Source organism: Protopterus annectens, chromosome 2.part1, assembly GCF_019279795.1.
Source record: "Protopterus annectens isolate FY-2018-M chromosome 2.part1, PAN1.0, whole genome shotgun sequence".
NCBI lineage: Eukaryota > Metazoa > Chordata > Ceratodontiformes > Protopteridae > Protopterus > Protopterus annectens.
In genome coordinates this window covers 189,137,072-189,209,160 of record NC_056729.1, presented here as the reverse complement: position 1 = coordinate 189,209,160, position 72,089 = coordinate 189,137,072, and positions in this window count along the sequence as shown.

Here is a 72,089-nt window from a genome sequence, read left to right as displayed (position 1 = left end):
GCCTGTGGAAAATACGTCCCAGACCGCAGAATCCTTTATAAATGCATTCATGCAATCCCAAATAAAACCAAGACCCAATCCTCCAAAGGAAGATGCCCTGTCTGGTGGACCCCAGCCATAAACAAACTATACAATAGAAGGAGGAAGCTACTAAATGATAGAGAAAAATCCCAAAAAGGGAAGGCATCTCTGATCAGTATTAGCAAAAAAACTACGGGCACTCATAAAATCATCTAAGGCCAGCTTCGAGAGAAAAACTGCCCAGGACACTAAGGATAATCACAAGGCTTTCTTTAGTTATGTTAGGAACCTGGGTGGGAATTCCCAGATATGCTCAGAATTAGTCCAAAATGACAAAAGTACACCGAACCCACAGACATTGCCAACATCCTAGCTGACAGGTTCAGCGCAAACTTCTCCCCCCTCACCAAAAGGGCAAATATCTATCCCAGCAGAGTGCTTCCCCCCTGACATCTCAGATGCTCAGGAAAGAGCCGTCCTCTCCAAAGCAAAAAATACAGCATCAATGGGACCAGACGGTGTCCCGGGCTGCATCCTACATGAACTCCAAGAAGAGCTAAACCCAAACATAAAACTACTGTTCAGTCGCAGCCTTACTACAGGATATGTACCCAAAGAGTGGCGTACAGCAACAGTGGTCCCTCTCCACAAAGGTGGTGCCTCAACGGATCCTGGAAACTATCGCCCCATAAGCCTGACTAGCTTGGTCTGCAAAGCTATGGAAGGGATCATCATGGACCTCATAAATAAAGATATTGGGGACCTACAGACACTGGATCCTACCCAGTTCGGCTTTGTTAAGGGCAGATCCTGCCTCTTAAACCTGGTTAATTTCTTTGAAACAGTCACCAAGGCCATTGATGATGGGAAGGTGGTCCACACACCCTACCTGGACCTCGCAAAAGCCTTCGATACAATACCCCACTCGGGCATTATAGATTAGCTCACCAGCTTAAATATAAACCCCTATGTCACTAGATGGGTTGCAAACTGGCTCAAGGACGGAACCCACATGGTTAGAATTGCCGGAGCCATGTCAGACTCCAAACCAGTTACAAGTGGCGTCCCACAAGGCTCAGTCCTGGGACCTCCCTTGTTCGGTATATATTTCTCGGAGGTACAGGCCAACACGGAAGGACTGTGGCTGACCAAGTTTGCAGATGACTGCAAACTGGGCGCCATAATTGACTCTCCAGCCGATACAAGCATCTTCCAAAAGGGCCTCATAGAAACAGACAACTGGTGCCAGAGCCATGGCCTCAAGCTAAATGCCAAAAAGTGTATAGTCATCCCCTTTGGCAAAAACAAAGTGCCCACAAATTACCACATAGGTGATAATCCATTAGGTACAGAAGAAGTAATTAGGGACCTGGGGACCCAAGTTGATAGCAGTCTCTCATTTGACAACCACGTGGCCAAAGTGGTTTGAAAAACATTTTATATAGCCCACCTAATCATGAAGGGATTCACATCTAGATCAGGGGAGGTCATCGTGCCTCTTTACTCATCCGTCATCAGGCCCATAATTGAGTACAATACCCCTTTTGGGATGTACCTTACCAGACACCTGCAGCAACTGGAAGGACTCCAAAAGTACCTCACCAAGAGGATCAAAGGGCTCAAACAGATGCCATATGCTGCCCGGTAAAAGAAACTCCAGCTCTACTCAATGGCATACCGCCTTTTCAGGGGCGATCTGTGCCTGACATATAAAGCCATGTCCAACCCGGAATTAATGGACATGCTGCACCTCAGAAAATCCAAATCCCATCGAGCTACGCTCGAGACTTGAACCTCAGCACTGAAATAAATAGGACATTCTGGAGGGACAGATTCATAACCCAGAGGCTCCCTTCACTCTGGAATAAAATCCCAGTCCAGGTTAGGCAGAGTCCCTCACTGACTCTCTTCAAGAGGAATCTTGATGAGTGGATGGGAGATCGTAGGTTTAACCCGGGTATCACTTCTGTGTCACTGTTAGACAGAGGCACAATATACTAACCTTGAAAAAGGGCATAGCAAAATTAATTTAAAATGGGTGGCAAAAGCCAAACACATTCTGGCTAGGCTTATAAATGCCCTAGGGCAGATAGCCTAGTATGAACCTATGAACCTATGAACCTATTACACCTCTCACTCCAATGTGTCTACTATGCATTTGCACAATTTTATACAAACAAAAAATGTTCATTGTTGACCTATTGAACTATATCAATGTAAAATTGTTACTTAGCTTCTTTTTAATGCAACTTTAACTTTATGCATGTATCCCAACATATATGAATCGTTTTGCTATAACTGCTATTATATCAATATTTTTTAAAATTGTACTTGTTTTAAAATGTATTAATGGAGCTTTTCTCCTCGGGTCTCCACTGAAAATGGGCCACAAGTCCAGTTGGACAAACCCGGTTAACAAATGTCAATAAATGAATACAATAAATATAAATAAAATAAAGACACTTGAAAGTTTAATAAAACAGCAGGACAAGCATCATGATTTACATTACAAATACTATGAAGATACGAAAGTCTGATCTCTGGCATCTGTCATTGCCTACAGCAGTTATGAGGTAGAGAACACTTACAAAAGGCAACCACGTAGAATCCTGTAAAAATAGGGACAGGCAGGTGAGAGGGATTGTGGTGTGTGTCCATGTATGGGGACACTTCAGGATAAAACTGGGAGGAACACAAGATGACACCAGTGATTTTTTTTTTTAAATAAGACTCAGTGTCACTTAAAAAGTTAAAAGAACAACACGTCTAGCATCACAATACACTTGAAGAATATTAAAAAGAATGAAACTGCAACTTCTGTAAGGATATGCAATTTACATGGATGAGTGAAAATATAAGAAACGACACGGGTTGTTCTATCAATTCAAGGACAGGCAAGAAGTATGTAGTGTGTATGTGTGTGTGTGTGTGTGTGTGTGTGTGTGTGTGTGTGTGTGTGTGTGTGTGTGTGTGTGTGTGTGTGTGTGTGTGTATGTCTGTTGGATGGGGATGCATGGGACATTGGTGTTAAAAATGCAAGAAAGTGATCATTTGCACTTGCGGTAGGTAAGGATGAGTTAGAGACATGCAAGTTAGACAATAATGATATATTTCATCTTTCTATGTTAATCTGTCTCAAAAATCACATTTTCCTTATTGTCTAAACAGCTCCTTTTGACTATAGCTCTTACTGGTAGTGGTGATGTTCTTTCTGAATCTCCAAATCAGTGCAGTGATATTAGGCAGTGTACCTTTCATACCCGTCCTTGAAAGCAGATTGCAGATCTGCAGATTTAACTTAAAATATAATGCTTGGAAATGCATAAAAAACTTGATAAACTAGTCACCTTAGCATAAACGACAACAGAAAAAACGCTATTCAGCTCAGTCCAACGACTAACCAAATGGTCAAAAGTAGCAACGGATTCCCCAATAAGTGCCTCTCACCATTTACTCATCACAGCAAAATTTTAGCAGCTTACTAAAATAAAATTCCTCACTTCCTGGACTTCGCTCGAACAGAACAGTTTATTCACAGCCAAACAACACAAGTGAACGAAAACAAGTAAAATCCAATCCAAATAACCGAAAAAATGAAGTAATTGTACTAAATAGAGTTAAGTGCTTTCACCCAACAAACTGGGCTTCCTCAAAACTGCAAATACCATTCAACTGAAACTTTAAATAACATTTTTGCGCCAACACATTTGATTTTTTTGTGTATGTGTTCTCTTAAAGCAACAGCATCATTAAACTTCATTCATTTTTCTCCATATTATGAATTAATACAAATCCATACCTTCCTCTTAAAATACAATAATCTAACATATATACTTATAAAAATGTGTATCCATGAAATAATTCTTTTAAAAACCTGTCAAAAGATTTTGTACTTTTAACATATACTGGAAGAATCACGCAGATAAAAATAAGCAAAAAGGTTTATTTTACATGCATGGAGACATGCTACAAAGTACATGGTATGTCAGCAGTCTAATTTCTGTACACTTCACATCGGTTTTTATACCCTTCTCTGCACGTACACAGTAGCTGGTTACTAGACAAGGAATTTCAGTCAAGGCTATAAATTCACATACTGGAGCCTTAGATGGTCAGAGGTCAGTCACAAGATAAGCTTGTGCCTGGACCATGGTAACATCTGTGCATTACTCTTTGGTCAGCAAATTCTTTACAAGAAAAACAGCTTATTTTAACTTGCTTCTTTGCACACATTGCAATTTCACATTTTAACCCTTCCTATACATGATATAAAGATGTTGAACACAAAGATTCTTACTACATTTCCCCCTTACAACACTTTGTATCATAAGTAATACATTTTATTCATACAGTTTTTCGCATGACTCGTGTTCTGTATATTCAGAATAATAAGCTTTAGTTGCATTGGCAGACAATACACTTGATATTATCATTTGGATGCAAGGAATGCAACAACAACCCAACAGTAGGAATATAATGGCACCAACACATATAGCAATGAAGACATTCATAAGTACTGTTCCCCAATTTCCAAACCAATTTTGGAAAAAGTCAGTTATTGGATTTTGTCCTGGTTTTGTAAGTTCAGAAACTTGTTGTAGGATCTCCAGATGGCTGTTAATGTCATATTCGTTGTCTGGAATGAACAGAGAACACTTGCAAGTACCTCCTTTCACCGCTAGGGTGAAGTCGAGTGCCATACGATTCTGCAATACTACAGTCCTCATTGCAGTTAACTCATCCATCACCAATTCTAGCGCAGAAAAAGTTGCATTGCTCAGGGTTTTTAATGGTTTTCTGAGCTCCTAAATGGATTTTATTGTCCCATACACTGGAAGAATACCAGCCCAGGAAATAACATCATCGCCCAAGTCCATGTGTGATAGCCCCTTGCTGCTACTATGGGCCAAATCGTGTTGATAGATCCAGGATGCATCAACGTTACCTACGGGATTAACAGGTTTATTAACAACACGTACATTTCGTATTTTACCTTGGGGAAGAGAAAATGTATGCCTTATAGCTGGTGCTAAATAACCCAAAAAGCAACTGACTGACCAATTTCTCGGTAACCATTTGTATGCTTTTCTACCACAGATAAAATAACAATTATTTACTTTAAGTGTAATATTGACTGGAACAGAGTGATTTCCTTTGTCTTGCAGCCCTTTAAACAAAGGATCATACACAGATAACATTTTTTCAAAGAAACTTGTTCCATTAATAAGCCCTGTACTATTAACAAGCACTCTTATAGGCTTGAAACTCATTGCACAGTGTCCATCTATTGTACAGTTATGAATTATTGATACATTACACTGACTCCATCCAACCTTAATCTTGCCAAATCTTTGAAAACATACAGTTCCATTCTGGCGACGCATGAGGGGTAATGCTATTTTGTCCTTTAAGGCTACATTTGAAGTTTTAAATAGTAAATTAGTCCATGTATCATTTTCCCCCAAAGGGACTGTACCTAACATTAGACCACCATGTACAGTAGGGATAGCTGTGCATATCCAACAATTTGAAACATTAAAAGATAGAGCATATGCATCATCTCTCTTTACTTGGCTAGTCTTGTTTGAAAATAAAAACGACCAAAACAGAAAACAATCACACTTATTAACAACAAAATTATTTTGGAATGCTTTTGTGGGAAGGGCTGCTCCCTTCCAATATTTCTCTGCATTGCTACGATAGTCAGATATTCATACAAGACAAAACTACTACCAATCAGTGTTCCTCAGGGGAACTCAAGTTTTGTCCAGTTCAAACTATTTTACCAGTTTACAATGTGTTAAATGGATCCACGATGTTCGTTCTTTTATTCTGACTGCTGTGGGTGTTGCAATCAATACCTGGTATGGGCCTTCCCACTTGGGGGAGACCCACGTCTTCCTCTTGACAATTTTAATCCAAACCCAGTTCCCGGGTTTCACTTCCAGGATCCTGTTGTTCTTCTGATCTGAAAAGCAATCATTCGTTAAAGAGGTGTTAGTTCTGGTCAGCAATTTCCTCATGTAATCTGCTATCTCTTCACCCCCCTCATGTTCCGCAGGCAAAAGATTTTGCCACTGCGGGACGTAATAAGGTCTCCCGTATAATAGTTCAAATGGTGTGACCCCTTTTGAGGTGGGAGTGGTACGCATGGACAGGAGTGCCAGAGGTAAGCAGTTTATCCAAGACTGATGTGTCTCGGCCATGAGTTTACGTAACTTGCCTTGCCTTTGAGAATGCCATTATGGCGTTCAACCAACCCTGCTGACTGTGGGTGGTAGGCACAATGATGTTTTAACTCAATCTGAAAAACGGCAGCCAGCTTTTGAATAACTTGGTTTACGAAATGTGTGCCATTATCAGAATAGATGCGTGTTGGTAGCCCAGAATGAGGGATAATGTTATTTGTAAGGGCCTTGACTACCGACAGTGCATCTGGGTGTGCTACCGGAAACGCTTCAACCCATTTTGTAAAAGCGTCAATAATGACTAACACAAATCGCTTCTGTTGAACAGGAGTTAGTTCAATAAAATTCATGCAGATTGTGTAAAATGGATACGGAGGCAGCGGAAAAGCTGCTGGGGTGATCCACACCCCACCACCATGGTATCGTGCACAAAGCAGGCACGATAAACAAAATCATTTAGCGTATGCTATAAAGCCCTTGGTCCAGAAAATTTGCTGGATCATTTGAACCATAGCAGCAGGGCCCAGATGAGATGGGCCATGAGTCACTAATGAGGCATACCTAAAAATGTTTGTTGGCAAGACATACTTATCATTTGGACCTACAAAAACTCCCTGCTTTTGAATAGCCCCATATTTAACCCATCGCTGTTTTTCCCGAACTGTACTAAGTTCCTGCATTACCTGTAAAGTTTGTAGATCAAATTTATCTGTAAGGTGAAGTTCCTTTTGTGTGGTCTCGAGTGCAAAGGTAGAGGTTAAGGCTACACTTTTTGCAGCTTTGTTAGTCAGTGCATTTCCAAGTAGTACTGGATCCTTGGCATTTGTGTGCGCTGCGCACTTGCAGATGGCCAGTCCCCGTGGCAGTTGGACAGCTTGTAAGAGGCTTAGGATTAAATCCTTGTGGGTTATTTCCTTTCCTGAGGCCGTAACCATTCCCCTATTTTTCCATTGCTGTGCAAAGACATGGACCGTGGAAAAAGCATACTGACTATCTGTGTAGACAGTAACTGCCTTATCCTTGGAGATGGTGCATGCTCTGGACAAAGCAATCAATTCGGCTGCTTGTGCGGACAGGTTCCTGGGGAGGGATCTTGCCTCTAGTACCGTAGTCTCAGTTGTGACTGCATAACCCAGTTGTGTAATGCCTGCCTCATTTTCACATGCTGACCCATCTACAAACAGGGTCCAATCTGAATTTGCCAAAGGTTGGTCCTTAAGGTCTGGTCTTGGTAAGACATTAGAGTGTATCAAATCTAAACATACGTGAGGGGCACCATCGTCAGCTGTAGGTAACAGCGTGGCTGGATTAAGAGTGGTGCATCACTCAATGGTCATGTGTGGTTGTGATAGTAACGTTGTCATGCAGGATAAGTGTCTGCTAGGAGAGAGAAAGGTAACTTTATCCTGTAGTAGTATTACCGCGACAGAGTGCGGTACTCATAAGGTAAGGTCATGAAACAAAACTAGGGTTGCAGATGCTTGCACAGCCTGTGCGGCTGCGACTACTGCTTGTACACAGTGTGGCAAAGATTGTGCCACTGTGTCTAATTTACTGGAATAAAAAGCTAATGGTCTCAACTTATTTCCATAGGTTTGCAACTGAACCGATGTCATAAAGCCCTACTTACAATCTACTGTCTGAACAAAGGGTTTTGTATAGTCAGGGAAGCTAAGTGTTGCAGATCCTGCTATCAATTGTTTTACCCTAGTAAATGCCCGTATTGCCTTATCCGTCCATTGCAGTGCGTCATGTGCTGCCATGGGAAGTGCGAAAATAAGTTCCGAAAATGGACTTAGTTCCTCTGCATAGTTCGGAATCCAACTACGACAAAAATTTGTTATTCCTAAAAATTACATCATTTCTTTTTTTTTGTGCTGGGCATTGGTGCCTGTAAAATAGCTTCTTTTCGACAGTTATCTAGTTGTCTACCAGCAATTGAAATGGTATAGCCTAGATACCGTACTTCAGTTCTACAAAATTGTAATTTAGATTTATTTACCTTATGTCCCCCTTTCGCCAAAAAATGCAATAACCGAATAGTTTCGGACTCACAGACAGCCTCCGTGGGTGCAGCCAGTAAGATGTCGTCCACGTACAATAGTAGATGACAGCCATGCTCTGGTTGAAACTGTGCCAGGTTTGTCAACATTTCTTGTGAAAAGATTGTAGGGCTTTCACAATATCCCTGCGGCAGTCATGTGTATGTGTACCGCTTGCTCATAAACGTAAAGGCGAACCAAAACCTACTATCTTCCTGTATGGGAATAGAAAAGAATGCGTTACTAATGTCTATAACAGAAAAATACTTATCCATGGGAAGGATATCATTTAACAAAACAGATGGATCTGGGACCACAGGAGCCCTTGGCACTACAGCAGCATTTACAGCCTGCAGATCCTGTACCATTCTCCATGTCCCGTCCGGTTTCCTTACTGGGAACAAGGGTGTGTTACACGGTGAATCTGTACATGGAATTAAAACCCCAGCTCTCAGTAGAGCGGTGATCACTGGAAAAATGCCTTCTTCTGCCTTTTTACTTACTGGATACTGATGCTTATGAGGTCTAAAATCGGATTTTGGAGTTATTTTAACCTCTCCTGCTGTTTTCATTAGCCCAATGTCGTGCTGTCCTAGGGACCATAAGGATTTTTGGTACTGACTGTAGTTTCAATTCTTCTTGTGGGGTCAGAAAGCATAGTCAGGATGGCATGCCTCCTGTCGGTGTTAACCAATCTTCTCGAAGATGTACCGTTGGTCTGGCGTGGGTAACCTAATTTAACTTCTGTACCTGAACCCCCTTACCTGCCAGCTGTTCCGGTGTCATCTTTGACCAATTGGTAACCTTTTTCCCAACTATATACCATGCCGTTTGTTCTTCCCTAGTCACAGATACATGTGGAATTGAGGCATTTTGAAAAAGCTGTTGCATGTCTCTTGTGAGACTACAAGTAACTGCGGAGTTCCCTGCCCTGTCCCAGTTAAGATTTTGTAATAGGATCCTGGTCACCTTGTGTTTAAAAAAATTGTTCCTCATACTTGGGATCAGGTCCCACATTTTTCCTGTAATACATTGTACAGTGTAGTTGTTTGGCAGCCTCTGGTAACTGAATAGCCGTACTATATTTGCTCAAAGCTAGGTTAGTTAACTCATTGACCACGCTTTGTGGTCCTGTTTCAATAAGATCATTACTATACCAGTAATGTAAATCCCCTTGCCCTACCTGTAACATCTCACCCTGAATTTCCATACGCTTAGCCAAGATTCCTAATGTAGTTGGTACTGCTGCTATCCCAAAAACATGCATCAAATCCCTTCCTAATAGGTTGACAGGGCAAATCCGGAAGACAATCACCCGAGATCTAATAGTTTGGTTAGTTTCAGGGTCCGTAAACCATAAAGGTTTAGACAAAGGTTCCTTATAAATGCGGCCGTCGGCTGCTTTGACTAATACATAGTCATCAGTAGTCACATTGGACGGCACTGCAGTGTGTTTCAATAAGGTCCTAGAAACCCCTGAGTCACATAGAAATTCTACGTCCCTCCCTTCAACCTGTAATATGATTACCGATTGCACTTCTAACTGCATAGTCGTAGCTAGAGCTGTCAGGCTAACAACCTGATATTCACCTTTTTCTGAAAAATCAGTTATCTCATGTTCCCATCCTGCACATTTCCTTTTACCTTTTTTATTTACATCCTCAAAATCATCCTCATTCTGTATTACTGACTCTTGCCAGTCGACCTCAGCACCTGGGTCCGGTTCGTCCGTGCTGCCATCATGATCTGGAACAGCAGCGGATTTCCCGGGATTCCGGCAATCTCTTGCAAAATGCCCCTTCTTACTGCATTTAAAACATTCCCCCCTCTTTTCTCTGCCTTTGTAATCTTCAAAATGTCCTACATTCCCTCTCCCTCTGCCTCTACCCCATCCCCTTCCTCTACCTCTGTTGGACGGAGCTTATATTAACATAAGTGTTCCATCCGCGCTCACCATAAAGGTTTGAGCCTGTTTTCTTTTCTTTTTCCTCAAGATATTTTTCTGCATGTAAGGGGATATGAGTCTGTGGACAGGGTATGTACTTTAGCTTCTTTTTGTTTTTACTCTGATTTTTCTATACTATGGTTACGTAGTTCCAGATTCTCCTCTGCTTGTTTTTGTAAAACTACGGAGGGTATTTTTTCCTGCTTCTCTGCCTCCTGTAAAACTACGGAGGACACCTTTTCTTGATTTTCTTCTTCTTTTTCCTGATACTGGGGTGGACCGACCATTTCTTTAGGGACTTCTGGATACAAGGGTGGGGCTGTCAGTTTACGACAGGCAACAGATGCCTCGTCATCTTCTTTATGGACAAAAAATGCACTTTTTGCACTCGGGCCACCACTTTCCTTATTCGAAAATTGTTCCCTATGCCTCTTATTAGCTTCTTTTAACCATTTCTGTGCTTGAGGGAATCCCATCTTTACTTGATTTTTAACTTTGCCTCCTGCGTCCCTACGCAGATCTCTCACCAAATTTTGACATTCTGATCTATTTAAGTTACCACTAAATCCATAATTGGTCTTTCATTTTTTTATGTATTTTAAGTTTTTTTTTTTTTTTTTTTTTTTTCCTTTTTGGATGTAATTTAAACATATATTCCTCATCTTCAGTCCTTTTATTTAAGCAGCCCTTACTAGCACAACAACTGCTTCCTATTCCCATTTTTCTTATTTAAAAGAAAAACTGTTTCCTTTTCCTGAGATCTCTACCGGTCTTTTGTAAAATTTAAACAAAAGAAATTCCTTTATGACTAGTCCCTTAAAAAAAGTACTTTTATAAATGTAAAAGCTTACCTTACTGCGGATCTTCCGCCCCGTTCGTCACTGTCCCACGGATTGAATCTAAGAGTGACTGGCCTCTACTTACGACTTCTTTGTCGGAGGTCTTTCCATTCAAGGGAGCCCGAGATTCATTCTCCCCTCCTGTACAGGTTTTTCAGTCCCTCTTATGCGATTCGTACCGTGGAGAGGTGGCCCCACGTTCTTGGGCACCAGAAATGTCAAAAGATTTTGTACTCTTAACATATACTGGAAGAATCACGTAGATAAAAATAAGCAAAAAGGTTTATTTTACGTGCATGGAGACATGCTACAAAGTACATGGTATGTCAGCAGTCTAATTTCTGTATACTTCACATGGGTTTTTATACCCTTCTCTGCACGTACACAGTAGCTGGTTACTAGACAAGGAATTTCAGTCAAGGCTATAAATTCACATACTGGAGCCATAGATGGTCAGAGGTCAGTCACAAGATAAGCTTGTGCCTGGACCAAGGTAACATCTGTGCATTCCTCTTTGGTCAGCAAATTCTTTACAAGAAAAACAGCTTATTTTAACTTGCTTCTTTGCACGCAATGCAATTTCACATTTTAACCCTTCCTATACATGATACAAAGATGTTGAACACAAAGATTTTTACTACAAAACCTTATTGCTTAATTAGTTTATTATACTAAATCAAACAGATGAATATCTTAGCAGAATGTGTGCTTTAACCACATTGTGCCATTTAAAAGCGCAAATACTATTACTTGATCTTTCTACTACCATGGAGAATAAAATATGAATAATTTAGTTCCTATAAAAACTTGCAAATATCATACATCAATATATATTCTGTGTTGATACTAATACTTCGCAACTACTAATAATTATAAATATAATATACCTAATACCAAATAAACATACTGTATTAAAAGCATTAGAAATATTATAAATAATCATATACATATCATATAAATAAATATAAAGTATCAACACAGAATATATATTGATGTATGATATTTGCATGTTTTTATAGGAATTATTAATATTTTATTCTCCATGGTAGTAGAGAGATCAAGTAATAGTATTTGCGCTTTTAAATAGCGCGATGTGGTTAAAGCACACATTCTGCTAAGATATTCATCTGTTTGATTTAGTATTTATTAAACTAATTAAGCAATAAGGTTTTTAAAAGAATTATTTCATGGATACACATTTTTATAAGTATATATGTTAGATTATTGTATTTTAAGAGGAAGGTATGGATTTGTATTAATTCATAATATGGAGAATAAATGAATGAAGTTTAAAGATGCTGTTGCTTTAAGAGAACACATACACAAAAAATCAAATGTGTTGGCGCCAAAAATGTTATTTAAAGTTTCAGTTGAATGGTATTTGCAGTTCTGAGGAAGCCCAGTTTGTTGGATGAAAGCGCTTAACTCTATTTAGTATAATTACTTCATTTTTTTCAATTATTTGGATTGGATTTTACTTGTTTTCGTTCACTTGTGTTGTTTGGCTGTGAATAAACTGTTTGGTTCGAGCGAAGTCCAGGAAGTGAGGAATTTTATTTTAGTAAGCTGCTAACATTTTGCTGTGATGAGTAAATGGTGAGAGGCACTTATTGGTGAATCCGTTGCTACTTTTGACCATTTAAACTAGCCACCTTGCAGGTATTAGGTAGGAAGTTTTTTTTTTTTTTTTTTTTGTAATTATTGGTATTTCCCTCTCTGGACATAACTCCATCTGGTCTGCTGGCTCCCAACCTGCCCAATGCCCAGTTCCCTCCCCACTCCTTCTTGGCACCCTTGCTTTAATCCTTTGTTGTGTGGATCATCAACTTCTTAGGAAATTAACCTCAGTGGTAACTCATTAGTAGTCACGGGTGGGGGGATCCCACATGGAAATGCATGCATGGAGCAAAGAGTTATTAAACCTTCAGGAGCCCGTCAATGTCCATACATTTGGAAATGGCTAGTACAATGATGCAGAGATGTCATCAGTAATCCCTGTAATGTGAGTATATAATGTCTTGTGCTCCTGGTCTCAACTAGAGTTTGCATTGGCAACAGGCTTCTGTAAACATCCCCTTGAGATAGGAGGGCTAGGCTTCTGTAAACATCCCCTTGAGATAGGAGAGCTGGCCATGAGATTCTTTACCCTATCACCCCTACAAGCTTCTGTGGTCTATTTACAAACTTAGGTTATCTTCAGTGCAAGTTGAGCCCCCACCTCTGCACCCATTGGTGTGACATTGGCAAAGACCAATTTTTGTATAAAGCTGTTGAGGTATACAAAGTCATTCCAGAATGGTCCTTCAAAACTAACTATAGGGGATTAACATGTATATCATAGTACAATGTTTCAGAATTAGGCATGCATTTAGAACAGCACAGTATGAATATGTACTTTCCTACTCATCTTTTGGCAAGAAATTAAAAAAACTGCCAATCATTAGAAAAATGAACAGTTCTGCTAATGCAATTATTGACCTGTCTGTGATGCCTATAATGTTAAAAATGTAGTCTCTGAGGTTGTAGAGTGAAAGAAAAAAAAATCTTAAAACATTTGCACTTTCACGTATTTGAAGAAGTTTTTGATCTACTGACAATTGGTCTATTTTTTATAGAATCATAAATGCATCATTTTGGCTAGCATCAACTTTCAAGATGTGTGGCTTATTCATATCAAAGTATTTTAATGATGGAGCAGCAGTGATTACTTTAAAGCATTTTAAAACTTATCCTGCTGTATTCTATGACTGTATGTTACTCTAACAATTTTTCTGAACATAGATATTTTAGAAATGTAAGGTGCAGGTTGCAGAATAGTTTATCATTTATAGAAACATCATTTAATGTCTGCTTTGCTTCTGGCATTGGCATTTATACAGGTGCTCAGATATTTTAGGGATCAGGTGTCTGACTGACATTAAAATATGACCAATATACTTTAGGTATTTCACTCAGGGTTTGCATTTGTTCTTGCTGTCTTAGCAGCTTTGTTGGTCTCTGCCATCCAGTTCTTTTATATGGCCTCATAATAATACACCATCAATTATGTTTCTAACACCTTTTAAGTCTTAAATTAACTATAATAATGTTTTGGAATACATCTGGTACAGACAAAACACCAAGTCGTAAGCTTAGAAATTCATGTCACCCTAATGGTATGTTCAATGTGTACAATTTTAAGCTTGCTTGCTTGCACTAGATTTATATATTCAAAAACACAAGCTTGAATCTAATTTTGAAGTAAATTAACTTTTGGCATGTTGGAGACTGCTTCTTTTCCTGTAAGCAATGAGTGGTATGCTGTCTTAGTCACATTATTCATATCTTGTATCACTGTAGCTTGTATAATTATCTTACTTTAAAATAGTGAAGTCACCAGTCACCATTCTTGTTGTCTCTGATTGTTTCTCAGTAACACCAAAACATCTAGTCATCTTTCATTTCACTTCAGTTTTACTTCTGAGTGCTACACCTACTACACCTATATTCCTAGAAGCATATCTCACCAGTACTGCATCCGGTTTTATCTGATTATCATAATCTTCTGTCAAGCTTCTAAGCCTATGAACAAGTCAGCTCTCATGCAGTATATCATTGTCGAAGATATGCATACTATCTGACATAAGTTCATAAGTTCATGAACTGTGTTCTGTCTCTTCATAAGGTCATGAACTGTGTTCTGGCCCTAAGGCCTTCGAGGAACACAGGCACCATAAAAAGGGTTAAAAGTCTCAGATCCAATCCATAAATCCAAATTTCTCTTAAAAGGTCAACAGTAAGTGAAGATTCTTCTGAAGTTGTTGATTGTGTTCACAAAACAGGTTATGATTGTGTAATGAAATATCTTAATTTGTTTCCATTAATGCCAACTTTAAAATTTAAATCCATGGCCTTAAACTCCTAGACATATAACACAGCTCCAAATTCAACAAAATGTTAAACTCATTGCTCCTAAAAGCCTTGTAGGCAAAAATAATTTTGACCTATAATATTTGTTGTGCAATCAAAATAAATTCAATATTTTAAGTATATCACAGTAATTACTATTAAATAAGCCATGAATCTTCTTTGTCAACTTTCCTTGAATGCTCTTGATTCTTAATAATTTTTTTTTAATAAATACAGAAAAAAATAATATATTCCTAATGAGGTCTTATAAACTTCTTACATAAATTAGCAATGATATACAAATTTCTCCTAGAAGATATCTTTAAAAGTATACCCAGAATGATTTCCTGATGACAATATCTACATTTTTAGAGAAAGCAAGATCAGTAAAAATATTGGAACCTAAATCTATATACTGGAAAACCTCTTCTAAATACAAGTCTTGTTAAAAAAATATTCTGTTTTAATCTTGGTTTGCCAAAATGCATTAACTTACAAGTGCCATTACTAAAAATGAGGACTACATCCAATGTCCATTTACTAATTTTACTTAAATGTTCATTAAATTTCACAAAATCATTGTCAATATAACAAACCAATCTATAACTATCTGCATATTTCTTCAAACAAAAATACTTATTTAGAACTATTGTAGAAAATACCAAATTGAATTGTGTAGGAGCGAGCACAGAGGTGATATGCTTATTTGAATTTAACAGTGTGAACATTTTTGAAAAACTGCAGTATTTATTCTTTTAGCATGATATTTGCTTACAATTCTTTTTTCCCATAATAAATCTTTATTGTTATATTATTTTCATACACAATTGAAAACAAGAACAAAATTTTTAGGAAAAAAAAGCAAAAAACTACTAACTAATATCACTAACCATCACACCAAACAAACATACAATATTTACAAGAATGCTTCCATGTAAAACATTAAGAATAGAGGAAAAACAAAAAGTAATTAATAACATTTCCAGTAATATACAGTTTGAATACAAAATTCTCTCCAAACATATAAATAAATATGAATACCTTCAAGTTAAAAGTATTATGCTAATATAATATTAAATATCTGTTCCCAAATTTTTGGGTTATTAATATTTTTATTATGCGGACTTAAAAGTAATTTATGAGCTAATATATGCCTTTTTGCCAAAACTCTAAAGTTCTCCCAATATGTTTTAGATGGGTCTAACCAATTAGTGGCTATATAGAGCTTCATTAATAAAAAAATATTAATATATATAGTACTTTGTGATCTAGGGAGTTCTTTCAGGGGAATATGTAAAATCGTAAATTTCCATGACAACGCTGTACTTTGGTAACCCATCTTCTGAAGTTGAATCTTAAGGGAATTCCAAAGCTTGTGTATGCATTTACAGCTCCAGAACATGTGAAGAAGATCAGCTGGTTGATTTTTACAATATGGACAGGTTGGAGAGTTTTTGGAATTAAATTTATGCAGGGTAAGGCGTGTATAATATGCATTTTTCCATATCATCATCTGGGTATATATCAATTTTTGAAGAGAAGTAGATTTGATAGTCAAGTCAATTGCTTTTAACATATTACTTTTGTCTGTCACTAAAATTTTCTCTTCCCAATAGTTTGATAACAAAATTTTATCATGAAATTTAAATTCTTTAATTAATTTATTTGTTGTTGTTATATATTTAATATCCTGTTGGAGAGCTTGCCACAAATCAGAGCATTTATTCACATTCTCATCTTCAGGTTTAAAATTTGTAAAGTAGCTTATAGCAAGTTTTGCTTACAATTCTTACATTTCATAAGCCACAAAACTGAAAATGTAAGTAGAATTAATGTTTTATCTTTGAAAATAAAGTGTGAACTTCAAATGTGGATCTATACTTTTTGGACTGATCTGGTGGCCATAGTAGGTTAACAATGTATGCACACATCTCTTTTCCTGAGTATTTTAAATCCCAGATCTTTCCAAGCATCTTCTGAATGGATATTACACTCTGTCCCAGTATCTTAGTTAAATTCAACATGTTTATTTGTTTTCAGCATTTCTGTCAAAGGGTCAGGCTCATACTGCTTTTAGGTTTTGAGGTGCATTGTAGACTTCACCCCACCAAGGCTTTCACTTCAGCCATATTATACATAAGTATCATCATGGCAATGTCCTTAGCCTCCACCATTCCCATTTCTGACAAATTTTCTCACCTATACACTGCAGCACTCAAACCATCTCTCCTTCACTCTCTATGCCAACAGCCTGGGCTTGGGCTGTATCATGGTACATCTACTGTTCGATAGACAAGACCTTGTGTGTCTCTGGAGTTAACTGTGAAAGATGTCCTCACCTGGAAATGGTTACAGCTACATCTGAAAGGCTTGTCTTTTCATCAAAAGTTTCAGACTTTGTATGTGAAACAGTTGCTAAACTACATGGTGTTCCCCCACCCCACCCCCACCCACACCCCCATGTTGTAATGTCATTTCCTTATTATCTGAATGTATGAGCTTGTGTCTTTGTGTAGATAGTTATCCACCTGCCTTGGGATAGAGGGCCCTTTTAGTACACTCTGTGATGGTGTGCCACTATCCTGAGGCTGTGTCAGGAGAGTGAGCAATGACATCATTAACAACCATTCTTCTGTCAGAATTAGCATGGTGTGGTGCAGCATAGCAAGTGAATGTTTCTGTTGTCATCCCTGTGAATAAATACTGAATTATGTTATTAATATGACCTTTGGCAGGTATGTAGATTCATAGATTAATAGTGAAGATGACTAAGGAGTCTGTCCAGAGTTCCCACCCAAAACACTATCAAGTTGATTGATGCCAGGGCACTTCTATTGGCTAGGCTTGTAAAGGCTCCTGTGCCATTAGCCTAGTACACACCTATGAACCTATGAACCTATGTTTAGTGACTTGCTCAAGGTCACATAGCATACAAATGAAAGATGACAGAATCAAAGTCACTATTGTAGGAAGTAGCTTGCTAAGTACTTATCAGCATAATCCTCTGCACCAAATGCTGGACTTCCATGATGTAACCGTATGATATCCACACTTATCATGCAGTGTCTGTAAATTTGGTGCTACAGCTGATGTTGATGAAGTACCTAATGAGGAAACATGTAAGAGTTATGTGTATACAGATAACATGGCACATACACTTAGCCTGAAATTACCAGTGTTAGCCAAACACTAACTTTCTGCACTGTTTGCACATGGGCACTGGAGGTATCTGAAAATACTAGTATCGACAGCTCTTTAAATGATTCCTGTAACATCTTCCTCTGCATCAAATTCAGCACCCCTTATAGACAGCAGGTACTCCATATCCAATGTTAAAGCATGGTCGGTCAAAGACTCACAGCCAGTGCTGAACAGGTAATACTATTCTGCCTAGCCTTTGCCCTGGCCTGGTCCTTCATGTCATTAGCACTTTTCATACACTGAGCTGAACTACAGGTTATTCTCCTATACCTTTTATGTCAGCCACTACTGGAACACCACACCTTAGCTTTCTTGGCCTGTTTTTCTCACCTTTTCCCCCAAAAAATATTTTCCATACGTTCTAAGTGCATACATAAGGATGGTGTCATTCCACAGGAAGGATTTTGTCTCTTTTCTGCTTTGTTCCTTAATACTGCAACATTTTAAACCCAAAAATGCAAGTTTGCAAATACAACATATTCCAACTCTTTGTAACTATAATCAATTCTGAGACATGCATTTAATTCAGGTGCTAAAAATAGTAAAACAAAGTGAACCGATACTTATTTTGGTGTGTGTGTGTGTGTGTGTGTGTGTGTGTGTGTGTGTGTGTGTGTGTGTGTGTGTGTGTGTGTGTGTGTGTGTGTGGGGGTTCTTTCTGGGTGGGGGTTCCTTCTATTTGCACTCTTTCCTGAACTGTACAATTATTACTTCTATTATCTATAACACTGTGCAAAGTGAAATTAGGCATGTAAGACTCTTCTGGATGCATGGGGGAAACTGATTAAGTAATTTCTCATGTATTTAATCCTTCGGTTACAGTAAGGTAGCCTGCAGTTAGGTCCTGAACATATCCACTTCTGGAGACCAGAGTCTGCTCTAATAAACTGCACACATACAAAGGTAATCAGCACATCCTAATTACGGTAATTTACACATCCCAAAAAGTTGCATGTTTAAGTGCATTGCTATTCCAAGATGTTCTGCCTTACATGTAGGTCACAGGCTAATCCTGAAGATTTCACTATGAAGTCCTATGATAACTGCTTTTATCAATAATTTTAAGATAATGGTGCCTTTATAAAGCTTTTCATATAATTTGTGCTTTCACTTGACCTTTGCATACATGTGGAGCCAAGCAGCTGTCAAAATGGTGAACTGTAAAAAGAATGGGAAAGTTTGGTCTAGTTTAAACATTCTTATTGCAAATTAAGTGTTGCCATGCTTATATGAATCGTATCAAAGTGCATACGTGCATGTGGCTTTATTCATGTAGCTCAGTTCATACTGATGTGAATAAGCCAAGATGTGCTCATGCATGTACAGTACAGATGTTCTCTGTGAGCCTTAACCTATTGGCTTCATTCAGGTGCATGTGCAAATAGTCATGGAATGCCTTGTTCTTCTGCATCCATTAAGTACCCAGTCAGAGTGTAAAGGTCCACAGAGAGTGATGTCACACTGTAATGGATGTGGTTTAAATACTAGGAGTTACTGTTTCAGGTTGTGGGGCTGAGGCTGGGGCTGGCATAATGGTTAACACATTTACCTCACAGACACAAGATATAGGGTTTGATTCTCAGCTTTGAGAGAAACTGGCTAAGGTTAAAATGACCCATGCGGGCAATTAGCATTGTACTTATCTATAAGGGGGTATGTGTATGTGTATATATGTACAATTTGTCTTTTATTAGTATTTCAGAGCTTCAAACGTGTCACAATTACATTTAGAGAGTTAAACAGACTGTTTCATGGGCATAAATGTTGAAAAACTTTGAAATATGAGCATATTACATGGATGTTTGAGCAACATGCTTTGTTAATTTTCATTTTTATTGTAATTTATACCATTTTGTCAAACTATGAAATACATTTCACTTGAATGACAAATACCTAATGACACTATTGCATGCTGTAGATGTATTGTAGATGCTATTACTTGTACTTTGATAACATGGTCTGGTAAAAACGTTGGCCATAAATGTATTTTAAATTGTATTGCTTGTAAGTTGAACTACTAAGAGTGGTTGCAGCACATTTTTGTAAAACCTGTAAAAAGGTATTGAAGATTTACATAACTTTTCTCTAGTTCTGCAAATGCCACACCAAGAGACACAACATATCTCATAGTATAAGCTTTTCACTAATGGAACTTGCAATGCTTTAGGCTGTGATCGATGATATAGATTTTTTAAGGACTGCCTGATGATGATCCCTGCAATATCATCAATGTTAATAGCGATGCAAAATACCCATCTTAAAAACTGAGCATTAATGACAATAATGCCTTCAGCTTATACTGGACACAAAACTTCTTTACAGGCACAGTGGAACCTGAAAGACTCTGTCCTTTCTAAAACTGACTATCTGCTGAAGCATACCTCTCAACCGCTTAGAGCAAGAAAGCTGGACAAATCCATAATTAGTTGGGGGGGCAAAGGCCCAAAAACTATGGACAGTTTTTGAATATTGCTTTTTCAAACTTAGAAAGTTGATATAGTAACAGATTTCACATTAACATACATGTTCTGAAGAGTATAAAGTCTGAAAATCAAATGCCTGTCATTATTTTTCTACTTCAATCCTCAATGATTTGCTAGAAAACCACAATTTTATGAGAAATAGACCAAATATATGAGGCAAAAATCTGGCCATTCTGTGAAAATCTGTACAGTTCAGAGGTATTGCTGAAGTTGCCATAGCAGCAAAAGTTTTACCAATAACTAGATTAATACATCAGTAATTTTGTCCCAATGTTAACTGCAGAAGGTCTCTGTAACAATTTATTTTCAGTTGCACAGCATTCTGTGGTTTTAGCATTGGCATAAATGTCACAAAAGGAAATATTGGCAGCCCAGCTATCTGAAGTTTTGTAAGTGATGTCATACTGCCAGCTACCACAGCAGCAATACTTGAAATATTAATTTAAGAAGTGTCAGAGAGAGAGACTGGGCATTTTATATTTTGTCTTTGACCTGAAAGCACCAGCTGGAAAATCCACTCACCACATCTGTCATGCCTTGCTATGAGTAAGTAAGTCCAGGGTACAGTAATTTATCTTAGATACAGTTAGGAATATAGTGAATTATACTTTAGGTGTTTTTCTTTATTTATTTGAGACTGTCCTGCAATATTGTTTTAAATATTTCCTGTGATTTTGATCTCTGAAGTAACTATGATTGTTTACAGAGTATTTTCTTGTTCTTTTGTTATTTATTATTACATATATTTAAATCTTTCAATTGTGGCTGGTCTGTCTAGAGATAGTTAAGCTCTTAGAGTACTTGCATATCTATTTGGTGACACTCTGCAGGCCACTCCTAATAGCCTTGCTCTTGGTCAAATTACCATTTGAATTAATAGTAACATTACACAGTAAGAGTGGACACCCTTTGCTAAGGCCCTTACAGTAGCTGATAAGTAGTGGCTGGTGGTTGTAAAAACTGCCTTATAGTATGAGCAGAAGGGGACATAGATACTAAACCTGTGCCATGCTTTCCCAGGTGTGTGCGTGCGTGTGTGTCTATGTTGTGTGTGTGTGTGTGTGTGTGTGTGTGTGTGTGTGTGTGTGTGTGTGTGTATGTGTGTGTGTGTGCGTGTGTGTGTGTGTGTGTGTGTGTGTGTGTGTGTGTGTGTGTGTGTATAAATCAAACCTCAAAGTGTGTGTGTCAGCTAATTGGGCTGGGGCATGAAGCACTGGTTGGACAGAGAGGGTCCTGGAGGTCTTGGCTGGGCCACTCAGCTGAGATCTCAACTCTATAGCTGTGCCAGTGGGGTGTCTTATTGGAGATCTGGAGAAAGAGGGAGAAACCAGCTCCAAACTGACTGTGGTGTCTATGATCTCTTAAAGGAAATTGCACTTTACTGTGTGTGCACTTGTCTTCCTCCCAGTGCGTACGTCTCACACTGGTGCTAGTAGTGAAGATTGAGTCTCCTTGATTACTGGCCAGTGCTGGGGTGGCACAGCATACATGACATTTTTTTGCAGGTTAGCTACCTTATTCAGAATTTAAACTATTTCCTCATGGTACATAATGTAGAGCTTACATTTACATTTCACTTTATTTATATTATTTATTTGTCTTTGTGTACTGAGTTAGTTCACTGGGCTGGGGGCTCTGTTTCAGTGGAGACCTGAGGAGAAAAACTCCACAAACACATGATAAAAAAAAGATGATGCCAAAAAATAATGCACATATATCATAACAGAACCAAGTTACATTGCAAGTTTAAAAACATAAAAAGGCAAGATAAAATGGCATGTGAGTTGCAACATTAATGCCTTGTAGATAATCATTAAAAGTATAGACAAAGCTCCACAAACACAAGATAAAAATAGATGATGCTAAAAAATAATACTCATATCATAACCATACTGAGCTACATTGCAAGTTTAAAAACATAAAAAAGGGCAAGATAAACAGACATGTGAGTAACAACATTAATGCCTTGTAGATAATCATTAAAAGTATCAACAAAGCTCCACAAACACAAGATAAAAAAGATGATAACAAAAAAGAATTAATCTTCATATATCATAACCATACCAAGTTACATTGCAGGTTTAAGAACATTAAAAAGGGCAAGATATAGAGACATGTGAGTAACAACAGTAATGCCTTATCATTAAAAGTATGCATTTTGTGCATGCGCAACAATAAAATGATAGAGGTAGAGCTGGTGGAACAAAATAGAAGAATAGTAAGTGGAGTGCAGAGAAGAGTGAAGAATATTTGAAGAGGCAGAGAATAGCATAGAGTGGCAGTTGTGTCAGTTATAGTGGGTGGAGTGGAAGGAGAGGTGGTAAAGTAAGACAGAGTGGAGAGAAGGAAATGAGGAGGAAAGCGTTGGGGTAGCCAGGGAAATAAGTAAAATAGGCGGCAAAGTTAGGAGGAAGGTTTAGTTTTTAAGAGTGCTCAGTGGTGTAGCTACAGATCCACAGGACTGTAAATATATATAATGTATGAAGGGAATAGTTCTGGTGTGGTAGTGGGAGATTAGGTGGGGTGATGGCAGTTGCAGGAGGGAGAGTTGGCTAGGTATTTTTTCAGTTCTTTTTTGAAGAGCATCGGAGATTGGATATGCTGTATGTTCGATGGGAGTTTGTTCCGGGTTTGAGATACCGAGCATTTATAAAGTAACCTGCCTACAGTTTTGTTGGACTTGTAGGTGCTCAGTAGTGCTTGGTCAGTGTTATGGAAAGATCATTGCACTTTGCATTTGATTTATTAACATACAAGTTATTGGGGACAAGGATCAAATGGGGGGGGGGGAGGATGCGCATAACCAAAGACATATGGGGAAACCTGATAGAAATATTAATTATTGCAGTATTTTAAAACACATTGCACACACATTCAAGTTCAGCAGCCCATTCTCTTTTCTCTTCCTTTGTCATATTTTCGCAGCTGCTGAATGGGATGAGTATAATTTTTAGTGATTTGAGCAAATGATACACTAGCTAGTTTCATTGTTCTGTTATTAAATGGGGAAAACTCAAACACATGAAATCAAATAACTACATAATGACAGATTTCAATTTGTGAGACCTTCATACTTAAATAGTTACTCATTGAAGTTTATAGAATATGAATACAGAAATCCATATAAATAGTCAATCGTGTAAGGAAATCCAGTTTACAAAGATGAATACATTTGCAATGCTAACATACTTGAACTGGAACTATTATTTGTTACTATTTATTGTTACATAATATAAGTACAGAAGATTTGTAGAAAATTATTACAAAATAGTATAGTTATTCACTCACGATAAAGTAAATGCAGTACTATTAGATTAACTTTGAGGTGGAAGCTATCCTGAACCTGACCCACTACTTGCCATTGTTTAATCATGACATTATTAATTGCAAGAAATAGTGACGGTGAAACATTCCTGAATGAATTTGACTGCTCTGATTTTTGTTTCATTGAAATAAAGGCATTTATTTAATACTTCTGAATCATTTTATTGTTTCCATCTGGCTCTCTGCCTCTCTCTCTCTCTGTCTCTCTCTCTCCCTCTGTCTCTCTTGTTTTTCCCCCTTTTCTTTTATGTCTTCTACAAGATCAAAAGTGACCACAACACTTCAGCTGCAGCCATAACATATATATCAGCACAAGCCACTGCCTACCTAAGAACACATCACAGGCTGAGGGAACCCGGGCATCAGGACTAAGTAGGGGCTGTTGAAGAAGGGGTCCTGGAGAGTCAATGTGGACAATAGGAAATGCAAACTGAAACAAGTTTTTCAGTCAAGTCAGCTCCAACCAACATGGCTACAGAGGCCTTGATCCCCTCAATACTGGGGTCATTGCATCCAGGTCATTCAGGGCAGGGGAGTATTTGAGGCTGTGCAGACTGGGATGATGCTGATTACATGATCCTCCTCACCAACCCCTTTTCATCTACTTGCCTTATGTATGTCTTGTCTCCCCTTCCATCATCAGCCTAACATAGTGCTATTGTTTGTTTTGTTTTCAATATGGATTGTGTCTTAAAATTCCTTAAATCTTCCCTTAACCTGTCTACTAGACACACCACCCTTCTTTATCCCCAGCTTTCCTTATTTAAATATATATATTCTGAAAAAGGGGGGTCTATCCCTGATAAAATATTACCCATCATCTCTCACCTCTTTCAGCACAACCTTCTTAATGTGTCCCTTTTAGGATTTCCTTTTGTGCTCTCTCCATACTCAAAAGTCAAAGAAAGGTAAACTTTATTGTCATTTATTATTACACACATGTAGTCTAAATGAAATTTCATGCATCAGCACAATTCTTGAGATTACAAAGGAAAGTGAAACATCACATACAAGTAAAGGAATAAACATAACTAAGAAATACAGTACTACTACCAATACACACAAGAAAGAGCAGAGACATTTACCAACACTCATATATTAAAAGAATACTCTCCCCTGAGTTAAATTAATTACCCTATTTAAAGCAAAACAAAACAACTTTTGAAATGCCTGTTATTTGTCTAATATTGCACTTGAGTGAATTAAATAATATTGACTATGGATATAATAAATAAATATTGCACTTACATGGAATATATTAAAGTATACATTGAACAAATAAATAAAAAATCATCTATTATGTGTCCAGACTACTGGGACTAGTGCCCAAGTTCATATGTCTAATCACTGCGGGGTAGAAACTGTTACTGAATCTTGTAGTCCTGCAGCAGATGCTGCCATATCTCCTGCACGATGTCAGATGCTTAAACAGTCCATGTGCAGGATGTGTGTTGTCCTGGATTATTTTAGTGGCCTTTCAGATGCTTCTTGCAGAGTAAAGATGTTGTATCAATGGAAGACGGGAACCTGTAATCTTATCTGAAACCCTCGCCCTCTTTGTGGCACCTTCCTTTCTGTAACCATGCAGCTTCCAAACCGCACTGTGAAGTTGCAGGTGAAGATGCTCTCTATTGCACCTCTATAGAAGTTGGAGAGAATATGAGGAGGAAGCTTAGCTTTTTTCAGCCTTCTTAAAAAGTGGAGGCATTGGTGTGCTTTTCTGACCAGTTGACTGGTGTTTTCTGACCACAAGAGATCCTCTGATATGTGTGCACCCAGGAATTTCATACTTTTAACCCTCTCCACACTCTCACCATTGATGCTAAGTACTGGGTGGTTTGTTCTCCTCTTCCCAAAATCGATGATAATCTCTGGTCTTGCTTACATTCAGATCAAGGTTGTTCCCCTCGCACCAACTAATCAAAGATGCCACCTCCTCTCTGTACACCCTTTCATCTTCCTTTGTGATGAGCCCCATGACTGTGGTGTCATCAGCAAACTTAATGATATGTTTGGACTGCTAAACTGTCCAGGTTTTTTTCAGAATGTCTAGAGTTTCATAACATATTTTTGGTCTGTTCATCATAAAATCTGTGGTTTTCTGGCAAATCACTCAGAATTAAAGCCACCAGATAATAACATAGTTTGAGTTTCAAACTTCCTATCCTTCAGAAATATGTATTCGGAGGCCAAACTTTCTACTTTTACTAGCGCAATTTTTAAAATCTGTCCCTGATTTTAGGCTTTTGTCCTTCCCCCATTATTTTTGACTTTGTCCAGATTATATGTGCTTTGAAGTTAACAAGTAAGGTTCTCTACCCCTGTTTTTCAACTGTTTTATTTTGCCCTTTCTTAACCTTATAAAATCCACAACAGATGTCTTTATAAGGACATCATAAGAATATATACAAGTTTTAAACAGTCTTAATAAGCTAGTGTGTCAGTGGTACTAAGCCACAGGAAGAGAAAAATCTGATGGAAAGTATTAAGAGATCCGCACATCTTTACATTCATTGCCACTTGCTGAAAATAGACAGCATTCACAATTCATGTACTTGTGAAGCATGTTCACAACTGTCAGAATTTCTATGTGACTAACTAAAATAATTTCTTACCACCTTATACCAATTCAGATATGTAAGACTGTAGTGGGAATTTCCTTGGAAGACAGACAACTTGTAAAACCAATGCCATTTGTTCATACTTTTTTATTTAAATACAGACATAACAGTATGATTCCCAGATTCTTTTTATTGTATGACCATGGCTTGGAGACTATACTAATGTCACAAAACACAAAATTGATATATGCGATGTCCCAGAAAATCTGATGTTATTCTCAGGATAAAGTGTCAGCAAATCAACCATCGATGTAATAGACCACTGCATACCTAAGGCTGTAAACACTTATTAGTCACACCGTGTCCATGGAACATTATAGGGCAGATTATCAATGTACAACAACCACACTGTTTCTCCTCTCCCAGTGATAATTCAAAGGTGTTGCCAGTTGTATACAGACCAACATATCTCTGCATTATACAGTTATACTAAACTACATTCCTGTATATGCCCAATAAGTGTGCAGTTACAACTATGAATCACTTCAGACAATCCATGCAACAAATATATTCTTTCAGCACACATGCAGTCTGCATCAGCAGTCAAGTAAATGGATCCAAGAGAAACTAAGGACTAGATTCCAAAATATATTTGCATACAGTACAGTGTGGAAGACATTGTTGAACTAAGGTAGGACGCAGTTCTAGGAACAACCAAAAGTCTAGTGCGTATGCTAATGATTGGAGTAGGATAACTGAGGACTTCACATACTTGTTACAGATTAGAAAACACAAAGTGTGCTCTCAACAGCAAGAAAATGTGATCATATATTAACTAATACTTTGTGGCAAACATTCAGTTGAGACCAATTTGCCAGACCCTTCTATAGCAAAATATATGCCTCACTTCCCTACTTTCCTGTAAGTTCCATAATAAATCTCAGAAAAATGGAAGATGATGTCAAGGTACATCAGCAGGCCAGGGTTTACAGGCTATATATTGGCAGATGATCTGTAAATGCATCCTATTTGTTGACAGACAGCCCAGTGCTAAGCCAGGCTTCAGTTACACCTGGTGTCTGATCAGGAAGTATTCGATAGATACAGACTAGACAATCTTCATGCAGCCTGTGGGGTAATTCAGTCCAGCTGAAACATAGGTGTGTTTGAGTCTGGGGATACTGGCCACTGGGACAGTCCAGTGGCAGATGCCAGTTAAAGTAAGGGTGTCCCAGACAGTAGCTAATCACATACCCAACCCACTAACTCTAAACCAATTACAGTCCCCTATCAATTGAATACCTCTCCTCCCACAATCCCGCCCATCCAGCAATACCTTAACAGGCATTTTCAAAATCAACCTACTCTGATAGCTATCTGCTTATACATAATCATGTGCAAAGTAATAACCATTATTTCAATACTAGCGGTACTATTACTTATCCCTTACTTTGCAACCAGATATGAAAACTACACTCTATTTGGTATTCATTTCCCCAAAGGACACACATGCAAATATACAAATCATCCCTCCCATCCTACTTCTACTATCATTTACCCCACTACACCATACTTCAAAACTGAATACTTAACTCAACGATACCCCAAAGTAACTACTACTAAACATGGTCTAAAGATACTTTTTAAACTACTAAGACTAATTGACCAACTGAAAAAATGTATAGCCAAGGATGGGGATATACACCCCAACCCAGGCCCAATTACCAATCTTGACTCCACTTCCTCAAATGTAGCCTCAAAATCTTCCAGCACTCTCCTTATGTTTCACCTCAATCTTAGAAGTATAAATAACAAGGTTCAGAATCTTCATGCATTATTAGCCATGCATCTCCCAGACATTATGTGCCTAACTGAAACCTGGCTTAAACCATCCACAAAGGATGAAGAGATACTTCCACCTGGGTTTAATATGTTGAGGGTTGATCGGATAAAAAAAAAGGGTGGTGGAATAGCAGTTATGTTTAGAAATACTCTGAATATCATACTGAACCCAATACAACCCCCTAAGATCGCTAATATGGAGTTAATTGCCCTACAAATATGCCTAAATAAACATAAGACCATTAATCTCATTGTAGTTTACATTCCTCCAGGGAAAAACTTAGAAACCTTGGAAGTAACCCTAAATTGGTTAAATATAAACTACCCCCAAGAGACCATCATACTGGGAGACGTCAACATAGACTGGACACAATTCTCTGACCATATTAATCCCCCACCTATTAACCTCTATGGCTTTTCCCAAAACATTACTTCCCCTACAAGAATTGGTAATTCTAAGCAAAAAGAAAGCACCATCGACTGGATTCTTACCAATAAAGATACAAATAACTATACCTCAGGTACCCTCCCCAATGATCTCAGCGACCACCTAGTCACATATATAAGGAAGGACAAAATGGCTATCACAAGACCTCCGATTTATAGACATATTAGAGATAAGAAAAAATTTCTTCCAGAACTTTTCCTAGAAGAACTTAAAACCTGTAACTGGTCAAGGCTAAAGTCACTTCCCTTAGATGAGAGTGTGGGTTTTTTTAACGACACATTTCTAAAAATACTGGACTCCCATGCACCAAACCGCCTTATAAGATCAAAAATCCGCATAGCACCATGGCTAACTAAGGAAACAAAATCAAAAATTAAGCTTAGAGACCAAGCTTGGGAAAAGTGGCGATCCACGAAATTGCCCTTAGATCGTATTAAATTTCAGCAGCTAAGAAATTCTACAAAGTCACATATCACCCAAGATAAAAAAAACTATTACTGCCACCTCCAGGACAAACATCAGAATAACCCAAAAAAGTTTTGGGCAGGTTTTAATAACCTTCTGCACTCTGGGAAAACCTCTACTCCTACCCCTACTAAACTTAATGGTAAAGACCCAGACGAAATAGCCAATACGTTTAACTCATTTTTTACTGAGACCATCCAGTCCCTAGCCAGCAAGTTACCTTCCTCTTCACCTACCACAACTAATCCTACCCCCCTCACAACCAATACCGCGGGTAAATCCCCACCTGCCTTTAACCTTCATCCAATATCCACCTCCTATATTAGCTCCTATTAAAGAAACTTAAACCATCCAGCTTATCGGCCGATCGACTCCCAGCTGAATACCTACAAATAGCATCAGATGTTATAGCCTATCCTATCTCCATTTTGATAAATAGAACCATTACAGAGTCTAAAATCCCCACTATGTGGAAAATATCATATGTCATCCCACTTCACAAGGGCGGCGCCTCCACGGAAATATCAAATTTTAGACCTATAGCAATAATGTCCCCAATAGATTATGGAAAGATGTGTTCATAAGCAACTCCTCCACTATCTAACTCTAAATAATCTTTTGTCTAACACGCAACACGGCTTTCGCCCCATCACAGTACAACCACTGCCCTCCTCTCCTTTGTTGACTCAGTCAACTGCAATCGAAATAATAAACTAATTACTTCTGCTCTCTTTCTGGACTTGTCAAAAGCTTTTGACATGGTTAATCACCAAGCACTGCTCCACACCCTGAAAACTTTTCACCTTGACTACTCAGCCCTAAGCTGGTTTAATGCCTACCTGTCAGGGAGACAACAAGCTGTCCAGTGGCAAAGCAAGCTATCCCAATTACTACCAAACACCATAGGAGTTCCACAAGGCTCTATACTTGGACCCCTTCTCTTTTCTATATTTATAAATGATCTCTATTCAGTAATCCCTAATGCAACCTGCATTCAATATGCAGATGACTCCACCCTGATCTGCTCCGACGCCTCCCTCCATTATCTCCAAGTAATTACCCAAAACTGCTTTGCTGCAGTTGAAACATGGTTCATTGAGAAGAAACTTATCTTGAATCCAGCAAAAACCAAGCTACTACTAATTTTCCCCACCTCAGCCTCTTCCTTAGCACAACACCCTACACTAACTAATAATAGGACCGTCTATGTTCAGTCCACAAATGGTACCATCATAGAGCCTGTCACTAATGCCAAATTACTTGGAGTTACTATTGATCACAAGCTCAAATTTGATATGCACATCAGTCAAACTATAAAAACTGTAAATAAGAAACTAGGCTCTATGTATAGAATTAAAAACTTTCTAACCCCTACTACCAAACTAACCATTGCACGTACACATCTTCTCTCCACCCTACTGCTCGCCTCCCCAGTATTCTCCTTCCTTAATAAAGCTGAGCTCAACAAACTCTCTATGACTTATAATCATATTGCCAAATTCGTAACAGGTGAACCGTACCATACTCATCACTGCCTAAACCTAAAAAAACTAGCCTGGTTAGAACTCCCCAATCTTCTGAAACTTAATCAACTTACTGAAGCATTTAAAATAATCAAGGAACCACATAAAACCCCCTCAATAAACAAACTTTTCACTCCCTATTCTAATCTCAGCTGCCTTAGATCCTCCAATAGTGAACTAGTACAAACAATCAAAACTAATAACTTAGGTGGGGATGCTCTTTATGCTAATTCCATTGGAAAACTATGGAACTCCCTTCCTAGCGACCTAAGACTAACTACTTCCCTTAGCAAGTTCAAAAGTAACCTCAAATCTTTCCTAAAAGCACATTGGCTATGTTCCTGTACCAAACCTGACTAGTCCTAAAAACCCCAATACTATCTATGCTATCTCCCGATGCCATTTACCTAAGTTTTCATTAATCCACTCATCATATTAATTACTTTAGTTATAGCTAATTTTTAACTTGATGTCTCTTCTTACTATGATATCCAAAACTGTACTATGTAATGCAAACCTATACCTTGTCTCAATTATGAATATGTTTTTCTTTTTTTCCTTGAACTTTCTTGTAACTGTTATGTTTAAACATTTTGATTACCTTACCATGTTATTTTGTAATTGTTGAAATGTAACTCAAAACCTTTGTACTGTGGAGCTTTTCTCCCCGGGTCTCTGCTGAAAAGGGATATGTATCCAGTTGGACTAACCCGGTAAACAAATGTAAAATAAATAAATAAAATAAATAAAATACTAAAACTGTTTTGGGCAGTAATATGAAACAAAGTGGATGAATTTTTCCACTTCCCAGCAACACGTAGCAAGTTTCAAGCTGCTGTGGAGTGGTACTATGCCATTACCAACCTCCACATGTCTTTAAGGTAATTGATTCATCTGCATCCCAATCAAAATCCCCTTCAAGTGATGATGCAGAGCAGTACATTATCAGAAAGGGGTCGCCATTGCACAATTGACAGGCAGTGTATTCAGCAGATGACATAATTATTACACTTATGGTAACACACTTAGGAAGTGTTCATAATGCAGGAATATTGAGGAAATGTACCCTAAAGGCAGCTTTTCAAGAAGTCAACATCCCTCAGGGTTTACTATTTGGCAAGTATATTTGTCCATGATTAATGTGTTCCATCTCACAACATGACAGTCTGAAAAAACCTGTCTTAATCTTCTGTCCACTTATACTAACAAGTGACTATTGTTTTCCACAGAAATCCTGGCTAATGACACCATGAAAGCACCATCTATGCTTGCTGAGGATGCATTCAAAAGAAAACATACCTTGGCAAGAAACACCATTGAGAAATTATTTTGCAGTCTGAAATCACAATTCATATTTCTGTACACATCTGGGGCAGTGCAATATAGGCCAAAAAAAGCTGCAAAAATTGACACCATGTGTGCTATGCTGCATGATATAATCACATCCAAGCATTGTGGCCTGTCTGTCCTAGGTGTGGGTGATCATTACCAAGTAATGTGTACCCTTTGATTTTAGCTTGTCAGCACCATGTGTGGCAGTCACAGTAATCAGAGTGTTGTAAATGGGGAGGATCATACATCCCATGCAAGTATTTAAATTAAATTGTCTTGTGCTACAAAATAGACATGAAATTAAATACTTCTGCATAGAATATATTTGGCTTCTTACAGGGAAGTATATAACTGTTACAAAGGGATAAATACAGTACAGGTATGCCACCTAATACATAATATACATGTATGTGTATGACCAGTATGTGGTGAGCACCAGTGTAACATATAAGCATATAGGGTAATCATTGCATCTATCTACTTTAGTGTATGTGTATATAGCACAGTACATTGTGTAGGGCTTGGTTATTTTTGTGTGTTTGAGAGTGAGGAAGTAGCACAACTTGTACGTATGGGTGCAGAATATGTAATACCAATATACAAATGACATGACACTTAAAAATATTTTGCATAAATTTATGCCAATGTTCATTTTGTACATTGTGGATAATGAAAATTTGAAATTGTGCATATGTCGTACCAAGCATGTATTTTACATGGTACAGCTGTGACAAGGGACATGCACAGCATCCCAGACATAATTGTCATGATGTAATATAAGAGTGTAACTGGTTGTAACAAACATACCTAATTAGCACTTGAAGATACATAAATATGTTATGTTAGTTATGATATGTTGTTATGTTATGTTATGTTATGTTATGTTATGTTATGTGATGTTATGTTATGTTATGGATCATATAATCATAGGATCATGGGAACTTACTAGGCTATTGGCCCTGAGGCCCTTACAAGCCTAGCCAAGAATTTAGCCCATGTTACGACAAGTCAGCACCTGATGCCCCTGTACAGCTGGGACATGGGTGGAATCCCAGTGATGTATTTTCTCTTCCCCATCCAGTTATCTAGGTCATGCTTAAAACGTGTTAATGAGGTAGTCTGCTTGATGTTGAGAGGGAGTCTATTCCATAGAAGGTGGAGTCTCTGTGACACAAATCTGTCCCACCAATAAGTCCAGTTGATGTCACAGACCAGGTTGAGGTTGCACATGCAGGTTATTCTAGTGGAGCTTGATTTGCAGATATGCAGCAGTCCCATCAAAGCGGGGTATGAGATTGCTTTGTATGCCAGACAGAGGTCACCACTGAGGAGTCTGAGTAGAAGGACAGGGTTTTAGTCTATCTGTATAGGGTAGATGTTTAAAGCCCTGGATTCTCCTGGTGAGGAACCTCTGTGGTCTTTCCAGCTGTTGCATGTGCTTTGTGAGGTACATGCAGAAAGGATTGTACTCAATAATGGGTCTTATAAGGGAAGAATACAGGGATGTTATGACCAACTGGTCCCTGGATGAGATACCCTTACTAATGTAGTGGGCCATGTAGAAAGCTTTCCATACAACAGAGGCAATATACTGGTCAAACGTCAGTCTGTTATCAACCTGGGTCCCCAAGTTCCTCATGACTGATTATGTGCTTAGAACCTTGATATTAATGTGGTAATTTGTGGGACATCACTCTCCCTAAAGGGAATGAGGATGCATTTTTTGGCATTCAGTTTGAGGCCATGTTTCTGGCACCAGTCATTTGTTTAGGTGAGACCATCTTGGACAATGCCCACATCACTAGGGGAATTGATGACAGTGCCCAGCTTGCAGTCATCTGCAAACTTGGTCAGCCACAGCCCATTGGTTTTTGCCTGCACCGCAGAAAAGTATATCCCAAACAACAGAGTCCCCAAGACCCTTCCCTGGGGTACACCACTCGTTACAGATCTACTGCTTGAGGTGGTTTCCCCTGTTTTGACTAAGTGGTTCTATCAGTAAGACAGCTGTGTACCCATCTGGTAACATATGGATTGGTGCCCAACTGAGAGAGTTTATCTATTATACCTGAGTGGGTAATATTATAGAAGGCTTTGACCAGGTCAAGGTATGTGGTGTGCAATATCCTCCCCTTGTCCATGGCTTTGGTGACTGTTTCAAAGAATACAACCAAATTTAACAGGCCTGATCTCCCCTTGATGAAAACAAACTATGTGGGATCAAGTGTTTGGAGGTTGCCAATGTCCTTGTTAATGAGAGCCATGATAATATTTTGTGCCAAGCATGTGTTTTACATTGTACAGCTGGTATGTTATGTTATGTTATGTTATGTTATGTTATGTTATGTTATGTTATCGTAGCTCAGCAGGTTAGAGCACTGGTCTAGTAAACCAGAGGTCATGAGTCCTTTAAACTGTCTAGGACAATTAAGAAGGTGCAGTTGCCACAGAGTTTAAGGCTATGAGCTGTAGTTCCTGTGGTACAGGGTTTGATTTCTTTCAGTGGCCTATCGTGGGACCTAGAACAAGTCACTTAGCAAGAGGGTGCTTGGAGGCAACTGGGAGTTTAGGTTATATTTCTCAATGGTCACTTGGACTGCAAGTCTAGTAATTTCATAAGAACCTATGGACGTATAAATATTTGTACAGAATGATGTACATGTGGTTAGCAATGGCTTGAAGTGCTTTCAAAGAAATCTTGCAAAAAATAGAATTTCTGTGGCATCAGACATCTTAAACACCAGTAACATGTACAGAATGCAATAGTCTGCCGAGCCGTCACCATTGCCAAAGTGTCAGGGTGACTTAACAAGATGCACACTGGGATAACTGCCAATATAATGCTAACTTAGACAAGGAAAACCATGCTGAGAGCTCACACCATAGACCTGATTACCCCTGCCATATTAAAAGCACTCAGCTCTGTGGTTCTGTACTATTGATGTGGCGGTGACACAATATGTATGGCGGGACACACTAGTGTTATGTGCAGTGGCACATTTCATATGACAGGATAAGTCAGTGGTCTGTCCATGGTAACATAAACACTTGAGTGTTGCAGCACAGATATTAAGGTTGCATGAGGGCAATAGATGGGGCATGCAAGAGGTAGTCTCACTCTCCCTCATGGAGGTATATTGATCATATGGGTCAGCGCACATATGGCCTGGTTAGTATTGCATTGCTGCTCAAGCACAACTGAGATAAGCTGCTCTATACAGCAAGTGCCAAACTGTACATTGTTTTGCCAAGCAGACAGTGCTGCCATGACCTCTCCATAATTATGCTCCTGGACCTCAAGTAGCACAATAATCTTGTGTGCCAAATGGTCAGTTGCATGTAATTTAGTGTCATGACATTGCAAAGACTGATCACACCTTCAGTCACACACCTACACATTGTTTCCACTTGGGTATGTACTATTCTATGGGCATTCCTTTGTCATTGTAGAGCTGTCTCACTACCATACTCAGATTCATTTGAGGACAGTTGTCCAAGTTAGTTTTACTGACCAGCAGCTGGCACTGCATTATCTACAGACTGGTTGGGTGAACTGCTCCTCTTCATGGAGGTTATACATTGATTTACAGGAATGTTGTCACTTGGGCTTGATAAATGAAGCCTAATTGCAGTGTACCTTGTGTCACAGGCTGAATTGTTTCTATGAATCATATCACATCACATCTTATGCCAAAATCAGTGGATGAGTTTAGGGAGGAAGGGATAGTGGATGGGCTGCAAACATAGAACCAAAAATGCAAACACACATTGCACATGTACAGAAGAACAAGCATGCCCAAACATCCTATTAAATATACCGAACCAAAATGTAATCATGCACATAACATGGTTTTGGGCAGTGTGATGGTCATGTAATCAGAATCCAAGGTCAAACAAATTCCTAACAGCATACATTTATGACAGATATTAAGACACTTACCTGGCATGTCCTTCTCAGTGGACATAGGTGCAGTACAATGCATCTCTGGTACTGTGGAATATATAGGAACATGCAACACATGTAAGTGTTTAGCACTCCAAGATAGTGAACAGAGCCCTATGCAGAGCACCACACTCATCTACAACAAATGGTCTTGCTGTTCTCTCTGCTCTGTGTGATGGTCATGTGTCAGAAGAGAAGTCATCATTATGCAAGTCAAACAAACTCCTAACAGCATACTACTGTTAATGATAGCTGGATACTTACCTGGCAAGAAATCCACTGAGGACACAGATGCAGTGTGACGCTTGTGTGGCACTATGGAAATGTAATAACATACAACAGATGTTGGTGTGTAACACAAATAATATCTGACATATACACTCTTATGTATGTTAAAAAAACATTTCACTGAGTCATGGTAGACAACCTCAGTGCAACCAACTGCAATGTGCCTATCATGGCACAGGTGGTGGTGTGATGCCAGGGAAAGTACTGAGTTATCAGAGAGATAGAACACATTCCCACTTGTGGTATCATGTTCTCACCTAAAACAGCTTACTTTTTTCTGCATGCAGGATCATGTCTAAGCATCATCTAGGACATTCCCGGTACTGCCCACAGCATTTGCCATGATAATGTTGTACCATACTTCACCTGATTCCTCCACACTATATCATCCCTAGAACAATGATGTTATTTGCTATATGTTACAAGGCATCCAGAATAACTTCATTTTCTCTAGGTGAAAAATGCTTTTTGATCAACCACTTATTTCAAACAAACAAATGTGTGCATGCCAGTGTATAAATGTGTGTTACAGCTATTCAAGAGTTAGTCATAACAGTTATTCAGCAAAGCATGTGCTACATCTGTATTGCTATGTCAACCTTTGGACCGTTACTGCATGTATCAAATCCCATGCTATTTGTCCTCAGTGTTGTCATACATGTCAACCACAAAACATAAAAGACACACACACACACACACACACACACACACACACACACACACACACACACACACACACACACATACACACACACTTAAAATGACACAGTAGTGTATATGTAAAAATCATGCATACAAGCAGTGAGTTTCAAACCATGCACAGTACAGGCTCTGCAATGTAACTACCATACCAGCATCACAGTAATACTGCACTTCTTTTTACAAAAAGCATATAGGCAATCACCTGTAAGACTCAAGACTCTATTTGACATTTTACAGAGCTCTGGATAATAAACTATCAAATATACAGAAAAATGAGTTGTTGTAGCCAGGATAATGCATAACATTCTAATCTGAAAATGTATGAATGCTGCTTTTCATGTTTCCATAATGAGTAAGTATATTTGTCCGAAATTGCCATTCATATGTAAGAGGATAATGCAAAGCAACCTAATATGGAATGTTGCAAATGTGCATAACTTTGAGATTAGTTGTAAATAGCATAGAAGGTGCAGAATGTGTTGTACCTTTAAGAAGCATTTCTAAGACCTAAACGTGCATATATAAATAGCAGGCATGTGCTAGCTTCAGTGCCATTTTGTCAGTACAGCCAGAGTGTGAACATCTATGCATGAGACAACTATTTTGTATATATGTTTATGTTTGTATATAATAAAGCTGCTTGAACAGAACCTACAATGCTCATCTACTTTATCCTGATTAAACAAGTGATATGGTGTCAGAGCCGGGATTCCAGAGACTGCTTTTCAGAGCCACAAGGTGCAGACTTAACAGTGAAGGCAAAGTAAGTGAACCAAATACAAAAAAGGGCCAGAAACAAACTAAAGGTAATGAAAACTTGCACAAACAATTTATTTTATAAGAAAGATAAAATGGAGCATTTCAAGGGCACAAAATGCATTACTAAGCAATGAATAGCATGAAAATGTTTATTAAGCAAATGAGAAGCTTAAAAACATTTACTAATTAAACAAAATGTTTATAATTAAGATATTTGACAAAATGAGCATCAGAAAAGCACATACAAGTTTCAGAATTACCTCAGTATTGCAAAACAAACATGTTAAAGTAAAATGAGCATGTTTAGAGTTAAGATGAGCACAAAAAATATATATAATGGTCATGTGAGCATGTCTAAAGATAAAACAAGCAGAAGAAAATATCATGAGCATAAAGAGAGATTAAATTAGCAAAACAAATATAACAAAGGGCAAAAAAGGGCACATTAAGTATAAATAAAGTTAGGTGACTGCATGTTTTTGGTGAATTACTGTGTTTTGGAAAAAACTTCTAATTGGGAACAGCAAAAGAGTCCCTGCACGTACGGCAACTGCACGGCCCCAAAAAGTAAAAATCCAGTATTAAAGTATGAGCCAGCAGATTATGCAAACTGCTTTATTACCAAAATATAATATCAAACATGACAAACAGAGACAAAAACAGACCAGTTTGGGCTGTAAGGTTGACATAGCCTTCATCAGTGTTATACAAAACATGACTTCAATAGTCCCATTTTATAGTAGACGTAAATAATCTGAAAAAATCATTGGTCACTCACAAATGCTCATTAAGTCCCAGTGGAAAAAGCCCACCCAATTTGATGATCCATTTCTTTTCTTTAGAATTCAACATAGTATGCTATCCAGCTTTATTCATCCTGTTGCCCATAATTTTATCAATCACAGTGAATCTAATGGGAGTATTCTTATGTATTATAGTATGTTTGTAGAGAGCATTGCTGGTCTTTTTGGTTCTTATATCACTATAATGTTCTGAAATACATAGCCTTAAAGGTCTAGATATTTGGCCTACGTAAAAAGCAGAACAGGTAAATGTTGTGAAGTAGATAACCCAGTTTGTGCCACAATTTGCAAAGAACCCAGTATTGTATATGTTACCAGTGTTGTTGATGCTAAATTCTTTAGATTTTGTCACACTCCTACAATGGGTACAATGACCACAAGGGATGCACCCCACAAGTAAGTCCCCAGTCAAAGTTTTTGAGTAGAATCCAATTTGGACCTACCACTGTGTTTGTAGTGACTAAGCTGAAAGCCTATGTTCTTGCCCCTCTGTCCTGTAGAAAGGTTGAGAGGTTAGCATCCGTGAGTAGTATATTCCAGTGCCCCTGTACACTATTCAATAAAAGGTCAGTATTTCTACCATAAGAAGTTACTAATTGAATCAATGATTGATTAACTGGTTTCCCCTGTTTGTACTGTAAGAGTTCCTCCCTGTTTTGTGTAGAAACTCAATTACTAGCACAGAGGATATTGCCCATTTTGTACCCCCTATCCCTGAATCTAGTGGTTAGGTCACCCTTATTCTTAGGTTTCTGGATGTGAACATATGCGTTTCATCCTTAGGAATTGGGATTTGGGAATATTCCTGCAGATATGTGGTGGATGAAAGCTGGAGGCATGGAGAAGAGAATTATATTGTGGGTATTTTCGATAGACTTCCATCTCTAAAGTGTGATCAGCATTCCTGGTAATCAGGACATCTAAATAAGTGATTTGTTGAGAACTATAATTCACTGTAAAGTGGATGCCCCATTTGTTGTAATTAAGGTATCCCACAAACTCCATTAGATATTCCCCATCAGATCTCCATACCATCCAGCAATCATCAAGGAACCTTCTCCAAATGTCAGTCTCATCTAAATAGATGTTATGTGTATTGTCATATATCAGGAACTCCTCCACATATGCCATAAATAGGTCAGCATAAATGGGGGCACAATATGCCCCCATTGCTGTACCCTGTACTTGCCAATAGCCTTTATCCTGGTAGAAAAAAAGTGTTCTTGGTCAGCACATGTTCCGCACGGTAAATTAGGAAAGTATTAAAACCTGGGAGATCGAGTTCTGATTTATAGAGCCAATATTTTAAGGCCTCTAGTCCCACCCTGTGTGGAATATTAGTATAAAGTGCCGAGACATCCAGAGTGCATAGTAGCCATTCCAGTTCTAGTTGCATGTCTGAAACAATTTGGAGAAATTCCATGGCGTCTTGAATTCATGAATGTACCCATCTAAGTAAGGGTTGTAGTTATTGCATCAGGAATCGTGAAAGGGGTTCTGTAATTGAGCACCTGCCTGAAACAATTAGCCTGCCAGGTGGATTGTTCAGATCGTTGTGTATTTTTGGAAGGAAGTATATGTATTGACTCATGGGATCTGAAACAGTCAAATGATTTAAAGTGTTATTTGAAATAATGCCCTCCTCTTTAGCTGACCACAAGAACTGATCAATCTGTTTGTTAAACCTGAAGGTAGGATCTAATGGCATGCAGATGTAATAACACCAATTACTAAGCTCTATGATTCCTTACGCATTGTACTGAGTCCAATTAATTACAACCACAGCCCCACCCTTATCTGCAGGCAAGATAACCAATTCCTTGTTGTTAACCAAATCTTGTAAAGCTTCTGTTTCGATCTTTGAGAGATTATTAGCTTTACATTGGAATTCCCTAGAATGGAAGTGTAAATCCTTTAGGATGGAAGTTTGAAACATTTGTACATTGGGATGCATAGGTGGTGTAACTTGGATTTATGGTATTTGAAACTCCTTCATATTTATGATTATCAGATGTTTGAAAAAATAAGCTTAAGTTAAGCAGTCTACAAAAGGATATAATATCCTGTGCAAGATTATCTTCAGAGACAAAGAAGCCAGGTATAAAGTTCAAACCTTTGTTCAATATTTTTATTTGAGTGTTTGACAGAGGTACTGTAGAAATGTTCAACACATTATTATTGGTAATCATTTCTGAATTATCAGTTTCACTAATCCCTCTATATTTTCCACTCTTGGAATGTTTCCTCCCTCCCCTCCTCTGCCTCAGTCTAAAGGGGTTGGTGTATTACTTCTTTTGGACAGTGGGGAGTCTGGGGCATGCTGTGTGTCTGGGTCAGTCACTGATGAGGAATCTTACCCAGATGTATCATAGTTAAATGAGGTTGTTCTTTTAAGAATCTACCGGGGTCTCTTTTGTTTCCCCAACTTTCTACCATCATTTTCAAACCTGACTTGTTTGTTATTGCTACTAAATTGGGTGCCCCTATCATAATTGACTAAATCCCTCTGAAATTTCCTCATTTTCTTTGCCTTAAGCTGTTGTTCAAGATTAAGAAGGTCCTTACAGAGTTTATTAAGGCATATGTCATACAATGGCAAGCCTTCAAAGGTCTTAGTTTGCTCACACAGTCTGGCTACTTCAGCTGTGTCCTTCTCTATAGTACGTTCATAATAGGAGGACAAAACACCCACAAACCCCATGGATGCATGTTGCTGAGCCACTGCCCACTGTTCGGCTAATTCATTGTCCATCTTGCTCACCAGAGGTCGTATGCATACCCTGAGTCCCCTTGGTGCTATGCCCTTAGTTAAATATGCTTTAAACAATTTGGAGTGCCACACATTGGTCCATAAGGACCTCATATGTTTCGATAAATTTTGAAAGTGGGCTTCACAAATATCTTCCAATGACAGAGGATTCAAACTATTGTTGGGGTTGCTATTTTTGCCCAAAGCAAACACCCTCAAATCATCCCAGTCTACTGATAACCCCTTAAGTATGCTTGTCAAATCCATGGGGAATAGATGGTTGATGGTTCAACCCAATTATCTATATGTAAATACTATATGTATAAATGATCCTATACGTTGATAGACCAATAAACATTTTAGATAAATATAAGAGTATATACCACCAAGAAGTGTAAAAAACACCTGTGTCCAAAGATATGTTGGTATCTAAAAAATATATAAATCAATCGTAATAGCAATCATAATATGTAGGCAATGGCCCATTATATGGTATCAGTCACTAAATATTGGAAGGCACATAAAGCCAGACCTATACAAGGCCCTCAGGTCCCAATACTGTGGTTATTCAGACCTATTTCAAAAGATATTCAAAAAATATATATATGTATATTTTTTCAGAAATCACAGCAATGCTATGTTCATTTGCATGAAATGCACAAACCTTCCATGATAAATTCCAAAACTTGAGAAATAGACAATAATAGCCCTTGCTATCTGGTCCTTGATCAGGAAACCATAACATAACAAAATAAATTGCCTTTAGATTGTTATAAACATTAGGTAGAAAAATATAGCAATGCTATGTCCATTTCATATGAATCAATCTGCTTAACAAACAATAATAGCCTTTGCTGTAAATTGAGTGACATATACTAACATATATAAGGCCATTGACTCAACTCTCAATAACCACTGTAAAATGCACTGAGACCAACAAATCTTAGATTCAAGCAGTAACCCCCTTAGTGTTATATATATCAACAACCATGGATCAATTTGTTATACATATAGAAAACATATTACATCCATCAAAACCGCCAAATATTAATCAGATGCTTCTTTTCAAAATTTTGGAAGAGTATATGTTATATCCCATAAAACCTATGGGTCAGTTGAGTAAGGATGGTTGTCAGTATCACCAAACCCCTGATTATTGACTAAATCCTGCCACAATATATGTTAAGAACTAACAGCAGATACTATACTTTCAAAGGTGGGGACTTTCAAAGGGCAACTCTATTGAACAGACAAACTACTACTTGTCATTAATTGGAGCTCTGAATAGTATAACTAGAGTTAATCAAAATATCTCAAAGTGTGCAAAAGTGCTTACAGTGCGATTTTATTATTGTGCATTTATTCTGTAGAGTTGTTGTATGCAAAGTGCCACTGTTTTGTAAAGTGCAGTCAAATACAGCCATTTCAAAAAGTTTCTTGTGCTGGGTGTGTCTGTTCACAGAGTGCCACCATTACAGAGTGTTTCTTGTACTATATAGAGTTGTTTAGCAAACTACAGCCATTTTAGGGAAATTTCAGTGTGCTGTGTACTGTTTATTCGCAAAGTGCAATTACATCGAAATGGTTCTTACTCTGAGCTTTTCCACCCTGTTTATTACCAAAGTGCAGTTATTTGAAATGCTTCTTACACTGATAGGAGGTGATTTCAAGAGTATTACAGTGCCTGGGAATTGTATTTAGCAAAGTTCAGTTATACAGAGGCTTGTTGTGCTATTGGGCATTGTTACAAGTATTGGCATAAAGTTCAGGGATATGTACATGTGTGTTTGTGTGCTTGTGCATACTGGCAAGTCTTCCCTGAGATGTATTAATATGTCAGAAGGTTTTTGTAAACCACTACCACTTGTATTTGATCAGAATATTGCAGACAATTGGAGAATATTTGAGCAAGAGTACAATATATTCATGCAAACAGGTTATTCTGATAAAGATGCATGCACCAGGGCATTCATTTTGTTAAATCTAGCAGAGTCAGAGGACATAGAAAGAGAATGTTCATTTGTATATGCACCAGCAGTATATGAAGGTGAAGGGGAAAATAATCATATTATTGTACAGGTTGAATCAAGGGAAGACCCCTGAGTGTTTGAAGCACAAATTTAGAGAAATGTGCAACCTCCAGACCAATGTTACATTACAGAGGCATTTGTTTACACAAAAGATCAAAAGCAAGGAGAAACTTTTGCAGCTTGTTTTACTGACCTGAGAAATAAAGCTAAAACATGTATGTTTGGTAACTTGAAAGATGAGTTGATAAAGGATAAACTCATGTGTGGTATTAATAATGCTGCTGTGAGAAAGATTTTGCTTTGTGACAGTGATATAACTATGAACAAAGCTATCGAGATTTGTCAAATTCATGAAGTCACAGAAAGGCACACAAATATGCTTCCATGTGATAAGAGCATGGTTTCAGCAGACTCCAGAGCAAATGCAAAGCATGCAACATGTGGCAGACAGAAACAGGCCTAAGCATGTGGCAGCTGTACCCCCTGTAAGTGTGGCAACAAAAACCCACAATCCTCCAGCAAGTTCTAAGACTAGTTCAGTTAAAGGAGCATGCTCAGTACCATACAAGGGTGAATCATTAAAACTCAAGCCAAGCTTTATTGTTAACTTTTGCAATTGTGGTGCCAACCATGAGTCTAAAAAAGAAAAGTGCTTAGCCTTTGGTCAGCAATGCCGTAAATGTAAGAAATGGAACCATTTTCAAAAATGTTGCAAATCAAGTAAGCTTCATGCTGCTGTAAAGAATTGTCATTCAAAAAGCAAATTGATCAAGTTGAACTGCAACACTCTGCTTTCTATGTAGATGGTGTATCAGTGTTTGGTGAAAATATTGGTGCAGTAGATTTATTGGCAAAGAATGAAACATTTTATACTGTCCAGATTGATGGTAAGTCTACCGAGCTCAGAGTAGACACTGATTCAAAGTATAATGTTATGTCAGCAGACACATTTGTGAAGGGTAGACCTGGTGAACAATGAAATGTAACCAGTTGTGTGAAACTTGTTGCTTATGGAGGTGAAGAAATTCAAACCGAAGGCTCAGTAGTGCTTTCACATTATATGGCCAAGGACTGTTATAGCTTATTATTCTATGTAGTTTAAAGACCTGTGCAGTCATTACTGGGCTGCAGACAGTTTGAGAATGTATCTGCTTTTTTTTTTTTTTACCAAAGAAGTTCATCAGATAAGAACATGTCCCAGTTCCAGCTTTACTAACACTATTTTTTCAGAGTATGCTGATGTTTTCGATGACTAGTTGGGCAAACTTCCAGTTGTGTATCCTATGAAATAAGACCCAGAGATTGGTCTAGTAGTCAGTCCAGCAAGAAACGTTCCTATAGCTATGCACCATAAAGTTAAATCTCAGTTGGACAAAATTATGCAGCAAGGTACAATTTGTCCAGTTACAAAACCTAATGAATGGGTATCATCCATGGTAGCAGCTCACAAAAAAGGCTCAGACAAAATCAGAATATGCATTGACCCAAGAGATTTGAACAAAGGATTAAAAATACCACATCATCCCATGAGTACAGACAAAAAAGTCACAGCTCTAATACCAAATGCCACTGTTTTTTCTGTCTTAGATGCAAAGAGTTAATTTTGGCAAATGATGCTTGATTGCAAATCTTCATTACTGACTACATTCAGTACCCCATTTGGAGGATACAGATTTCTTAGGATGCCATTTGGAATATATTCTACAAGTTAAGTCTTTCAGCATGCAATGGAGCAAATTTTTTCAGGTTATCCTTGTGCCATAATAGTAGATGATTTGTTAGTTGGAGACAATGGTGAAGCAGAGCATGACAGAAATCTTAAGAGAGTTCTAGACAGAGCATGTGAAGTGAACTTAAAGCTTAACCCTCTAAAGTGCAAATTCAGACTACCAGAAGTTACATATATAGGTCATTTATTTGCTAGCATTGGCTTGAGACCAGACCCATCCAAGCAAGCATACATTCTTGAGATCCCAGCACCAGATAATGTACAAGCTCTACAATGTCTTCTTGGTATGGTCAGCTATTTAGGCAAGTTTATACCTGACTTCAGTGAGTTGACAGCACCTTTGAGAGAGCTAACACTAATGGTACATGGTCATGGTTAGAACATCACCAGAAGGCATTTGAAGACCTTAAGCAGAAAATTGCTACTTCACCTACGTTAAGATACTATGATGTCAACAAACCAGTAACTCTTTCCAATGCTGCTTCAAAAAGAGGACAGACCAGTAGACTATGCATCTAGAACACTTAACCAAACTGAAAAGCAATATACTCAGTTGGAGAAAAAACTTTTGGCAATAGTAATTGCATGTTCTACATTTCATGATTATATCTATGGTCGAGATATTCAGACTGAAACTGATCATCAACCTCTGGTTACTATTTTAAAGAAGCCTATGCATTCAGCTCTAGCAAGATTGCAAAGAACGATGCTTGAATTGCAAAAGTTCAACTTTAAAATGGTCTGTACAAAAGGCAAACTTCTTTATCTAGATGATGCCTTATCTGGATCTCCCAGAAATACAACAAAATAGCTTGGCACTGAAAATTTTGACTTCTGTGTCACGGAAGTAGGTAATTTTTCTACCACAAGATATGATGAGCTAAGAGATCATATAAAGACTGATCCAATTTTGCAAAAGCTCAGCCACTACATTAATGTTGGATGGCCATCAAAGCAATCTAGTGTACCAAATGAAGTGCAACCCTAATTTCCTTACAGAGATGAGATGTTGATGGAAGATGGCATTATTTTCAAAGGACCTAAAATTGTTGTTCCTGCTTCCTTATAACAAGAATACATCCAGATTTTGCACTGTGGTCACCCAGGTTCCAAAGTTACCAAAAGAAAGGCAAGAGGACTAGTTCATAGGTTCATAGGTGTGTACTAGGCTAATGGCCCTGGAGCCTTTACAAGCCTAGCCTACAGAACTGCCTGGCATCGTGCCACCTGGTGTTCGTTTCCAGTTCCTCTCTATCAAGTAGAGCCACTGGAGTGATCCCCGAGTGAACATTCTATTTCTCATCCACTCATCAAGATTTCTCTTGAAGAGGGTCAGTGAGCTGCTCTGCTTGACATGTATGAGAAGTTTATTCCAGAGCATGGGCAATCTCTGGGTTATGAACCTGTCCCTCCAGCATGTTGAGTTGATTGTGGTAATCAGGTTGAGGTCTCTGGAGCGTGTGGTGTGGAGGGATTGAGATTTCTTTAGATGTAGCATTTCTAACAGAGCTGGGTCAGACATGGCTTTGTAAGTCAAGCAGAGATTCCCTCTAAGGAGACAATATGAGACAGAGTATAGCTGGAGTTTTTTGAGTCTACCCATGTAGGACATGTGTTTAAGACCTAGGATCCTCTTCATGAGGTACGTTTGTGGCCTTTCCAGCTGTTGTACGTGTCTGAGGTACATGCCAATGGGGCATTATACTTGATGATTGGACTAATGAGGGAAGAGTAGAGTGAGACAATGACCTCTTTCTTCTTGGATGCAAAACCCTTGGTAATGAGATGTGCCACATAGAAGGTCTTTCTGACCACAGTGGCAAAGTGGTGGTCAAAGGAGAGGTTGCTGTCAAACTGTGCCCCCAGATTTCTTTTAACCCCGTCAGTGTTCAGTGGGCTCTGATCAATGTGGTAATTAGTGGAAATTGAGTTTTTCCCAAAGGGGATGACAACGCATTTTTTGGCTTTAAGCTTAAGGCCATGGTTTCGACACCAGTCAATGATCTCAGTGAAGCTTTTCTATAGGATGCCTACATCACCTGGGGAGTTAATAATGGCTCCCAGCTTGGAGTCTTCTATGAACATGGTCAGCAAATGTCCCTCTGTGTTGGCCTGGACTCCTGAGAAGTAGATGCCAAACAGGAGAGGACCCAGGACCAATCCCTGTTGGACTCCACTAGTGACCGGTCGGCATTCTGACGTGGAGTCCGCTACTTTCACACTGTGGGTTCTATCTGTGAGCCAGTTTGAAAGCCACCTAGTGGTATAGGGGTTGATGCCTAGTTTGCTGAGTTTATCAATAACTCCTGAGTGGCGAATGGTATCAAAGGCACTGGCCAGATTGAGGTAGGCTCTATGAACTGCCTTGCTCTCATCCACAGCTCTGGTGACTGACTCAAAGAAGTCAACCAGGTTGAGCAGGCATGATCTACCTTTCACAAAACCAAATTGCATGGGATCTAGAGTTTGGAAATTCCCTATATCTTTGCTAATTAGGTCCATAATGATGTGCTCCATAGCCTTACATATCAGACTCATCAGGCTAATGGGGCGATAATTCCCAGGGTGTGTAGTCGCTCCCCCTTTATGGAGATGGATGACTGTAACAGTGCACCATTCGGTAGGGACAAAGCCTGAGGTGAGGCTGTGATTAAACAGGGCACACAGATGTGGTGCCAGTTCACTTTGTAGTTAATGTAGAACAAGTCCAGGGATATTGTTGGGTCCTGTGGAAGATGTATTCTTGGCCTTGGACAATGCAGCTTTAACCTGTGTTGGAGTAATGCTGGGTGCCTAGCATTCCTCCAGTATTGTGGTTGGTCCTTTAGGGGAGGTGAGAGGGGTAATGCTGGCACAATATTTTGGACTTCTCTAGCAAAAGACATTGCTAGAATACTTTCTTCTTGTTCAGTATGCAATAGTACTAAACCACATTTGCAAAGAGAACCACTTCAGTCAAGTTCCTGAACTACCTAGGTCAACAGTAGCCACTACCATAATTGAGTGGAACAATCATCATTACTTAGTACTAGTAGACTCTTACTCAAACTGGTTTGAGATAGATTTATTGCCTAAACTAATGTCCACTACTGTTATTACCAAGCTGAAATGTCATTTTTCAGTCTATGCAAGCCCACAAAAGCTTATCTCTGACAATTGTACCCAATTTACCAGTCAGTTATTTCAGAAATTTGCAAGGAAATGGGACTTTGTAATTATTACTAGTAGTCCAGAATATCAACAGTCAAATGGACTAGCTGAACATGCAGTACAGACTGCAAAACAATTACTTGAGAAGTCAAAATGTGACAATACTGATGTCTTTTTGAATTTACTCAATGTCAGAAACATACCCTGTGGCAATATACTTGGCTCACCTGCTCAGAAACTTCTGTTTAGACAAACCAGAACAACATTGCCTATCAGTTACAGTTTATTGAGGCCTAAACCTAAGAACAACAAAGCAATCAAAGCCCAATTATTTAGAAAGCATTCTTTCCAGAAGTCCCGCTAAGACAAATCAAGCAGATTTCTTCATCCATTGAAAGAAGGAGAGACAGTGAGGATACAAACGCTAAAAGATTTTGACCAGCTTGGTCAAGTAGCAAATATACATGAAGAGCTGAGATCCCATCTTGTGAAATCCGAGGGTGCAGAGTACTGGAGAAATCGCAGACATCTACTACCTGTATCAGAACCATTATTACAAAAATGTTCTTATGATATAGACTCTAAATCTCCGAGTGATGCAGACAGTGTTCCTGTTCCAGAAAGTGTCTTGATTCGCACTACCATTTCTGATAATGTTCATAACATCTCTAAGGTTGAACATTCAGCAGAGACAATTGCAGTTGCTAAATTCAATTCCAATGTATATGTCACACGATTTGGTTGCATTTCCAGACCCAGTGTGAGATACACTGCAACTTGGACATAGTTTTGTGTGTGTGTGTGTGTGTGTGTGTGTGTGTGTGTGTGTGTGTGTGTGTGTATATATATATATATATATATATATCTGTATATGTATATATATATATATATATATATATATATATATATATATATATATATATATATATATATATATATATATATATATATATATATATATATATATATATATATATATATATATAATTGCATGATGGAAAATTACTTTGTAACTATAGCATGTCAGTCAATGTTGTCAATGTCATTTCATAAAGAGGGAGGATTTAGAATAACATATGCGCTGTACCTTTAAGAAGCATTTCTACCACCTGAACATGCATATATATAAATAGCAGCCACGTGCTAGCTTCAGTGCTATTTTTGTGAATGCAGCCAGAGTGTAAGCATCCATGCATGAGACAACTAGTTTTGTATATATGTTTATATTTAAATATAATAAAGCTGCTTGAACAGAACCTACAATGTTTGTCTATTTCATCCTGACTAGACGAGCAGCAGAAGGTGCGCACAAAACACATCAAAAGTGTTGTGCTATACATCAACTTTTCTTGTAATTTGTAAAGGTTAATTGTAAGAGTGCAAAATTTCAAAAATGTACAGTGTTGAATATAACTAGAACATATCTCCAAAGGCAGTAGATATGCAATGCAATGTTAGTTGTGGAGAACCACATACTGGAATTGACATAATAGCATTATATGTATTGAACTTTATGGAAACTGTATTTTGACACAGAATGCTTCAATAACATTGGCTGTAACTATGGATTCTGACATACTCCATCAAAAGCCACATTTTAAAATGTATGTAAATAGACTAGTACTAATAGTCACAATAATGTCATAACAGTATATACTAACATAGCTACACACAGAACATACAGAGAAAGCTGGGCATTGACTGAAAAAAAATTCTAATGTAAAACCTCTTAACCTACCAGTATAACTTAGCAATATAGGCAAAATCTACAGAATCCGTAAGTATACAGATTACTCTGCAAATCCATGAGGTGTATATGCATACAATGAAAATTTGTCAGAATATCAGGGATATGAACAGCATGCACACTTAAATACTAATTGTGCCATACATAATTAATGAGGTTTGTTTACATAGAATGTTTCTAGATTGCATTGGTGTGTGCTGATGTAATCTGGTGGATCTCAGCACACATGCCTATAGTTTGGTATGTGTGACATGTATTAGCAAATATCTCTCAAGCTGGTAAGTACATCTGTAATGTTGAACAAAAGGAAGATGCTAATTGCAATTCACCAAATTTAAAAAGAGTTAAACTGGTAGTGTTCAAGTTTATTCCTTTACTTGTGATGTGAGTGGTACTTCAGTGAGCAATTTCTAAAGGGCATGTATCTCCTATGGGTGTTGATGGGGTAAGGCCATACTTACACTTTATTGATGATATATATATCTATATATTTATAATCAAAATGCTCAGATTATGAACAATAATGTACGGTCTATTGAACGAGATGGGCCTCTGGATGGACCACCAGCCAGGGGTTTAGCCAACACTTACTCCTAAGGAGCGGCGTCAGCACAACAACACCCATCGAATCAGAGGAGGAGGGAGGAGGAGGGAGGAATCAAGCGGAGCTGATTGATGATAATACTATAATGGCTATAATGGAGAGACCACACAGAGACCCAATATTTTGTGTAATTGTAATTTACAACTATACAATACAACTACTATCCAGAAATTGAGGAGAGAAATTTGTTGCTTTTTTTTTCTTCTTGGTCTCTCTTTTAAAAGTGTAAGGTGTGTAACCTTGAACACCGGTGTGTATGTAAACTGCAAACTTAATTTACTTAAGCACACACACATGCTTCTCGTTTTGCCTTCTTGTAGCCATAGGGTTTTTCTCCATTTATCCTCCTCTCCCACCTGTTTCACCCCTTTGAAGAATGTGAGAGAGACTGTAGGCTGGGCTTGAATAGGCAAATACATTTATTGTCAGGGAAATCAGGAGGGGAGGAATATAAATAGAATATAAATTTTGGGTTTGTTTTTAATGAATGCCAAATTCAAATCAGCCCTCATAATGACAAGGGTGTTGGATTTTGATGGATAATTGTGAATATGAAAATAAGAAATATGAATATTTGAACACAGAACACAGGTCCACACTAGCATCAGCCTTTTGAATATTGCAAATAAAAAAATTGCAAATTTCTGAAAATTCATTTCTAATTTTAGAAGGCTATATTTCATGACACATTACAATATCTCATTATGCCATTCCTAATTCCCACCCTTTTCAACACAAAAAATCCCACAAAAATTTTTAGAACCCTTATGGGAGGGTCTGTCTATGGGGGGGTGTCCTTGTTGTGTTTCCGTGAGAAACTTTGAAAAAAGCCTAAAAACATTTATTAAAATAAAGAAAAATTGCAAAGAGAAAAGATTCTCGAAAATAATCAAAAAAATTCCTTATGAAACTTACTTTACTTTCCCTATTACTTTACATTATTAATTTTATATACTATTTTATATACGAGTATAGCACATTATCCCAACAACAAATTTATGCTCCGTAAAGGAGGAGTCAATGAAAATAAATATCGTCAAAAGACAAACATTGATATCATCAAGAGACTGCTTATCTTCAAATTTAATTTCACATTTTACATTCAAAACCAGTATTTAGCTATTCAAACAGTGCTCTTGGTGCTATGAGCTGCACTCGTTGTGTGTGTTAACATGGGAATCAATGTTTGTTCAAAATGAATGTTAAAAACAACATGTCACTTGGTACACTAGGTACCAGATGACACTTATGGAAGGGCTACTTATCTAATATGTGGTACTATAGAAGTTAGAACAACTACAACTAGACGACTTTTGAATGACATTACCAATGGTACCAATGTAGATGATATAAAATGATGTAATGTTAGATATAGTTGAGATTATCAAGATGATTCTTTGACAGACTTTAATTAACTATCTTTTAGGAAAAGTACCTTCTCTAACACATATCTACACTTTTCTAGTTCCCAGAGAAAAAGTCAGCAAAGGTCCAATTTGTTGAAAGGCTGAATGGCAGAATGAAGGGATGATCTTCAATGAATGTGACAACAATGCCCAAGCCATTTTGTGGAGGATGGAAAACCTTTAATTTTTTGTGGAAGATTTAAACATAGAAGTGTAAAAAACTTATTGGGATGGACATTTCCAAATAAAAATAAGGAAAGATACAGCTACTAAAAATAGCAAAAGATATTCATTTTTCAAATTTTCATCTTTTTCACTTTCTCTGCATTGATGCTAATGCAATTGTCAAAAATACTGGGAAAAACTGGAAAATAATGGATGGTCAACATCTGTCTGTCGGGTGAGGTGAAAGAAGCACTTTTAAAAAAGCAAAATTTGAAAGCAACTGTTGGAATGTGGAATCAAGAGATGTTTAATCAAAAGAATGTTGGTATGTGTAAGCAATTTGTTCGTTATGTAAATATGTTCATGTTAGGAAGTTAGGAGTAATTAAGTGTTAAATATCACGTGGTTGTTCACATGTAATTCATGTGAGTGGTAGTGGTCTATGTGTGCACTATGTAAAAAATGTAAAATGTTCAGAAAAAAACAAAACGAACTCAAAAAAGGCTCAATCAATAAGATTATATGTTTTCTATAAAGCTGATTTTTTTTAAATTGATTTAAAACACACACTGGCAAAACACATGAGTGTCATTTTTTTTCATTTCAGTACAACAAATTAAACCTGATGTGGTGGCCCACAGTGTGAGAAGAACCTTGGCAAATAAGTTAAGATTTCTGAGGTATTCGGTTCAAGTTATATATTTATATGTTTTATATATATATATATATATATACTCAAAAATTATATAACTATGTATATATATATATATATATATATATATATATGTACACACACACACGCACACACACACACACACACACACACAAATATATATATTTTGTGTCATTTGTGGAGGTGATGAAGAAGAGTTAAATAATTTTATCCAAAGGATTAATTATATTACATCTTTTTTAAACTTCATTTGTAATAAAGACAAACATTTTGATTGTTTTTTTTTAAATGTTGAAGAGTTTAAGAAAGAAGGGACTATGGTTTTAAACAAAGTTGTTAGTTATAAGAACAACAAACAGTACCAACTTACACTATAATAGTAGCAGTAGTAGTAGTAGTCTGTGTCTTGCTTATTGAAAAATAATTTAATCAAAAGGCAGAGTTTTAGAATGAAACATCTTACTTCCAAAGTTGATCAGGTGACTCGGTTGCAGATACTGCATGATAGGTTTGTTTCAAATCAAGTTGTTAGTATGGCTATGAAAACTATTGATAAATAATATGAAAAATGGATGGGTTTAAAATTAATCCAAAGAAGAACAATGTAAACTTGTTTATTTAAACTCCATTAGTGTTTACTATTAATAGCAACATGATTAAGGGCATTGTGAACAATAATTGGTGCATAGAGTCTGGAAGTAAAGAACTGTTATAAATGGTGGGTGAGAAACCAATATTTTTAAATAGACAGAAAAGAAAATATGTTAGAACATCAATGAAAATAACTTAAGAGATGACTAAAATGGTAAAAAGGGAACTTGGAGGTTTTGGGTGTTCTATGTGTAGGTACATAACTGACAGCCTCGACTTTAATAGTGCATCCACCAATAGGAATTAATGCAAGCCCAGGATATTTCACATGGGGTTCTTCCTAAATTAATGCTTTAGGCACACATTCTACTACATACTTTGTTTTAAAATATACTTATTAATTTAAGTAAGTGAACAGATAAATAAGAAAACACATAAATCAATAGAAAGTATAAATCATAATGATAAGAAGGAATGGGGAGGGACTTGGTTGACAAGACATGTGACTGAATCTGGCATAAATAGGATTGCTATTACTCAGTTTTTTTATTCTCATGAAGACCTTTTTAAGTGTTAAATCTATTCAACAGATCTTTTCTTTTCAAGTTATTGCAAATGGACTGAACTAAGGGTGTTTTTTATTTATTTTATTTACATCCTAAAATCTGTGTTTGGATTTGTATATTTTTGCACGTATTTCCTGATGAATTCTTCCTGATGCATGAGTATGTTGACAGAGAGACAGCTGAGGCATGTCTTGGTTCCCATCTGGACAGATAAGTAGACCGTGAACTAACTTCATGTGTACTTGGAATGTGAAACTCATGTGACAGCAAGGTAGCAGGCTTTTGTGATGATCAACATGTGGATATGGATTGCCAGGAAGCTTCAAAGACATACTGTGATCTTCAGGATATGCATTCAGGTCTGCCACCAATACAACGACTGCGGTCAAAGACAGCAGCAATAACTGTGAGTTTTCATTGCTCAGATCCTCACAGACCCACTGGATCTCTGCTGTAAATGACATATTCAACATCTTAACAACTCTCATCCCTATAGCTATAATATGAAACGTGGATGTAATTTTCACTGTTATTTATTTTTTATCACACTACCATGTTGTTCACTCCTACTGTTAAGAAACAATATTGACATAACTGACTTTCAACTTAGCAGTTACTCTATATATGCTCAATACCACATCTATATTTATACTTGTGATCTTACTGAAATGGCAGTAATGTCAGTCACCCTGCTAGACAGGGGTCCAGGGAAGTAAATATTGTGGGAAGAGATATCAAGGGAATTGTTATGGCTAGGCTTGTATAGGCCCTAGGGCCGATAGCCTAGTACCAACCTATGAACCTATGAACCTACATGTACAGGTGCAGATCAGGTTTATGTCTGCATTACTGAATACAGTACTATATATGCTGGAATTAGTATATCACTCACCGTCTATTTGTATAACATATAGGGAAGCCATGCATTATTTAGTAGATATTTGGTGTGTCTCTTCATTAGTCAGCACATGTAACAATTTAGTTCAGCATGTGATCACACACAGATACAGACACACACACACACACACACACACACACACACACACACACACACACACACACACACACACACACACACACACACACACACACACACACACACACACACACACACACACACACACACACACACACACACACACAAATAGATATAAAATTATAGCTGTCTTTATATTTCAATATATGTACAAATACTTGCATACGTATTAGCCACGATATTTTGTAGACATATGTATTTTGAAATATGGAGACAGAAGAGAAGAGGGGGATGAAAATGAGTACAATGTATAGCTAAATCATTCTGAGACTATTAACAATTATCAGATTGTGTTCAATAAACTAACTTGATATGTATAGTGGCCCTGATTCAGCACAAGGTGACTTAGACATTTGCCTAGGACCAGTACTGTTTTGGGGGCACAGCCATAAATCAAAAAGTCCAAATTTTCTCATAGCTTTTTATGATCTCAAACACTGATTTCCTGCTTGTCATGCCACCACCAGTCTTTCTCTTTCATTGGCAATTACTTTCAGTCAATGAGAATGGAGCTGACATTCCATGTAAGGAATTTGGAGTTTGATTTAACTTATGCAACAGTGATGTGGTGCACTCATACCAACTCTGAAATTGCACTAGAGTGAAGAAAAGGGTACATTTCCCGATCCTTTCTGTACAGCGATCTCCATTCAAAAGGTTTGAGTTTTCAAAAACTTGATCATATGGTCTCAACCATATGAATTTTGACTTCTGAAAACTAAATCAAGTGATAGAGATCCCAGGGGAGAAGGAAGTAATTTTAATCAAGTAGCTAAATGGAAGACAAGTAAGGGAGTGATCAAGTATATTTTTTGCAAACATTACAGTGTCTCCTGTCTGAGTTCCTTTTTCTTAAGGGCATTAACCAAGCCAGCTAACAGGAGACTACCAAATCAAATACTTTTGTGTTTTTATTTTATTATTTATTTATTTATTTGTGTGTGTATGTATGTATGTATGTATGTATTTATTTATGTATTTATTTATTTATTTTAAAGCATAACAGGGGTTATGTGATTAAAATTCCCCTGTTAGACAGCACTGTTGTGTTAACTGACTTGCTCAGAGTTACAACAGACTCAAATCCTGTACCTTAGTTACAAAATACAAGTGATTTAATCATCTTCACTGAAAGACCTCTATTAACTTGTTTCAATTTTGTAAATCATTGAGAATTACTGTCAGTCATTAGAGTTTCACAGTTTTTGTAGTTCAATAAATACATGTTGATGCAAAACCTATTGGTCTGTTAACATTTTATGTAGTTCAGATTAGTCTGCTCATAACAATCTTCAGCTTTACAGAACATCTCTGATTTTGTCTCATATTTATGCCTTGTCTTTGAGCAAGCCAGTTAACAGACAGTGCTTTGGGTCAACTAGAAATTTGGGCTTGGCCCTTCAATGGTTGCCTTATACTGCAACTACCTTTCAAACAGTGTAGTTATAGTATAAAGGAAAAGAAAAGGAATTGATTGTTCATAGGTTCATACTAGGCTAATTGCCATTTTGGGGCATTTGAAGTCTAGCCAGTTACCCCATGTGCGAATCAAACCCTGCACCTTGTGCCTTTAAGGCTAGCACCTTAATCATTATGTCATCCTTCCACCAGCATCATCATATCAGCCATGTGCTTTGGATCTGACCATCGGTTTCCTTATTCACTTGAATGTTGACAGTGTGTAATTATTTAGTTGTGAAAAAATTTGATATCATAAAGTCTAAGAGTTTAACATTAATATTTTAAATATGTATACATTTTAATTCACCTTGTCTTTTGCAGGTACACATATGTGGAATGCACAATGTTTAGGCTACAACAGTTTATCTAGTGAGGATGAGTAAGGCAATAAGCTACTAAAGGGCTGCTTGCTGTAGTACATGGTTTGATTCCCTAAGACTTAATTTGTCTTCTGTGTCACTTTTCCAAGTTACTTCACCAGATAGTACTGCAGGGCTACTCCTGAAAAGGGACACGTGTCTTATGTTGTTCGCAAATGCGTTATACATTTGTCTTTTCATTTCCTTCACATAGACATTAATTAATACATCACTATATGTTATTTGAGTATGAATCCCAGTATGTCTCTTATAGGTTAATGTGTTTCCAGACCTATTTTCACTAAATGTGAGGTTCAAGTGAAGAGAAGTTTACTGTTTCTCATGACAAGCCTGTTTTCAATGTGTGGGCGTTTTGGGGGATGGCAGAAGCTTTATCCTGAAATGCAAAAAAGGCTGCAGTGTAATCCAAAAATAAAGTCAGCAACACCTTCATATGCTCCAGTCTGTTAGAAATGTCTCTAAAAGCCAGCTAATAATCCAGTCTAAAAACCAAACGAAAAGTAGCACCAAACCAGATAACAAAAATCCAAGACCAGGAAGCAGAGCGACAGCAAGTATTAGATGAAATACAACATCCTTTATTTTAGATAGAACAAAAACTCTTAAACTATCTTGATCTTATCTGCTTCCTGGTCTTGGATTTTTGTTATATAATAATCCAGTCTACTAATCTGCAGGTTGCCTTTGGTCATGAAGGTGAAACCGCCCTCCTCTTTGTGTAAAAGTCACCAGATTTCTTTCAGATGTAGCTCACAGCAATACTCTGTTATTCTATAGGATTTAATATGTCACTCAGAGGTAAGAAGCATTCTGTTCCTGAGTCCATCTTAACATTGAAATCTCCCAATTAACACCACAGATTTGGAATGCCTTTTTGAGCTTAGGGAAGAGAAACATTCTCTATATAGAATGTGGTGGTCAATGTCTAGCCAATAGATATTATCTAATTTTAGCAGTCCTTGCCCAGTGAACACTGTAACCCATAGCCCTCTACATTTGCTCAAATTGCATTGTTCCTTCAGAGCCCAGCACAGTGATTTCTTAATTAATATGATAACACCTCCCTTAGCTTGTGCATGCAAATGTTGATAGACAACATATTTAAAAATGCCCTTAAGTATTTCAGTAGTTGTTTTATTACTCTGCACTCTTGTGAAAATGCTATTTTCACCTCTGAATGTGCCAGCCATTGTTGCAGTATGTTGTGCTTAATTTTTGAATTTATTCTTCATACATTTACAGAATCACATATAACCATGAACAACAAAATGATCTGCAACAAGAAATCACTTACATCTGAGTGTATTTGATTTTCTGCATGAGACTCTAGATGTTTGTTTTAAAATAATGAACACCTTAACAGTAAACCCTAAATGAGGTTTATAAGTTAAGTAAAGCTATACAAAAATAAAAGAGTCAGCAGAGAAACAAATCTGTTGAGCCACAAATGGGAGAAGGTATTTGCCCCAGACAGATAATATTCCAAAAAGAATACTATATATCTACCCTCAAGGCCCCAAATACTGAGCAACCCCATAATATTACTTTGAAATCAGCATTCACCATACCATTCTATCAGGAAATGTTGCCCCATATCCTTGCTCATGGCATTAATAGGTTTAACATATTTCTTGCTTTAACTCCTGATTATAAATTTCTTTGTCCCTTTGCCCTTTGTCACCTCTTTATGGTCTATAGGCTCAACAGTGGTCCTCCATAAATTGCCATCCAGCTCAACCATTCTGTCCCACCAATCATTAGATGAGTCCTAACATGTCACTGTACAGTGTAATAGGGAGAAGTGATTTTCTGTGTCCACGTTTTCCAGCTCAGCAAATGTCTTAGTCATTAACTATGCAGATTGATTAATTACCCTTGGAGCTGGACTATACTGTTGGGGTTTCACCTCTGGTGATTCTTTGCATGGGGTGATAGCTGTAGATGTCTGCTTCTTTCTGACAACTGTTGTGCATTTCTCTGAGCCTGCTAGCACTCTTCATCAATATGGCATCGACTCTCCACCTTCATTCTGTTCCTTGATAGCATTTGTGTTGGAGTAAACACTGTTGGGGATAAATTTAAGCAACACATTCTCCTGTAGAAGGCTTAGTGCAGAGTCAAAGTCATTAAAAGTGTGGGTTTGCTGTTGCAATTTTAAACAGAACCTATGCAAATTTTTAATAGATGTGGGATATTAAATTCTTAGAACACAGACTCCTCACTCTGACAAATAATCTCCTTGTCTGCATACCTTGCTGCAAAATTTTCAGAAATAGGTGGACCTGATCACAACACAGCAAGAATGGATATCCCTGCTTGCTGCTTGTATCAGCATTTCCCTATCTGAATGGATTAAAAATCTGATGATAAGTTGTCTTGGGAAAGAACTTGGTGCTCATGGGCACAGGGCATGATATACCCCTTCAATAGCAATGGGCTTTGCAGGGAAAGATTCTAAGGTTTAGGAAGTTGTGCATCCATAAACAAGCAAGTGTCCTTCCCTCAAGCCCTGCATACAGCTCCACCAGCTGAAGCATATTGAAATAGCTCCTTTCTGATACCAAGAAGTTTATATTGTCAAGTCTGGCACATCATATCTTTGAGAAAGAGGCTGTTAGCTGATCCAATATTAACTTCCCTGCCATACATTGCCAAGTTTGGCGCATCATTCCTCTGAGAAAGAAGCAGTTAGCTGATCCAATATTAGCTTCCATGCCATATCGCTACAGCACAAATGAGGCAACTTATAATATCTCCAACTCAATACTTTACACAGTGATAAAACAGCACTGTAAAATACCATGGGCACTTTCTGGCTGAAATTGTGATTGCCACTTTAAGCATGTTGACTCTCAGACTGAAGCACCCACAGGAAGCTGCTCATCCCATCAATGTCAGCCCCCACATATATCTATCTGTCTATATATATATATATATATATATATATATATATATATATATATATATATATATGTATATATTTTTTTTTCCCACCAAAATTTTATTTCGGCGAACACCTATTCATCGATCTCTATTCAGTGAAAATTGCTTTGGCAATTCGCTGAATTTACCAAGGGCAAAGACATAGTTGGCTAACTACAGAACTTTGCCCTTTTCTCCACTGTAGTGCAATCTCGGAGATGGTATATATAGTTGGGGGGGTGGGGGTGAAGACCCCCACTTAGGTGGGTTTGATTCACTTAGACTTTGGTTCGTTCTGCTGTGGGCAAATATTTTCTTGCCCCTGGTAAATTCAGTGAATCACTGAAGTGATTTTCGCTGAATAGGGGTCGATGAATAGGTGTTCGCCAAAATTAACTAATATAGGCTCTATATACATATACATATATATATATATATATATATATATATATATATATATATAGATATATATATATACATATATATATATATATATATATATATATATATATATATATACACACATATATATATATATAAATATATATATATATATATATATATATATATATATATATATATATATATATATATTATATTTAGGAAAGGGGATGAATATATATACTTATATATGAGTGCACCACCTATTAGTGAACATACCAAAGTCAACCAGCAAAATATTGACCACATATGATCAAAAACACAGAAGTCGACACCTCACTATAATACCTCTCAACTGTGCATGCTTACAAAAAAACTGCTTTTCTAACAGCTTTCTCAGTTTTCAAACAGCAATATTTAACATTTTCTCCTATTTTTGGAACTTTCTCTCAACATTATTTTATTTTTCTATAGATTTCTCATGTTAAGACTTTGGCAAGTATGCTCACAATGCATGGACTGAGAAACAGCCTTGGCGCATGCAACTACTTAATATAAACAAAATGTAAACAGATTTTTTTTTTGCAGGGGGTGCAAGTTCTGCCCAGCACCCCCTACACCCCCAGCTAATTATATATACCAACTTAATATATTCTCCGACTCAGGGATTGCCAGTCTTGTATATGCGTCGATCAACTGTCTAGTCTATTGCAATTACATAGAGAGGAAAATAGGTGGAATATATATATATATATATATATATATATATATATATATATATATATATATATATATAGTTTCATAGTTTCATAGTATTACTAGGCTATCTGCCCTGGGGCATTTGTAAGCCTAGCCATAGTGATGTGGCTTTTGCCACCCCATGAAATGGTACAAAAATGCACAGAATAAGTTTAGAATACTGTGCCTCTGTCTAGTAGTGACACAATGAAGGTCCCCTTATATAATAGAATTAGTTTACTGTGCCCCTGTCTAGCAGTGACACAGATGTGACCCTGGGTAAACTTATGATCTCCCATCCACTCATCAAGATTTCTCTTGAAGAGAGTCAGTGAGGGCTCTGCCTAATATGAACTGGGATCTTGTTCCAAAGCATGGGAAGCCTCTGGGTTATGAATCTATCCCTCCAGCATGTCCTATTCATACTTGTGCTGAGGTTTAAGTCTTTAGCTCTCGTGGTCCTGATGGATTTGGATTTTTTGAGGTGGAGCATGTCCATCAGATCCTGATTTGACATGGCCTTGTACGTCAGGCAGAGATCACCTCTGAGCAGGCAGTATGCTACTGAAAAGAGCTGAAATTTCTTTAATCTGGCAGAATAAGACATATGTTGGAGACCCTTGATTCTCTTGGTGAGGTACTTTTGTGGTCTCTCCAGCTGTTGCAAATGCCGGGTGAGGTACATACCAAATGAGGCATTGTACTCAATCATGGGTCTGATGAGGGAGGAATATAGGGGTACAATGACATCCTTGGATCTGGATGTGAATCCCTTCATGATGAGGTGTGCAAGGTAGACTGTTTTTCTAACCACTTTGGCAACGTGGGTGTCAAATGAGAGGTCGCTGTTGACTTGGGTCCCTAGGTCTCTCATTACTTTTTCCATACTCAGTGGGTTGCTGTCTATGTGATAATTTGTGGGTACTTTGTTTTTCCCAAAGGGGATGACTATACATTTTTTGGCATTTAGTTTAAGGCCGTGACTCCGGCACCAGTTGTCCATTTCTGTGAGGCCTTTTTGTAGGATGTGTGTGTCTGCTGGTGTATCGACTATGGCACCTAGTTTGCAGTCATCTGCAAACTTTGTCAGCCACAGCCCTCCCATGTTTGCTTTAACATCTGAGAAGTAAATGCCGAACAAGAGGGGTCCCAGGACAGATCCCTGTGGGACACCACTTGTGACTGGCTTTGAGTCTGACATTGCTCCAGTGATTTTAACTTTATGGGTTCTGTCCTTTAGCCAGTTTGCAATCCATCTAGTGACATAAGGGTTTACTTATAAGCTGTTGAGCTTATCTATGATGCCTGAGTGGGGTATTGTGTTGAAAGCCTTAGCCAAGTCCAGGTATGCTGTATGGATTGCTTTGCCCTCATCAATGGCTCTAGTGACTGTTTCGAAAAAGTCAACCAGGTTTAAAAGGCAGGATCTGCCCTTTACAAAGCCGAACTGGGTGGGTATATATATATATATATATATATATATATATATATATATATATATATATATATATATATGTATAGAGAGAGAGAGAGAGAGATATCCACAAAAATATATGTTGAGGTTTGGTTACATACATTTATATTTATACAGACAACTATGTAAAAATGTATAAGTAGAAGCATGTAGATACTAAAAGATGTTTATAGTTTAAAGTGAGAATTTCTCATAAGAATGACACACATACGAATGCGCACTTAATATACATTCCTGAGTAGTTATACTTGTAATGCTTTGAGATATTTATCTGTCTATATCTATATAGCTATCTATCTCTATCTATATCTATAAATCTCTATCTATATCTATAGCTATCTATCTATCTATAAATATATATATATATATATATATATATATATATATATGTGGGTGTATATATATATATATATATATATATATATATATATATATATATATATATATAATAAAACTTCAACGTACTAACTAGAAGAAAACAAATAAAATAAAAATAAAAATTCAAATAAAAGTCCGGGAGCCAATAATTAATGCTTTCATCCAGGTTTAATGTACTGGACTTCTTCAGAAAGAATTCTGAAGAAGTCCAGTTCATTAAACCTGGATGAAAGCGCTAATTATTGGCTCTCGGACGTTTATTTGGATTTTTATTTATTTTTATTTTATTTGTTTTCTTCTAGTTAGTACATTGAAGTTTTATTATATATAATTTATTTCTTCAATATTTAACTGAGTTATTTGGCATATCTATAAATATATATATATATATATATATATATATATATATAGATAGATAGACATATATATATATATATATATATATATATATATATATGTATATATGTATATATATATATATATATATATATATATGTGTGTGTGTGTGTGTGTGTGTGTGTGTGTGTGTCTGTGTGTGTGTGTCTGTGTGTGGGTGGATATATGAAGGAGTGTAATGAAATTAAATGAAACACCCAAAGAGTCACATTTACCATGCTGACCACAAAAAACTGACATCGCTAGCTGACCACAAAAAATTAACATTGCTAAGTCAACATGCTACTTTGCATGTGCTGAGCAACTATCTTGGTGCAAGTAAAACTTATACTTGAAAAATAAAATAAAGCAATGTTTTTTGCAGAAGAGCAAGCCCCCCTACACTCCACATGTGGGGCTGTGCCCCCCACATCCACATTCTAATTCTGAGATTGCAAAATCTCATGAAAAGGGCACATTTCCCTATTCAAAGAAATGGGCCATCTCGTACACCTGTCAGCTATCTGTGTAGTCGACCATATTTTGTTCACTAAACAGATGTCAACCAATTATAGATTTGACGTATTTCAGTGGACTCATATCTTTTATACTGATATTTTCTAAACAGTACATTAGCAGTACTGTTCTATGTTGCCATTGTGGCATACATATGTCTTGATATTTGTTAAAACATGTGTGATGCTTGACTCTGATATCTTAATGTGCATATTTATTGTTTGTAATACACACAGGATGTTCTGACATGTCAGTAGCAGAAGCACATATACTTTCTACTTATGAAGGAAATATAGTATGTGTAGCATACCAGGTGACGTTATTAACCTTAGTGAGGATTGTGATTTATACTTAGGTTTGAATTTAGCTGCAAACATTAGCAGTTTTGAAGCAGGTATTATATTTTCTTGTGAGCTGACAAATCACTAAGGTCGGATGATATGTAAAGAAATCTTATATGAATTCAGAGTTACATGTTATACAAGTGCTACAGCATAACATGTACCTGTGTTTGACTGGACACAGCATCATTACTGGATTTTTTATTTTTTTTGGTATTACATACTGAAGACATACACATTTATTTGTTTTATTTAACCCGCGGTGGTGGTTCTGCGGTAGCGCTGTCGCCTCACAATAAGATGCTGTCTGCTTCGATTCTCAGCTAGAGTGTCTTCTGCATGGAGACATGTGTGAATGGGCGTACCTTCATTGAAGGTTGTGCTTCAGGGCTGGTAACTCGGCATGTAAAAATAACTACCAATCATTAGCGGACCACTGTGGCGACCCCTAACCGGGGAAAAGCCGAAAGACACAACAACAAAAAAATGTATTTTGAATTTGTTTAATTGGGTAAAGCACTGATCTCATTGGACCTCTTTCAGTCTCAGCCCAGGAGTAAACACAATAAATTCATGGACATTATAAACAGACTGAATGATAAAATGCAATATACACATATATTATATTCAAAGAGAACATCAATGATGACTTGAGGGTATAAAGGCAAAAGATAAATAAACATGAGCATCTGTTGATGTTAAACTAGTTTTATCTGTAACATTTATAGACATTTACTACTGCAGACCATTATTAATGATTACTCCTTTTTTTTCTTTCATCTCCTAACATGTGCTGATGATATAACTTGGAACCTTGCCATGTGTATGGATTTGATGCATCATCTGGAGAGAGAGAGAGGTATGTTTTTGTGTGTGTGTGTGTGTGTGTGTGTGTGTGTGTGTGTGTGTGTGTGTGTGTGTGTGTGTGTGTGTGTGTGTGTGTGCGTGTATGCGTGTGTGTGTCTGTGTGTGTGTCTGTGTGTGTGTGTGTGTGTGTGTGTGTGTGTGTGTGTGTGTGTGTGTGTGTGTGTGTGTGTGTGTGTGTGTATGTGTGTGTGTGTGTGTGTGTGTGTGTGTGTGTGTATGTGTGTGTGTGTGTGTGTGTGTGTGTGTGTGTGTGTGTGTGTGTGTGTGTGTGTGTGTGTGTGTGTGTGTGTGTGTGTGTGTGTGTGTGTGTGTGTGTGTGTGTGTGTGTGTGTGTGTGTGTGTGTGTGTGTGTGTGTGTGTGTGTGTGTGTGTTTGTGTGTGTGCATGTGTGCGTGTGTGCGTGTGTGTGTGTTTGTAGGTTTTGATGAAGTCAGTGCTGCAAACATCAAGTAGGAATCTTACCTTTCTAAAAGCACGTGCAGCAGCATCTTGAGCATATACCCGTATGCAAATGAATATGTATGTTCTCCCATCACAACGCATTAAGTGTTATGCATACCATTATTTTGTTGAGTAAATCATAGTAATCATACCAAACTGTACATCCTTTATTGGAAGAAATTGTGTTAAATGTGTTTGCAGTGTTGAAAACTTAATTCAGAGCCAGCACATGAGTACCATACTAGGTAAATCACTCAGTTGAGAACAGCTTGGAGGAGTTAAAGTAATTCAGTACCTTTTGTCAAAATGATTTTCACAGACTTGTTTTTTCAAGATCAATGAAAAGCTTTATTCCAATAGAGGAAACATTAAAATATGTACAAAGTGAGTGTTTTCCCAGATTACATGGATTTTCTCAGATCTACATACATCTTTTGAATGGTGCATTTTCTAGTTTCTTTATACATTGTTCTCTCAAAGGGTTAATTCAAAATCTGGATAGGTAATGGCCTGCTGATTAGCGATTTCTCAGGCAGGGTGATAGTAACTTGTAAGTCATGCTCTGCTATCATCCTCTCCATAGAAATCTATATCTATATCTATATCTGTTGCTGTTCTTAACCGAGTGATTTACCTCATTCTCATGAATTGCCTCTGACTTAAGCTTCTTTTTGAACTGTGAAAATTCAAACAATACAGTTTCTTAAAGGTATTGTGCATGATATGCCTTGCGCATAATCATGTCAAGAACATGCTGCATTTTATGAATAATTATGCTGTCTGTAACACGGTCAAGAAAAGGACGGCACATTGTTTATGAATAGCCTAGACCATTTTCAAATTTCCTTGGTCCAATGTTAGAAATGACACGTTTTCTTTTTTTTTAGCAATGAATGACTGCTGTCATTGGGAAATTCAGTTTCCCCTGACCTTAGGATTTGAAACATAAGGTCAGGTACAGTGGTCAGAATCCCCAGTATGGCTGCTCTTAACTTACTTTTCCAAGCAATGTTTGCCCTTCAATTTTTTTTTTTTTTTTTTTTTTGATTTTAGTCCAATCGTTAAATGTTTATTGCTGTCATCATTGGTTAGTATACGTCATCTCTCTGTCCCCCGGATTTGCTAATCTTCCGTGTAAGACACGATTAGTCATACACAGAAGCACCAGTGTAAGTGTATGATGGCAGCGCGCCATGCATATTAATGAGGGCGCGCTGCCACAACTCTAAAGCTTACACAGAGCGTGAACGAGTGTAGGGGGCATGTCGAACTGCTAAGCAGTCGAAAAATCCACGCCCCTGCAAAGAAGAAATGCCGCAATTTTGAGTTACATGAGCGAGTCCGCTCACATGTGTACAATGTAACACTACACTCCCCCATATGTTAAACAACTTACAAAATTAAAAATAAAAATAATTTATTTTTTTTTCTTCCGATATAGCTGCCTGTAGTTGCACGGGTTTGCCCATTGCTTAGCTACAGTTAGCAGCTTAGACACCAGAAGAGGATAATAAGAAAAATATATGCAAATGAAGCAACATAGCAATAGAGTAGTGGTTAGAGCCTTCGCACAAAGCGGAGGCATTCCCGGTTCAACTCCCATTACTGCACATTGAATGAATTATATATATATATATATATATATATATATATATATATATATATATATAGACCATTTTTAAATTTCCTTGGTCCAATGTTAGAAATGACACATTTTCTTTTTTTTTAGCAATGAATGACTGCTTTCCTTCAGCCTCGCTCGCCTCTGGAACTCCTTACCACCAAACATCCGCACCACCTCTAACCACTCTACCTTCAAGAAGTCTCTTTTCTTACACCTAGCATCACAGTGGGAATGCTCTTGCTCCCACCCCACATAACTAACTCTACTTAATGTCCTTTAATATCACATCCTACTTTTAGCTACTATACTTGTTCTATAATTTGTATTAATTTTTTGCATTTGTTCTATTGCTAGCATGTTTTTTTTTTCTTCTCTTATTGTATTAATTGTTATGACTGCTATTATATATCTGATTAGTTTCACTTTATTCTGCCTACATTGTATTAATAACGTTCTGTCCCTAGACTGTCTCTGTCGAATATTATATGTACTTTTGTTTTTTTTTTTGAGCTTTTCTCCTCAGGACTCCATTGAAAATGGGTTCTTTAAGGCCCAATGGACTATCCTGGTAAACCAACTGCAATAAATAAATAAATAAATAAATAAAATATATATAAAGGTGAAATGGTTATGCATTCTGAGGCATGACTACCCTATCTTAAGCAATATCAAACACTGCTAAGCACATTTTACCAGTATTGAGCATATTTAAATACAATTGTGCATAGCTGTGCACTGCGCTAACCAGCGCAACCGCAACATATTTGCACGTAGCTGCATACCGCGCTAACTAGTGCAACGTCGGGCAACACTGGGCAACGTCGGGCAATGTCGAGCAATGTCGAGCAAAGTCGGGCAAAGTCGAGCAAAGTCAGGTAAACACATTCACACCTGCTTTACTGTTCCTTAACCAGTCAGGTCTGCCCAGCAGGAAAATAAAAAGCAGTGACAGAGCTTGAACTCAGGATACTGTGCACTATAGTCACAGTCCTTAACCACTAAGCCATGACAGCATTTCACAAACATGCACTTTCAACAGACACATATCTATCAAAGGGATTTTAAACATTGCCAACATCAGCTAAGCAGGCGTGCCTACAGCAGTTAAGTGATATCTGTACTGTATAATGTTAAAAGTGCCATATGACTTGCTCAGACATATTTTTGTATTAATGTCTTCCAGGGATCATGACCCACCACTGGAACCCGAGTTACGTTAGTGCTGAAGATTACATCATTACTAGCAGTATGATTCAGCACTACCGCCTCATGTTTTCCCAAACCAGCCAGGACCAGCAGGAATGTACTGCAATGTGGCAAGATGCTGTCCGCAGGGTCAATGAGGTAGGCCTGCATAACCGGACATATGAGCAGGTACGCCACCACTGCAGTGATCTTCTCAGACATGTCTGTCAGTGTGCCACTGATATGCGTAGACAACAGCTTGCAACAGGGGGTGGTGTTAATATCCACCCTCCCCACCAGAGTGGAGGAGCTTTTCATGAGCCTGGTGGCACCTGCCCAACAACAACAACAGTAGACATACACCATGATGGAAGTTGGAGCCACACAGCAAGCACACATGGGGCATGCAGGTAACATGGCATATCTGTAGACTGCTGTTATCTGTATTGGTAGATCATGCATATGTGAGATGTGGAGTGTGTCGTTCAAAGATACTACTGATCATTTGGAACTTAATCTGTAGCCCTGTGAATGTAAACTGCTGTTGTACTGTAAGATTGCAAACACACAGTAGCAATGTCACAGTTATGGCCACTGACAAACTGTCTCATCTCTATGTAGGTACCTCTGGGGTGACATCAAGGCAGCGGACAGATGCTGGTGAGTGTGTTCTACATTTATTATTGTAAATGAAAAGGGCATGTCATAGTTAAGGTGTAAGCCTTGTACACATGTAACACACCTACCCATAATGCATGCTGTGCATATTTGCTGTAAGCCCACCCACATCTCACTAATGTGATTAGCTGCCTCAAACACATGCAATACCCAGACCATCTCAAACAAATGTGGCTAGACTGTAGTGACCATTGGATAGGCAAATCTGATACTCAACATGCAAATAACATACACATCTATGTCATACACAGAGCATTTTAACATGCTACACATAAAGGACTCCCAAACCTTCTGTAAAGACACACTCCAGTATCCAAAATCTCATCCGCACATTACACATAATATACCTGAGGGGTAGAGGCCTATCCTGGGGCATTTAAACACTCTGCAACACACTACACATTCATATCAGGGAATGCTCCTTATTGGTCTCCTTACAAACTCACGTAACAACTGGTTGTGAAATGGTGAATTTAGCCAAGGTAGTACAGTTCCGGCATATCATGATTAGTGCTGGTTTATGAAACATTTGTATCCTTGAGTGACCACCTGATGCTTCATGATGATGGACTATGGTACTATACCCCATCCAGTTATTGTAACCACAGTACTACACATAGCTGTCAATGCTACACACCATAATGATGCATGTGTGCACACATATGCACCTCTAAACAGTATGCATACCAATCACCATTTGCACAACTGACACATATATGTCTTGTGATGCTATTGAGTGGCTAGGTCATATGACACATATTGGGTATGTGTAGTGTTTAAATATGCAGTTGTGTTTTCGCATGCCATGTGAGACTGGCATGTCCACAATATGATCTACACTCCCCATAAGTACCGTATATTGGGTATGTGGCCGAATGGAATTCCATCAATTATCCATGCACCACTGATGATGTTACATGAATACTCATAATGCATGTGCTAAAAATGTGTCAACAATTATTTGCTAAAGACACAGTGGCTGTAATTAGCATTGGATACCTATCTGACACACAGATACACATCCAGCAATGGTATGTACACCTGTGAGTAATTATGCACAGTACATCACAGGGTTATAAATACCTGTACAGCAATGTTTTGTCCATGTATGCATTGTGTTCCAGGGGGAGGGCCATCACCTAATAACAAAACACATGCATCAGAGCCATGTATACTGTTAGTAACAAGGACTGACTACACTTGCACTGCATGCTGTTGAGCAACACATGTCCTGCATGCTGACATGTGTGATATGACTGTTTTGCTTGTGATACTGTACCCCACCATCACCTGCTATTGTGTAAGTTCTGTGATTGCTGGTGTTGTGTGTGTCTGCTTTCGGGAGGAGTGTAGTTTTGTGTGTGTGCATGTGTGCATGTGCGCATCTGCACATGTGCGGATGTGCACATACATGCATGTGTGCATGTGCACATGTGCGCATCTGCGCATGTGTGCATTTGTGCATGTGTGCATGTGTGCATGTGGTCTGATTTCATATTCAGGTCTTAAAATGTGTTTCCTGTTTTCCTCACACCAGTGGCTAGGTGGGGCTGGTTCAGTACAGCAGGGAACCTGATGTCACTGAGACAGACAGTGATCATGAGGATAGGTGTGTTGAGGCACGGGCAGGTTTGTCAGGGTCTGTTGTTGGGCCACCAATTGACAGTACACAAGTCTCCACCCCATCCATGCACACAGTCATACAGCCTGTACATCCGTCATCACCATTGCCCTTAGCTGAGGAACAGTGTACGTTTGGCACTGGCCAGGACAGTGTGGTATCTGTGGCACATGTATCAGGACACAGCAGCCATAGCCAGATGTCTGTAACAGTACCACATAGGCAGATGCCCAGGGATTCTCATCAAAGCACTGCTGGTCATCATGCCCCTGGCAGATGTGCCACACCTTTTTCTACCACACGCATGTTCCAGGCTGTCATGGAGGCACAGACATAAATGGAGCGGTACACCAGACAGGGGCTAAGGGCACAGAGGGCTCAATACACCTCTGTAAATGGCAGTATATGTGACCTAGCAGATGCCATACGTAACTACACTGAGGTCATTGATAGACGTTGGGGTGAGACATTGGATGTCCTCCACAATGTCATGTCCATGTGTTAGGACTGTGCAGAACAGTTGAAACATCGACGTGGATGTATGCCAGCAACATCACCAGCTGGAGGTCACAGTGGATGTCCAGCAAGTCACAGCCGCTCCCGTAGTGCCAGTACCAGCCACAGCAATGTTGGGGGATGTCCATAGACCATCCTAGCAGACCCCATGCACGTGGCTCAGGCCAGTCCCAGCAGGGACCTGGATCCAGTGGACATTTGTTGACCTCTTCGGATAGTACCCGATCTGGATTAGTAGCTGATGCTGTCTGTAGCACCCCTGCCAGGCATAGGTTCTGTATCCATGGCCAGAAATGGTGATCTGTAAAGCCTGCCAGGTACAGTCTGTAGCTGCCTCACAAATCCCTGTATATGGCAGCCACATGGTGGAACTGTGTGCATGCAGACACACACACATAAACCAGAAACCTAGGGCAAACACATACCCGCACACATGACATCAACATTGGCCCATAACAGTACTCATGGCCCTCACACACACATGTCAATTGTATGGCTCAGTTTAGGCCTCTGGCAAACCAACAACACACCCTGTGCATATTATGAAACTTGTGCCACCTCCTGTCATCTGTAACATTGATGCAGGAACAGGCTAACATGGTGCTGATACACAGGGTGACTTTAATAAAGTATAGCAATGGTTAGATGTGTAGCATGTTGTCAGCAGTAAAGTGTAATGATATCCTTGAAGGTGTAGCTGAGCAGGCATGATGTATTAAAGCTGTAATTAGCAATGTTGTATTGTTTTCACCAGTGTTTATTCCAATTGTGTTTTGTTTGCCCATGTGTCACTTGGCTGATGTGTGTAGTTGTGTCAGCATGCGTTATACAGTGGACAGTAAGTGTGGGGTGTGTGCAACAAACATTTTCAGGTGTCCATTTGTGAACATGGTGGAGGTGCACTGTCTGCATGTACATGCATATTGGACACATGGGCAGGGTGACATGCCCTGTATTGGCCAGTGTTAATGCCCCATAGTTTCTATTGGTGGCCAGTATGCAATGTACTACACACATTTTGGAACTTGAGTACGCATGTGTGTGTATGACATGGGTTGACATTGTGCTGTGGGTGATGCTGTTGTTGCTATCTGTCATTGGTTTGCATTACTAAGGTCAACACTGTCCCAGCTGCATAATCCTTTAGT